The sequence below is a fragment of the Helianthus annuus genome, chromosome 12 (genome assembly GCF_002127325.2).
Source record: "Helianthus annuus cultivar XRQ/B chromosome 12, HanXRQr2.0-SUNRISE, whole genome shotgun sequence".
Classification (NCBI taxonomy): domain Eukaryota; kingdom Viridiplantae; phylum Streptophyta; class Magnoliopsida; order Asterales; family Asteraceae; genus Helianthus; species Helianthus annuus.
This window is the reverse complement of record NC_035444.2, coordinates 148951786-149023874: the sequence shown is the minus strand read 5'-3', so window position 1 is coordinate 149023874 and position 72089 is coordinate 148951786. Positions and strand designations below refer to the sequence as shown.

Genomic DNA, 72089 nt, shown 5'->3' with positions numbered 1-72089 from the left:
TTAACAATATTACTTGCATTGTTAGTGAACTGTTTTACATACATCCGGTAACAAACGTTTTCTAAAACTTTGAACTCGCCAGCTTTGTCTGATACACTTGTTACATGCTTGTAGGTCGTTAGGTATCTTGGATTAGGGGAACTTGCTGTCTGGAGTAGCTGGAGTGGTCATGGGTCGACTGGAAGGATTATGTGATTGATTTCGTGAGACCATACTTTGGTTATGAAACAATTTAACTTGGTTTACTATTTGCTTCCGCTGAACTTATTGATTTTCATTTTAACTTGTTGAGTATATTTTTATTAATAATGGGGATTTTATTTATAACTTGTATGGGTTCAATGTAATTGGTGGCTCGTTATTGGTACGTCACATACCTATCGGGGACACTCCCTAGGTGGTATTTGAGGGTGTGACAGTTTGGTATCAGAGCCACTGGTTATAGTGAACATGGTTTTAAAACGTTTTTATGAAACCACACTATAACCAAACAGATCTGAAATCGACCATGACACTCAGCTCCAGATTGCAAGGTTCGTTTCTCGTTTACTATTGCATAGTATATCTAGTGTCTGCTTATGAATAACATCATACGTGAATACACACTTAACACTACAGTATGAACTCCTATGTTACCAACCCATGTTACGTGTTTTAAGAGTGCGACTCTTCTTGAACTTTCATGATATGTGTTATGGCGTCATCTGCCTTATTGCTCGAATTCGGGGAAACTTTTAGCGCGAGTTAAGAGGCACTGAGATAAGCATGCAAATTGCCTTATTATTATGGGTGCACACATAATAATAATGTGGGATGCATGTGAGTCCCAGTGAGGCTTAACGAGTGTGAGAGGGGTTTCGCTCTGCTAATTGATGTTATGTTAGAACTCAGCAGTCTATAGGAGTCATAGCAGTGATTGTCTCCTACTCGCACATGACCTTTTCACCCCTTTCTGAATCCTTACAAATCTCGATGCTATTGAGTATCACCTGATCACACATCTGAACGCCTAGCGAACTGTGTAGAATGTTAGGTGCTAGCACGAACGTCCCTGAGTTGGATGGCTCAGTGTCAAATGATTGGACTATACTTTCCTCACTAATCTTTGTTTGCTAGAAGTTAGCGTGTTGACGCCTTAGATCCCGAAGAGCGATCACTTCTGCAACACTCCCGCGACATACCGTGTAATACTCGGTCAACTTGCAAGAACGATGGACAAGAGGGTAAACGTAGTACCTTACCGACCTCAACATTTGAACGACCCTAGTTACCGGCAACGAACAACATCGATTTGACCCCAATCGAATCCTTAACCCCAGCCAGCGACTCATGGGAGTCAACTCTTACGAACCAATCGGGACAAAATCAATGACGACTGACTTTAGCCGGTACAAGAGTTGGTGGACGATAAACATCTTCTAAATCTTTATTATGATCTGCATGCTTTTTCTTCCCAGCGTCACCATTAGCCATTGACGGTCTAAGGGAAGCAGGCAGGCAGTCCAAAAGGCGATCGGGTTCCACTGGTTTACTAAAACATAAGCAAACACACAACTTATTAACCAAAACAGTACGAATGTTTAACCGAAAGATATTGGAATCAGACCTGCAAGCGTGTAATAGCTGCCTGAACTCTTCCTTGAGCATTAACGAAGCCTTTTGAAGCAAAGTTGTAGAATGAGTAATCACTCCAATGCTGCTCTTAAGGTTTTTATTAGTGCTGAAAAACCGAACAATTTTTTTCAGTTGATTCACTGCTTCTAAATAACTCTCCAAATCTTCATGAGGACCTCTCATAATTTCAGCATTAGCCTACACATTTTCATATGAGCAATGTAACATAAGTATCATCCCGTATATGGGACAACATGATCAACGAAAATTGGTAGGACTTTTCAACAATTTTTTTAACACATGCTACATAGGCAAAAAAAAAAAAATCTTAGAAGCACATGTTGTGAACCAATTTTAGATCCGAGCAACAATTATCAAAAATCCGGCAAGCGCAATCACTGGAACATACTGGCGCCCATCGCAAATCTCAGATAAAACGCAGAAGCACAACAATCAGTCTGGTTCCCAATTAAATCTCTGTTAAAACCCAGAAGCACACAGATCTCATGTGTAACACAAAATCCAAAGAGAGCATGCTAGAGTCACCCATATACATACATAATACGGTAACGACTCACTTATAGGACATCAAGATTATGTGGAGCCTGAAGGGTCAGCAGGACTTACTGTTAGCCACACTGAGCCATTATATCCAGTTTGTGGGAAGGATTTCCAGCCAACCATCTAAACGCATCCCCTAATAAAACAACACTTGCATCACTTATAATTATAAATCAAATATTGGCGTCTAGAAACCAAAGTAAACTATTTAAATAAAGTCAAAAACCGCATCTCAAACATAATCTACCTTATCTGGTGCAAACTTCAACTTGCTTTAAGTCCTGTCAAAGAAGTCATCTTCACTTTTACCCTCAAAATATGGAGGTCGAGTAAACATGGATTTGATTCTTCCAAAAAAAAACATAAATAAATCAACTAAAATTCGTAATATATTAACAATAATCATCAAATAATCAAAATATAAATCAACTAAAATGCAAAGTACTTAGGGTGAGGGTCAATCGAGATCTGAAATTACCAAGGCTTGTGTCAACGTCTTCCACCCACAACCACTATCTTTGAGGAACCTAACACATATCTGAAAGTATTACACACAAACAAAAAAGGTAGATCGACTCAAATAACAAACAAAATAGGTAGACATGATTGTTACCTTTTTTGAGAGAGATGGCAGTCCAGCATGCCGGAACCCTAATCGTCTTATCGGAAGCCATTTAAAGAGGATCTTTGTGTTTCTACAAAACAAAATTAAAGTAAAAAACATTAAAAAATAACCAAAAACTGAAGAAACAAAATACATACAATCTCAACAATGGCGTCAAGTTTATGGAAAAGATTACCGCTGGTACACGCAGCATAGTTCATCAAACCTTCATAAACCCTAGAGCATCCATTATCTTGGCTAGGATTCCGACTGGAATCTCTGAAGAAACGTGACACATTCCTTAAACCATGACCTACAAAAAAAAGACGTTCCATGTCACAACACAAACAAATGTAAGTGAAATCCATTGAATGAATGAGAAATAGTGTTCAAAATCAAAACACGGCGTCACTTACCCTTGACGAAGGTAGCAATAACACCAAAAATACCCTAAATCAGAACTGAGAGGTCAGAATCTTCATAGATCAGGTGAAATTTTCATGGAGGAAAACCCTAGATCCAGATCCAGATCTGGAATCGCCAGAGAGAGAGAGAGGAGCAGGGAAGCGGCTATTTTGAAATGTTTTGAAATGGTGAAACCCTAATGTATATCCAGTGTTTTTTTGTAGAAGGGTATAAGTGGAAAGTGAATTTTTCTTGTGCTTAAAAGACTTGTACATCATGCTTTAGGGGTGTTTTAAGGAAATTTCAATGACCTTAAGAAGTCCTTTGGATATGTATATTATAGATAGTATTGATATATATATATATATATATATATATATATATATATATATATATATAGGGCTAGGTTAACGTACAAATGCCCTTATCGTACATTAGTACGCTACAATCTCAGCCGTCCGATCATCTTCCCGCATTGAATTCGCATGTTGTTTTTTTGTAACAATTTCGCATGTTGGTTTTTTAACATGCGATTTCATCAAAATTACCACATGCGAAATTGTTACAAAAAAACAACATGCTATTTCATCAAAATTATCACATGCGAAATTGGTACAAAAAACAACATGCGAATTTATCAAAAATTATCACATGCGAAATTGTTATAAAAAAAACAACATGCTATTTCATCAAAATTATCACATGCGAAATTGGTACAAAAAAACAACATGCGAATTCATAAAAAATTATCACATGCGAAATTGTTATAAAAAAAACAACATGCGATTTTAAAATGCGGGAAAATGATCTGACGGCTGAGATTGAAGCGTACGTAATGTATGATAAGCAATATTGTACAGTACTCATCACCTATATATATATATATATATATATCACCATTCCTCTTGATTTTCTTCACTGTATACCTCTTAAATGTCAACATATACACATGTGACTTAGTTTACGAAGATTTTTCAATGCCGAGAACATCGATCAGAGAGCAAAAAAGGCGTGAGGTTCACAATGGTGTAAAAATAAAATGGGATATACCGCGCTAGGGTTCGAGTTACAGGAACAAGGGCTGGACCAACCATCCAAGAATGGAATCGTCGAGCGAAAACAGTTGACAACATCCAGGAAGCAGCTTTTCTTGCCACGAGACCTTTCTCCATCAATTAGGAATCTGATTCCATCACTAAACACATCCCTTAAATTGAAGCCATTTTTTTAGTGTTTATTTTTTTGTGTCTAATCCGCATATATATCACAATTGCTCTTGATTTTCTTGACTGTATATCTCTTAAACATCAACATATACAAGTGTGATTTAGTTTACGAAGATTTTTCAGTGCCAAGAAACTCGATCAGAGAGTTAAAAAGGCGTAAGGTTCACAATAACGTAAAACTAAAATCGAATATACCGGGCTAGAATTCGAGTTACAGGAACAAGGGCTTTACCAACCACCCAGGAATGGAATCATCGAGCGAAAACACTTGATAACCTCCAGGAAGCAGCTTTTATTGCCACGAGACCTTTCACCATCAATTAGGAATCAGATGCCATCACTAAACACATTCCTTAAATTGTAGCCATTTTTTTAGTGTTTATTTTTGGTGTCTAATCCGCACAGATATCACCATTGCTCTTGATTTTCTTGACTATATATCTCTTAAATGTCAACATATACACGTGTGATTTAGTTTACGAAGATTTTTCAATACCGAGAACCTCGATCAAAGAGTAAAAAAGGCGTATAGTTCACAATGGTGTAAAACTAAAATGGGATATACTAGGCAAATTCGAGTTACAGGAAGGAATCGTCGAGCGAAAACACTTGATGACCTCATGGAAGCAGCTTTTCTTGCCACAAGACCTTTCACCATCAATTAGGAATCTGATGCCGTCACTAAACAGATTCCTTAAATTGTAGCCATTTTTTAGTGTTTATTTTTTGGTGTCTAATCCGCATATATATCACTATTTCTCTTGATTTTCTTCACTGTATATCTCTTAAATGTCAACATATACACGTGTGATTTAGTTTACGAAGATTTTTCAATGCCGAGAACCTCGATCAGAGAGTAAAAAAGGTGTGAGGTTCATAATGGTGTAAAACTAAAATGGGATATACCGAGCTAGGATTCGAGTTACAGGAACAAGGGCCAAACCAACCACCCAAGAATGGAATAGTCGAGCGAAAACACTTGACAATATTCTGGAAGCAGCTTTTCTTGCTACCAGACATTTCTCCATCAATTAGGAATCTGATTCCATCACTAAACACATCCCATAAATCGTTGCCATTTTTTGAGTGTTTTTTTTTATGTCTAATCCGCATATATATCACCACTGCTCTTGATTTTCTTAACTGTATATCTCTTAAATGTCAACAAATATACGTGTGATTTAGTTTACGAAGATTTTTCAACGCCGAGAACCTTGATCAGAGAGTAAAAAAGGCGAAAGGTTCACAATGGTGTAAAACTAAAATCGGATATACCGGGTTAGGATTCGAGTTACAGGAAAAAGGGCCAAACCAACCACCAAGAATGGAATCGTCGAGGGAAAACACTTGACAACCTCCTGGAAGCAGCTTTTCTTGCCACCAGAGCTTTCTCCATGAATTAGGAATCTGATGCCGTCACTAAACACATTCCTTAAATTGTAGCCATTTTCTGAGTGCTTATTTTTTGTTGTCTAATCCGCATATATATCATCATTGCTCCTCATTTCCTGACAGTATATCTCTTAAATGTCAACATATACACGTGTGATTTAGTTTACGAAGATTTTTCAATGCCTAGAACCTCGATCAGAGAGTAAAAAAGGTGTATGGTTCACAATGGTGTAAAACTAAAATGGGATTTACCAGGTTAGGATTCGAGTTACAGGAACAAGGGCCAAACCAACCACCCAAGAATGGAATCGCCAAGCGAAAACACTTGACGACCTCATGGAAGCAGCTTTTCTTGCCACAAGACCTTTCACCATCAATTAGGAATCTGATGCCGTCACTAAACACATTCCTTAAATTGTAGCCATTTTTTTAGTGTTTATTTTTTGGTGTCTAATCCGCATATATATCACCATTGCTCTTGATTTTCTTCTCTGTATATCTCTTAAATGTCAACATATACACGTGTAATTTAGTTTACGAAATATTTCAATGTCCAGAACCTCGATCAGAGAGTAAAAAAGGCGTGAGGTTCACAATGGTGTAAAACTAAAATGGGATATACCAGGCTAGGATTCGAGTTACAGAAACAAGGGCCAAACCAACCACCCAATAATGGAATCGTCGAGCGAAAACACTTGACAACCTCCTGGAAGCAGCTTTTCTTGTCACCAGACTTTTCTCCATCAATTAGGAATCTGATGCCGTCACAAAAAACACATTCCTTAAATTGTAGCCATTTTTTGAGTGTATATTTTTGGTGTCTAATCCGCATATATATCACCATTGCTCTTGATTTTCTTGACTGTATATCTCTTAATTGTCAACATATACACGTGTGATTTAGTTTACGAAAATTTTTCAATGCCGAGAACCTCGATCAGGGAGTAAAAAAAGGCGTAAGGTTCACAATGGTGTAAAACTAAAATGGGATATACCGGGCTAGGCTCCGAGTTACAGGAACAAGGGCCAAACCAATCACCCAAGAATGGAATCGTGGAGCGAAAACACTTGACATCCTTCTGGAAGCAGCTTTTCTTGCCACTAGACCTTTCTCCATCAATTAGGAATCTGATGCCGTCACTAAACACATTCCTTAAATTGTAGTCATTTTTTTTTGTCTTTATTTTTTGGTGTCTTATCCGCATATATATATCACCATTTCTCTTGATTTTCTTGACTGTATATCTCTGTTGGTGCATAATGTCTAAAGCCTGCATCTTAGTTGTAGTTGATAAATGTATAAGGTCTGTTTTAGTTCATTATGTATTGTACAGGGGTTAAAGTTGTAATTGTGTGTTTTTCATGTTAAGGTTTCGCTTGAATGGACACATGCCATACAAGCGAAACCACTTGATAAGGTTTCGCTTGTATGGTCATGACCGTTCAAGCGGAACTACCTCTACTATAAATACCCCTAATGTTTTCTCATTTTGTACGTCGATGTCACAAGTGTAGCCGACCTGCTGACCTTGTATTTTCAGAAAGTTGAATGAGAAAACGTTGTTAAAGTGTATTGTTTCTGTTTCTACTCATTTCTTCTACGGTTTTGCTTTGATTCATGCCAAATATGTATTTCTGCTACATATTCGATAGGTTCTAGCTTCGATTGTCTCATAGGAAGGACAAACTCGATCCTACAATTGGTATCAGAGCCAGTTGTGAGGTAGTTGACCAGAATCAAGGCATTTTTCAAGCACTTTGTGAGTTTCTGACTGTTTTACCGGACGAAATGGACTGAGAATTGGACATACTGTGTAAAAGTACCTAATAATAAACCCTTGAAAAGCTCAGATCTTAAATCAGCCTAAAAGTAACCTAAAATGGCTCGAGAGTAGGTTCCGCTTGTGTGTCACCCTAGAGGTTCCGCTTATTTGGACCTGGTATTCAGAGGTTTCGCTTATAGTGTTCCACTTCAAGTGTCATTTTCAGAAGGTTTTGCTTGTGAGGTTCCGCTTATTGTGACATTTCAGAAGGTTTCGCTCAAAGGTCCCGCTTCAAATGTCTTTGCTGAGGTTTCGCTTGAAGGGTTTTGCTTGTTAGTCTTGCAGATTTCGCTTATAGGTTCCGCTTCAAACGTCTGTGCTGTGGTTTCGCTTGAAGGGTATCATTCTACGGTTTCGCTTGAAGGGTATCATTCTGTGGTTTCGCTTGAAGGGTATCATTGTGGCATTCTTCTTGATTGTACGTCATCTGGGTTTCGCTTATTTGTTCATCTGAGTGGTTTCGCTTGTACACACACTTGGTGTTTGGTTTCGCTTATTTGTCCTGTGTTAGTGAAAAATCTGTGTTTTTGAGCAGTTAGTCCGTTTTGTACGCGAGCAAGTATTGAAAACTTATTCATTGTTCGAGATTTGTTACTAAAAATGGATAGTCAAGATTTCTATAACATTTTTGCGGGAAGTGGTGCGGCTATTCAAAGTCCAACTAGTATCATGCAGAATGTCAACTTAGAAAATGAATTGGGAACAATGCAAAAGCCACCCAAACTGATGAGTTTAGATGAATATTGTGGATGGTCCGGAAGGTTTAAAAACTGGGTTCAGGCCAACCATTTCGAGTGTTGGATGAAGATCGAAAAGAAATACGTACCTCCAGTTGATGGGCTCAGGATGGTTAAACATATTGGAAGTTTACAGATACTGAACAGACAGATTTTAAAGCTGAAAAGAAAATGGTGAGCATCTTGCAACAATCCATTAAAGAAGACATCCTCGTATTGCTACAACATGACGAAAGTTCTCAGTCAATCTGGCAACCGCTAGAACTGAAGTTTAAAGGAAGTGCTTCTATGATCAAGAGCAAAAAGGCGCTTATCAAGAAAGAGTTTGATATTTTTACTGGGATCAAAGGAGAGTCATCGAAACAGTTAATCGAAAGATATTGTCACCTTGTAGTTGAAATGAAAAGATTAGAATTTGAAAAAACAAATGAAGAATGGATTGATAAACTTTGTGATGCACTTCCATATGACGAGTGGGGAACTTATCTTATGATGCTGAAAAACAGTTCTGATTTTGTGAACTACAATCTGAGTGCATTTATTGAAAAGATTGAAGCTCACGAGCTTGAGTTGTTGAAAATAAAGAAGATGAATTCTGCTAGCATGCAACAAGACGTATCTTTATACTATAAATGCAGTCCTTCAGTTGCAAATCTTCAAAGTCCAAAGATACATACAGGATTCAGTGCTGATAACACTTCAAATGCTGCATCAAGTTCTCATCAATCAGGCAGTTCTACACCTTTCGCGAGTTTTGAACCGAATGTCAAAGTTCAGGAACAGTCTTCGCCTCAAAGCTCTACCGGATCTAATCATCAGGCATATGTTTCTGGAGTACAGTGTAATATCGCAGTAAATATCAAAAATGGAAACGAGATAACGGAAACTGCTGCGAAGCAACATATTGCACTACTCGTTTCCGTTCTCGAGGCATATGAAGGTCTAGTTGCGGGGAAAATTGGAAATCCGGACATGACAAAGGAGGACTATGACCAAATAGACCCCGAGGAGCTTGAACTGATTGACATTAAATGGGGTATGGCAAGCCTAGTACGTCGATGTCACAAGTGTAGCCGACCTGCTGACCTTGTATTTTCAGAAAGTTGAATGAGAAAACGTTGTTAAAGTGTATTCTTTCTGTTTCTACTCATTTCTTCTACGGTTTTGCTTTGATTTATGCGAAATATGTATTTCCGCTACATATTCGGTAGGTGCTAGCTCCGATTGTCTCATAGTACGTCGTGCTCAAAGGTTCATGGAAATCACGAGAAGACACAGTTTATCAGGTCCGGATCAAAAGTTGGGATTTGATAAGTCGAAAGTAACGTGTTTCAAGTGTAAAGAACGCGATCACTTTAAATGTGAATGCCCAAACCGTGAAGTCAACAATCACCAAAACCCGTTCACCAATGATTACTATCGACAGGCAATCTACCATCGACCGAAGCAACAACAAACTGTTCAAAGGCCACAGATAGAAAACAAACCTGTAGGATCGTGTTCGGCCCTGTTTGAGTCGATCAGAGAAATTCCTATCCAAATCAAGAGGCGGAAACTAATGATTTGGTGCTATTCTAGCTGGATTCACTTTAAACTTGCTGTATTATTGATCAATTGCACAATTACACGGTCAGACAGCACTTCGGCAGCATACCGGAACAAATACACTGTCACTATGTGTTCTATGGTTCGCTCAACACACCCCTTATATATAGATGAGTATGGTTCGCTTATATGGTCAACCAAATAAGCGAACCTACACTTCAAACCATATAAGCGAACCTCAACAAGAGGTCACATAAGCGAACCTGACCTAAACATGACCTATGAGCGAACCAAGGTTGTAACACATAAAAGAACCTCAAACAAACTCATTTTTCTAGGACTTTGTGTCACATCTAACATATACAAACAATAAGACTCAATAAAGACGTAGTTAACAGATGTAAGTGCACCAACAGACCCCCCCTCGGATGTTGACGGAGTCTTCATGGAGTCTTCGAGTCTTCACAAATGTCAATCTACAATCTTTATTAGTCTTCAATCTTCCTCTGAAGTATCTGTCATTGCAAGAATCCTCATTCTCTTTCTTCATCATCAACAAACTCCTCTCTCTCGAATGTTGACACGGTGTCTTCAGACTCCCCCTCTCAAACAGCTGGGAGTGTAGTCTGGAATTCACAACTTCATTCTTAGATCATAACCCGGCACTTCAGCATAGAATTGTCACCTGGCTAAAGACCTTCACAATCTCTACCTAACCATAAGTTTCTATTAAAAGATTAAACCTTCAAACTTTTTAGAAACTTGTATCAGAAACTAAATTAATGATTTTACATTCAGGATCTTTTACTGGCTCTTATCAAATAAATTTACCAGCTTCACATATACTGTGACACCTGTGTCACCGCGACCATCAAACAAATACCAAGCCGATGAAATATTGTATTTCATACTTGGGATCTTGTATAAATATGTGTATGTTTTGCACATATCAATTATTGTTCAATTTCAAACTCTACATTGCTTTCTAGAGCATTATACGCAAACTGGTGCGTAAACGTACTCAGTTTAATGCGACAAATACTCCGGAACATCAACATATACTCAACATACCTTAAATAACCTTTACATAACTTAGAAATAAGTTTTGAAGGCTTGGGTATAGCAAAAACAAGTTAATTCGCTTACAGGGACTAAACTTGACAAACTGCGAAAGTATGCCAATTTGAACTGTAACAAACATTCCGGAACATGTTCATAAGTTAAACATACCCTAAATATCCTCTACATAGCTTTGAAATAGGCTTTGAGGTGTTTGGTATGCTAAAACAAACTTTTGGATCATTCAGGGACTAAAGTGTCAAAAAGTGCACAAGTTTGCACTTTCGCGCATAACTTACGTTCTGAATACATCCGGACATCCAAAAATTTATGTAAGCATCCTTATATTATGCCTTAGTGTTGGGCATGAGAAAAATCCGTTCGTCGCGTCATTTGGATCGTCTTTCGCGCTTATGCGCATTCCGTCGTAATTAAGCGAACATCGCAATCGTACGGCCAAACGAACCGACATCCGGAATATTTTTGAGCATATTTCATGTCCCCTACACTTTAACTTCATCTTAGAGCCTTGAAATGAGGTTAACGGGGCTTAAACGTGCCAAAAATGGGCCAAAATACGTGTTTCTGAAGTGCAGGGACCAAAATTGTAAATTCTGATCTGGGAACCTTAGGCGGGGCGCGTAAGGATTTACCAAATCCTTACGCGGGGCGCGTGAGACTGTCAGACAGAAAAATCTTTGCATTTAATGCAGTTTGGCCTTTCGTTCGATCAAGGGGCAATGCCCTTTCACCCAATCAGGAGCCAAGGGCCAAGTTCTGACTTACCACAAGAATTTGACAAGTGTACGCTCGAGATCGCGGCACGATATTCGATAAACGATCCTAACGGTTCCACTTTTCCTATAAATACCCCCCCCCCTTTGTTCCAAAAACCCACAAAATCTGATCTTAAGGCTCTAAGTTGGAACCATTGTTCCATACCTGAGCTATTTGATCTAGATTTGCACTCGGGGACCTTCCGTAAGTCTTCTTTCGCTCTTTTATCGCTTTTCGAGTCCGAAAGTCAACGTTTTGTTGACTTTCTGCATTGACCAGCTTATGGTCGATGCGAAGTTCATGGAACTTCATAACGTGAGCGTGATCACGATGGTTATAGTCCGTAGTGACTATACCTACTGATCACCACGTTAACTAGGCTCAGTGACGAGTCGTAGTTTCGGCCAAAATGTGCATTCTTGCATATTTTGTAACCAAACTACTCGTGAGCATCAAAGCCGTTTGCTTTGATGCCAAACCTGTTTTCTAAACTTAGTTAAGCATGTTCTAACATGCTTAGCTCGTCACTTTTAGTTTAGTGCTTACATAGGGTCGTAAGGTAAGCGATCTAAACCATCGCTTATACTTTCGAACCCGACCCATTTGGTCGATCATTAGGATCCGACCAAACACATTAGGTGACCATAGCTATAACCTTCCGAGGTTATACCTTGTGGTCACGATGTTAGGCGTTCCGAACGCGTTCTACGCGAACGACGCGTTAGAGTAGCATAAGCTACCTAAACGGGTCGTGCTGGGCCGTAGGCACTTAGGTTAAGTTTCATTTTAGTATGTAGGCTTTATTAAGCCATATTACACGAGTCTCCATACTCGTTTGGTTTACGAACCCGCATACTATCCGATCCTTCCGATTTTGGTCCGGTATATTAACATAGCTACCTATTAGGTGCCGTTTGATATTCCGTGATCTAGCATTGTTTGTTTATTACACAAGAACTCCAAAGCAATCTCAGGTGAGTACATTGAACCCCTCTTTTACTGTTTTCTAAACTGTTTTGGGGTGAAACACATGTGCCTATCTGTTACTTTCATGCTTTCCTGTTTTCACATCATATACTTGCTATGTTCAATAGTACATATATAGTACATGATTTCATTGTGTTTATGCTATGTATGTCCATCGTGTGCATACTTAGCACAACACTTTACATTACATTTTCATGCTATGTATGCCCATTGTGTGCGTGCTTAGTACATCGTTTTACATCACATGCTATGTATGCCCATTGTGTGCGTACTTAGTACATCGTTTTACATCACATGCTATGTATGCCCATTGTGTGCGTACTTAGTACATTGTTTTACATTACATGCTATGTATGCCCATTGTGTGCATACTTAGTACATTGTTGCACATTGCATTACTGTTGCATATGCTCATCCAGCATATGAACACATTACACTACATTTTGAACCGTTGTACTCTACAATACATTTCATGCTACGTACGCCCATTGTGTGCATACGTAGTACATTGTTTCACATTGCATTACTGTTGCATATGCTCATCCAGCATATGAACACATTACACTACATTTTGAACCGTTGTAACCATTTGACTATGTGAACCGTCTTAACCCTTCAATTTCATGAACCGTCTGTAACCATTGAACCGTGTAAACCAGTTGTATCCGTTGACATGGATTACATTTGACAATAGACATTTGACTATACATGAACATTTCTACCGTTGTTAAACATTTCATCTTGATGGTTTGGTTTGAGTAAGTGATTTAAGTAACGAGGCATGTGTAATATGATACAAGCATGGTGGATACGCCGCTGGTACTTCCTATATATAAGTGTTTGTATGGTATTACCTATCGTAGCGTTATTTGAATCATTTCAATTTGAAACATAGAACATTTTATACAAATAACACGCTTTTCACAAGACATTGATTTACAAACAACAAATCTTATACAAACTCTTTTTACATGGTTATTCAGTTAACCATGCATTGTTCTCTTATTTATACATATCATTTGATCTTACCGTTTTTCAAATGATTTACAAGACAAAGCAAAATACGAGGTTCATGACTAAACATTTTCTCAAACTCAAGTCATGAATTCCGTTTTCACAAAACCAATGTATCTCACAGGCATTTTTATGCTGACGTACCTATTTTCACATGTGTTTTTAGGAGATGATGCATAGGACTTATCAAGACATACTTAGGCGGACCTGTGCCTTAGTGACTTAAAACGAGACAAGAACTAGTTAATTTATGTTATGTACACTTTGATTCTTGTTTAGACAATGTAAACCTTCATGTTTGATTTATAAAACGAAACTTCATTTGCCATGGATTTGAAACAATTGATTCTGTTACAACACTCCCCGACGTTTCCGCCACGTTTTGTATGTTCTACGTGGTCGGGGTATGACAGAAAAGATGGTATCAGAGCCAATGGTTATAGGGAATTAGGTTATTAGTAATGCTTTGACCTAGTCTATAACCTTCCTAGGAACCTAACGCGAGTTTACTTGCGTTTAGTCACAAAACAATATCGTCACCTACCCTTAGGCGACGACCACAACAAGAACATAAATTTCAAAACCGCCTTGAAAGCTAATCATCTGTTCTAGGATGATTGATTACTAGGTTTTGAACCCTCTATTGTAAGGTTTTGAACCCTTTGTTATAAGGTTTTGAACCCCTTTGAATTTTCAAAACTCCCGTCAAAGTTTTGGGTCCTAAATAGTGTGAACACGTGCGAACTGGAAGGGTGAATGCCTGTACCCTGGGTTTTCTGTCTAAGGTTAGAGTGTTCGTACAAATCCGCATAATCGGACCAGTCACTCTTACCTGGGAACTCTTGGGGTGAGTGTCCACTTATAGGCGAGCATGTCTTCGCGATACACTATGAGGATCTATTTGCTTTGATTCAGCCCTGGTGTTGTTTGTTTGCTTCATGATTCAAACAAGTGACCATCAACCGTGATTATGGTCAGTGATTGTAACATCCTATTCTTACCCAATACCATTTTATTTGTTTCCTTTCATGTTTTCCTCTTTTAGAATGCCTCCTCGACGCGAATACCAGATAGCAACTGCCGAGCTGGCAGAAATTATTGTGCAGCAGATGGCTGCCCAATTCCCAAATCTCTTTGCTCAATGGAACCAAGCCAACAACAACAACAATGGTACATGCAATTTCAAGAACTTTAACTCGGCTAAACCACTCAAGTTTAGTGGTTCTGAGGGAGCAACTGGGCTTCTCCAATGGTTCGAGAGCATCGAGAATACCTTTCGCCACGTGCAGTGTCCGGAAAATCGCAAGGTCGAGTTTTCTTCGAGTGTGTTTCAGAAGAGGGCTCTTACATGGTGGAACGGGGTAATGAGAGACCGTGGTGCAGATGTTGCTCTAGCACAAACATGGGCTGAACTGAGAGCACTTATGATGAGAGAGTTTTGTCCTCGTCATGAACAACGAGCGTTGGAGAAGGAGTTTGATGATTTGAAACAAGATAGTGGCGAACACAGGGCATATACTGATAGGTTTGAGGAGTTGAGTCTACTTTGCCCGACTATGGTCGCCCCACTCGACAAGGCTATCGAAAGGTACATCGACGGCCTGCCTGACTCGGTACAAGACATTGTCACTGGTAGCAACCCTACCACACTCCGTCAGGCCATTGAGCTATCTGCAACCTTGACTGAATCGCAGATCAGAAAGCATAAACTTTTTCGAAAAGGTGACAAGAAATCGGCCGGGGAATCGAACTCAATCGAGGAATCAAAGACCATGGATGAACAGACTGAATCTCCTAAGAAGTCAAGGAAGCGAAAGGCTTCTCAGAACTTCGCCGTGGTCGCTCACAATGGTCAAGTCGTCCCCAACCAACCAGCTCAACCCCCTGCTAGAAAACCATACAATGGAACTGCACCCTTGTGCAACCAATGTAGCCTCCATCATCACGCTAATGTACAGTGCCGCAAATGCCAAACTTGTGGACTCATAGGCCATACAACAAGAATCTGCCCAGCTGCAGCTGCACCAAACCAAGCTGGCAACAATCCCGCTCAAGGTCGTTTCCTACCAGGTTCTTGTTTCAACTGTGGCGAGATGGGTCATTTCCGAAGAAATTGCCCAAAGCTTGCTAATGCAAATCCAGCACAAGGATGATCACCCGACTGACTAGAAGACAACATCGTTTAGAAATAATCATGTCTTATGTATTAAGTTTCTTTTGTTGTCAAGATCCAAGGAACAGTTGATATCGTTATTTATAAATAAATCTTTCATTTACATTGCAATGTGTTTCTATGGTTGCATGTATAAACGACATATCCCTTGCAATACCGACAATCAAGGAACCGTATTCCTTGAAGAACAAACTACCCCCAAAATTCTCCCATTCTATAATCGCTTGCGTCTTCCACGGAATTCCTAAGTACCCGTTTATTCTAAGGAAACGAAGTACAAGGCGCAGGTTACAACACAAGACGAATACCCAAGGTACCACTATCAATCCTTAATAGGGTACCTAGGAATCTCCCGTAAGTCTTTAATTGTTGTATACCTTCATTCGAATGTGGTGATTCCTTGTAATCAAAAATCGAATTTTGGGAGATCTTTCTATCTTCTCAGATAAATTCCAGTGAACATTGAGATCCGTCGACAGGTTTCCATATCCGTATTCAATCGATAACAAGTTAATAACAAATTATGATCAAATTAAACAATTATGTGACTATGTGCTTATGTGTTTCCTTATGTATTGTTGTGTGATCCAAATTATGTTATCCAAATCTTCGTAGAATCTTACATATCCGTGTACAAGAGATTCATAGTAGGATGCCCAAAGATATTACTTAAAATCCTCAATGGACTTCTATGTTATAGTTAAGTCCCTCGGATTATAAAGTACTACTTCATAATTAGACCCCTTGAGTGGTCTAGCTAAACAGATTCATCCAAAAATCTGGTTAGGGATATCATGTGATGATATAGCTGAAAGGACTCCTTGGTGGCCTAACCAAGAGGATCCCCTGTCGATCTAATTAAAAGGAACCGATGGAAGTCTAGTCACCCTCGTCACAAGTTTGATATCCTTCCCCAAAACATTACAAAACAAACTGTGCGGACTGTGCAAGGGATTACGTAATTATGGATGCATACATAATTATGGAATTTAGTGCACAGAAATCACAGCAAGTTCTGTCATGTGTCTAGAGTTAACCCTATTCATTTCCAATTCTGATGAAGCATCCGTTGAGGAAAAATGAACTAGCTATTCATTTTTCACTTCTGAAGAATATCCGTTGAGGAAATGAATATCCGTTTATCCTTCATTTCCAAATCTGAAGAATACCCGTCGAGGAAAATGACTCCGTTTGTTCATTTTCGTTCTGAAGATTTATCCGTTGAGGAAATGAATATCCGTTTATCCTTCATTTCCAAATCTGAAGAATACCCGTTGAAGATGACCCCGTTTGTTCATTTTCGTTTCTGAAGATTATCCGTTGAGGGAATGAATATCCGTTGTGTAATCCTTCATTTCCAACTCTGAGGAAGCAACCGTTGAAGATGACTCCGTTAGCTCATTTTCGTTTCTGAAGATTTATCCGTTGAGGAAATGAATATCCGTTGTGTAATCCTTCATTTCCAACTCTGAGGAAGCAACCGTTGAAGATGACTCCGTTAGTTCATTTTCGTTTCTGAAGATTATCCGTTGAGGAAATGAATATCCGTTGTGTAATACTTCATTTCCAACTCTGAGGAAGCAACCGTTGAAGATGACCCCGTTTGTTCATTTTCGTTTCTGAAGATTATCCGTTGAGGAAATGAATATCCGTTGTGTAATACTTCATTTCCAACTCTGAGGAAGCAACCGTTGAAGATGACCCCGTTTGTTCATTTTCGTTTCTGAAGATTTTCCGTTGAGGAAATGAATATCCGTTGTGTAATCCTTCATTTCCAATTCTGATGAAGCAACCATTGAAAATGACCCGTCTGTTCATTTTCGTTTCGGAAGAATGACCGTTAAGGAAATGACAAGATATTGCCTTACATATCATTGGTGGTTATTTGGCAAATTCACAAATAGACTCCTACGAATAAATTTCGGGACGAAATTTCCTAAAGTAGGGGAGACTGTGACACCTGTGTCACCGCGACCATCAAACAAATACCAAGCCGATGAAATATTGTATTTCATACTTGGGATCTTGTATAAATATGTGTATGTTTTGCACATATCAACTATTGTTCAATTTCAAACTCTACATTGCTTTCTAGAGCATTATACGCAAACTGGTGCGTAAACGTACTCAGTTTAATGCGACAAATACTCCGGAACATCAACATATACTCAACATACCTTAAATAACCTTTACATAACTTAGAAATAAGTTTTGAAGGCTTGGGTATAGCAAAAACAAGTTAATTCGCTTACAGGGACTAAACTTGACAAACTGCGAAAGTATGCCAATTTGAACTGTAACGAACATTCCGGAACATGTTCATAAGTTAAACATACCCTAAATATCCTCTACATAGCTTTGAAATAGGCTTTGAGGTGTTTGGTATGCTAAAACAAACTTTTGGATCATTCAGGGACTAAATGTGTCAAAAAGTGCACAAGTTTGCACTTTCGCGCATAACTTACGTTCTGAATACATCCGGACATCCAAAAATTTATGTAAGCATCCTTATATTATGCCTTAGTGTTGGGCATGAGAAAAATCCGTTCGTCGCGTCATTTGGATCGTCATTCGCGCTTATGCGCATTCCGTCGTAATTAAGCGAACATCGCAATCGTACGGCCAAACGAACCGACATCCGGAATATTTTTGAGCGTATTTCATGTCCCCTACACTTTAACTTCATCTTAGAGCCTTGAAATGAGGTTAACGGGGCTTAAACGTGCCAAAAATGGGCCAAAATACGTGTTTCTGAAGTGCAGGGACCAAAATTGTAAATTCTGATCTGGGAACCTTAGGCGGGGCGCGTAAGGATTTACCAAATCCTTACGCGGGGCGCGTGAGACTGTCAGACAGAAAAATCTTTGCATTTAATGCAGTTTGGCCTTTCGTTCGATCAAGGGGCAATGCTCTTTCACCCAATCAGGAGCCAAGGGCCAAGTTCTGACTTACCACAAGAATTTGACAAGTGTACGCTCGAGATCGCGGCACGATATTCGATAAACGATCCTAACGGTTCCACTTTTCCTATAAATACCCCCCCTTTGTTCCAAAAACCCACAAAATCTGATCTTAAGGCTCTAAGTTGGAACCATTGTTCCATACCTGAGCTATTTGATCTAGATTAGCACTCGGGGACCTTCCGTAAGTCTTCTTTCGCTCTTTTATCGCTTTTCGAGTCCGAAAGTCAACGTTTTGTTGACTTTCTGCATTGACCAGCTTATGGTCGATGCGAAGTTCATGGAACTTCATAACGTGAGCGTGATCACGATGGTTATAGTCCGTAGTGACTATACCTACTGATCGCCACGTTAACTAGGCTCAGTGACGAGTCGTAGTTTCGGCCAAAATGTGCATTCTTGCATATTTTGTAACCAAACTACTCGTGAGCATCAAAGCCGTTTGTTTTGATGCCAAACCTGTTTTCTAAACTTAGTTAAGCATGTTCTAACATGCTTAGCTCGTCACTTTTAGTTTAGTGCTTACATAGGGTCGTAAGGTAAGCGATCTAAACCATCGCTTATACTTTCGAACCCGACCCATTTGGTCGATCATTAGGATCCGACCAAACACATTAGGTGACCATAGCTATAACCTTCCGAGGTTATACCTTGTGGTCACGATGTTAGGCGTTCCGAACGCGTTCTACGCGAACGACGCGTTAGAGTAGCATAAGCTACCTAAACGGGTCGTGATCGGCCGTAGGCACTTAGGTTAAGTTTCATTTTAGTATGTAGGCTTTGTTAAGCCATATTACACGAGTCTCCATACTCGTTTGGTTTACGAACCCGCATACTATCTGATCCTTCCGATTTTGGTCCGGTATATTAACATAGCTACCTATTAGGTGCCGTTTCATATTCCGTGATCTAGCATTGTTTGTTTATTACACAAGAACTCCAAAGCAATCTCAGGTGAGTACATTGAACCCCTCTTTTACTGTTTTCTAAACTGTTTTGGGGTGAAACACATGTGCCTATCTGTTACTTTCATGCTTTCCTGTTTTCACATCATATACTTGCTATGTTCAATAGTACATATATAGTACATGATTTCATTGTGTTTATGCTATGTATGTCCATCGTGTGCATACTTAGCACAACACTTTACATTACATTTTCATGCTATGTATGCCCATTGTGTGCGTGCTTAGTACATCGTTTTACATCACATGCTATGTATGCCCATTGTGTGCGTACTTAGTACATCGTTTTACATCACATGCTATGTATGCCCATTGTGTGCGTACTTAGTACATTGTTTTACATTACATGCTATGTATGCCCATTGTGTGCATACTTAGTACATTGTTGCACATTGCATTACTGTTGCATATGCTCATCCAGCATATGAACACATTACACTACATTTTGAACCGTTGTACTCTACAATACATTTCATGCTACGTACGCCCATTGTGTGCATACGTAGTACATTGTTTCACATTGCATTACTGTTGCATATGCTCATCCAGCATATGAACACATTACACTACATTTTGAACCGTTGTAACCATTTGACTATGTGAACCGTCTTAACCCTTCAATTTCATGAACCGTCTGTAACCATTGAACCGTGTAAACCAGTTGTATCCGTTGACATGGATTACATTTGACAATAGACATTTGACTATACATGAACATTTCTACCGTTGTTAAACATTTCATCTTGATGGTTTGGTTTGAGTAAGTGATTTAAGTAACGAGGCATGTGTAATATGATACAAGCATGGTGGATACGCCGCTGGTACTTCCTATATATAAGTGTTTGTATGGTATTACCTATCGTAGCGTTATTTGAATCATTTCAATTTGAAACATAGAACATTTTATACAAATAACACGCTTTTCACAAGACATTGATTTACAAACAACAAATCTTATACAAACTCTTTTTACATGGTTATTCAGTTAACCATGCATTGTTCTCTTATTTATACATATCATTTGATCTTACCGTTTTTCAAATGATTTACAAGACAAAGCAAAATACGAGGTTCATGACTAAACATTTTCTCAAACTCAAGTCATGAATTCCGTTTTCACAAAACCAATGTATCTCACAGGCATTTTTATGCTGACGTACCTATTTTCACATGTGTTTTCAGGAGATGATGCATAGGACTTATCAAGACATACTTAGGCGGACCTGTGCCTTAGTGACTTAAAACGAGACAAGAACTAGTTAATTTATGTTATGTACACTTTGATTCTTGTTTAGACAATGTAAACCTTCATGTTTGATTTATAAAACGAAACTTCATTTGCCATGGATTTGAAACAATTGATTCTGTTACAACACTCCCCGACGTTTCCGCCACGTTTTGTATGTTCTACGTGGTCGGAGTGTGACATATACTCTCCCAAACCAGTTCTTCAAGTTTAGCACTTTTGAATTTCGAAAATCAGTATCTCAACACCAGTTGTCGAAACTCTTTTTGACTTTTTCAAAATTTATGCTAAAACACACCAAAAATCTTTTTGGATTTTCAGAAGTAAATGCAGAAAAACAACTATTTACAAAAAATATGTTTGTGAGTTTGTGCAAGAGGATCATATCAGTTTTTGTGACATATCACTAACACCGTTAAGCTTGATTACATATTAAGTTCTAAATAATTTACCTAGATTGTCAGTATGTTTGTCCACTGAAATTTTCACACAGACTTCAATTGATTCGAGATACGATATTAATGTTTTAGAAACTAAAACTTAATTGTGTATCACTCCACTCGAATATACTCCTGTATCCAGATCCTAATATTCAGTCTTACAGGTGAATATACCACAGCTGATATCTGTAAAGGGGTAATGTGCGAGGGCCGTGAGAGCTCAGGTCGATACTTCTGTATACGCAGAGAGATGACGGCTTCGACTTTAGGTGGGTCCCCTTTAGAGGATCTTTTATTACAACAGCAAAGATTATCAATTTTATTGTTTAATCAGATTGCTGAGGGCGAGCTTATATTTCAAAGCATTTTGCAGAAAGTATTATTCGGGGACTAGGTCAGTATTTCCACACAGCAGAAGTCCCGGAATAATACCCCAGATATCACTGAGCATAAAGACCTAGTATCTCAGAATACGGGACCTTTCAAACAAGATTTCGGGGGTTACCCATATATTCAAGAATAGTTACCCACGAATTAAGCAAGTTCGAATTTAGGTTTATATCCCGTTTCAACTTACTAATTGTGCAAAAACCTACTGACACATCCGCAGTAAGATTTTTTATCACATTTTGACTATACATTTCTTTAGCGTGCTGTGATAGTCCACTGATGTACTATCATTTCCTCTTTTATGCAACAAAAACCATTTTTCAGTTTTATCATGTTTTTGGCTTTTCAAATTTTCTGATGTTTTTGGATTTTCTAATATTTCTTACTCCCCCTAAAATTCAAATACATCTAATGAAAATAGAAAACACACTGTACAGAACATGACAACTGATATCGAAACGCTTCAATTCTCCATCCGTTTGGCTTAAACAATCAGAACTCCCCCTCCCAACAAACTATTTTCCCATAATGATTTCAAAACACTTAAGTTTGTTTTAATCAGAATGGTTTTTCCGGAAAATAAGTTTAGTTGTTTTTACCACTTGTAAAATTGGGGATCAAATCATCACATTGTTTGCCAATTTAGTGAGTAACAGTTAACTCAAGTTCAATTTAATTACCTTGATTTAACCACTTGTAACAATCACAAACAAACAACTCAAACCTGTTTTTCAACCAATTACCATCTATTGGTTGAATTCTCAAGGTGCCGATTCCTACTCCTCGCTTACAAACCTGGGAGTTCCGGCAAGTCCTGCAAAACCTTAAACACGGATTAAGAAGGATGCCGATTCATGATCCACAATACCAACTTGGGATCTCCGGCAAGTCAGGTTTTTATTCTTTGAAAAATATATCCACCCAAGCCTGACCTTCCTTGGGTGTAACAACATCTTCTTCATCTTTTCTGTCAACAGACTTGTAAACACGTCCTTTGGAAGCATAAAAATATTTGATGCTTTTGGCCTTATCGTTGACCATTTGTCCAAAAATACGTTTTACATTTCCATTGAAAGTTTTTTCAACATCAAATTTCTTCTTGTCAGAATAAAATTGATTTGAAATTTCAACTTTTCCGATTTTGGATTTGTAATTATTAGCATTCAGTGGCGGAAAATTCACATCGTCCACTATCGGAACTTTCTTTTCAAACTTTTTCTCAACACGTGGCTCCTCTGATTTTATGGAATCAGATTCATCACCAGAACTATTTCCTGAACCTTTCACAACCCATTTTTGATTTGGCACATTATCTTTCCTTTTTGAAGCACTCTTTGAACATTCTCCTTTCTCAAAAATTGAATTTTCAAAGCCAGTAAACTTCCGAGTTGATAGTTCAGTCTTCTCGACAATCTTCTCTTTCATTTTACCAGAGATTTCCTGTTTTGGCTTGAATGTCTTCGGACAATCCTTTGCCACATGACCAGCAATCTTGCACTGAAAACATGTTCTCTTTTCAATCTTCTTCGGACCTTCATTTTTCTTCAGTCTTTCTTGCTTCTTGGCAAGGAATTCCTGATTCGTCTGCTTTCTGAATGATTGTTCTTTTTCAGCCTCTGACGTTTTCCCTGAAACAAACATAGTTTTTGGTTTATACATTTTTTCATTTTTATAATTTTTTGGTGGAACAAAACCAAGACCTTTCTTTTTGAAATTACGATTATGGTTTGATTTCTGTTGGAAGCTATAACCACAATTGCAACCTATTTTCTTGTTGATTCTTTGTTGATCTCTTGAAGTGTACTGTTTAGATTTTCCATTAAGATTTAAATCTTTTATTTCAGAAATATTAATTTCTGTTATTTTGAAAACCTTTTGAATCATTTCAAGTCTGACACTTCTTATTGGAAAACTCTCATCAGAATATAATTTGTCAGAACCTTTCAGAGTATATGCCACTTTGACCAATTCATCATTCAAATTAGATTTCGAAAGTAAAAACTCTTTATCATAAACCCGTTTGTCCTTTTTATTTGTCGGCTTTGACATATTTGACCCAGACTTTGACTCGGGTTTGGACTCCGGTTTTGACTCCTCACTGTCATCTTTATCTAACACCTGATCGACCACACTTTTTATCAACTTTGACTCATGATCAGTGTCTGATGATGTATACGTGACATCAATACTTTCTGGCAAGTTATCCGACGGCCCAGACTCCCATTGTAAATTGATTGCCTTATCGACTCTTTCGAAATTTGGATTTCGAGGTGAATATCCATTTTCGACCGGGGGCGGACATCTGTTATAGACCACACTTGATTTCTTACTAGAAGTTTTCATTTTTTCTTCATCTTTTGTCACCGATTTCTCTTCTTCAGACGTCTTCACTTCCTCAAACGTCTTCAAATTCTCCACGACTGGATAAATCCTGTCAACAACAAAAGAAGAACATGAGTAGCTATCTAATAACTTTTTAACTTTCTCAGTTTCTATCTTTTGCATTGCTAACTCCAACTCAAGATCAGCACATTTCTTGATATGAAAATTCGCATCATCAAGCTGTCTCAGGTACGCAATCTTCAATGTATTCATTGCCTCAGCTTGTTCACCACTCGAATCTGTATACTTGTTGATCTCTCGGTTCATCGTATCATACGATTCTTTCAATTTATGAATATTGTGCAATAACTCGTTGTTTTGTTTGATTAACGAATCACAGTTCATGCACTTTTCAGGAACTTCAACTTGTTCTGCATCAATTTTCACTTCAAATTCAGGAACCTCGTTGACGGTCCTGTATGGTTGTAAGAATTCAGCTCTTTTCCTTTTCTCAGCTTTAGCTTCAGCTTTTAATCGCTCTTCCTCTTCTTTCTCTTCTTCGAGCTTTTTCCGTCTTGCTTCAGCAGCTTCCATGACCTTTCTGCACCTCTCTGCACATTTCAAATCATAAGCATTAGCAAAGAAAGCATGAGTATTGAAAAGATTGTTGGACATTTCTTTGGACATAAATTCTTGATCCGGGCAAAAATCATCCCAATTGAAACCTTCGGCCAACTTTTCATCATCTTGCTCTACCAAACACACTTTACTGTCTTTTGGAATGTATTTATCCCATGAAAATTTTTCATATTTACTTAGACATGCTCTTTTCGAACTATCGATCACATCTCTTCCATGAGCAGTTTGTGCCTGATGCTGTGCTGGTGACGTGACTTGATGATAAATCGCCTTTTTGTGATAATCGTTGTTTCCAAAAGGATTTTGGGCTCCAGTAGCTTCACGATTTTTGCACTCCCTCTTGAAATGCCCCTTCTCCCTGCAACGAAAACACGTTACTTTAGATTTATCAAAACCTAAATTTGAAACACTAGCATCACGAAAATCATCTCGGCCTGTAATTTGTTTAAACTTTTCAGCACGTCTCATCACGCTAGCCATGCACCATTTAATATCCATTAATCCCATTTCTTCAGCATCGATTTGATCGTAATCCTCTTTTGTAAGCATTGGATTACCGATCTTTCCGGCAACAAAACTACTATAAGATTCCAATACCATTCCTAACAAAGACATCTGGTTTTTTGCAATCTCTTCAGTGTAGTCTTCATCATTTTCAATACTAAGCACAATATTACACTGAAGCTTTTTCCCATTCTTTGTTACAGAAACGTTTGGATCGAATGATGAAAATCTTGTGCTGCTTGATCCCTGACATGACTTCTTTTCAGGAGAATCTTTAACGCTAAAAGCAGTTTCAATTTTCGGAGAATGATTTGTTGATCCAGAAACACCACCTTTGTAATACAAGCTGATATCCTGTTCACCATCATAATTCTTCATTCTCGCAATTTTTCTTTGCTCCATCTCTTGAGCTTCTAGATGCTTTATGAAATCTCCCAATGTCATCTTCTTATAATCTGCTCTGTTGGACCGTAGCATCATCAGAAACGTTCCCCATGTTTCATATGGTAGCGCATCTGCAAGTTTTTCAATCAATTCATCAGTATCTTTCTTAACTCCAAGCTTTGTCATGTTTCTCATCAAATTACAATATCTATCAATTATCTGCTTGGTGTTTTCATTTTTTAAACCACCGAATAAGTCAAATTCCTTTTTCATGAGAGACATCTTATTCTTGAGCATATCATCACTTCCAATAAACTTTGCTTCCAATTCTGTCCAAATTGAATACGCAGTTCCATCGTGTTGAAGCAGTATCAAGATATCCTCTTTTATAGCTTGCTGAAGCAGACTCACCATGAGTTTCTCATCCCGATATTTCTTTTTGTCTGCCGAAGTCATTTCTCTAAGTGTTAACGGAGTACCATTCAAAACATCGTTTTTTGTGGGCTTAACATATGGCTCTTCAGTGTGTTCCCATGCATCTAGACGATAAGCCTCGACCCAATTTCCAAACCGTTCAGACCACACGTTATAATCATCAATATCCATGAGTTTAGGCGGTCTTTGAGACGTTCCGGTTTCATTGTCAATCAAAGCATTCTGAGTAATCGAGGTCGGGGTTGCAAAAGCGTTATAGAATTCAGTGTCCATTATTCAATTTGTTCAAAATTCACAATAATTTTCAAACTTAGTCAAACTGTTCAAATAAGCGAAGCTGTCAATAAGCAAACCAGATGTATGGACCAATAAGCGAACCAGAAGAACTGATCAATGAACGGACCAAGTAAACTATCCAGATAAGCGAGCCAAATAATTGGACAAATAGGCGGACCAGATAATTTGATCAAATGAGCGAACCGTTCGAGCAAACCTTAAATGGATCAAATCAGCGAACCGTATACACTATCCTTATGAGCGGACCAAATGGTTAGACTAATGAGCGAACCAGTCTTTGACCAGATAAACGAATCAGTTTATTTGACCAGATAAGCGGACCAATAAGGTAACTTGGAGCGGACCTATAAGGTATCTTCGAGCGAATCTGTCTTTGGAGCGAAACTGGTCCTTTCGAGCGAACCTGAAATGTAATTTGGAGCGAACCTGGTCCTTTCGAGCGGACCTGATATGTAGTTTGGAGCGAACCGAGTTGCTGATGTCCCTTTTAGTACGAGCACGTATGAGCGAACCTCCTAAAAATCTACTTTCTATGTCGATTTTAGATCTGAAAACTTCAATGGTTTATTAGTCCATGATTCCGAGTGCAGTGTGTGATTTTGAGCTGATTTTTTCGTGAAAAATTTTGAAAAAGTGAAGAAAGTGTAGAAAACTAAATGAAATCGAGCTAAAATGGCAAGAACTCCTCCTCCTGAGCTCTGATACCACTTGTAGGATCGTGTTCGGCCCTGTTTGAGTCGATCAGAGAAATTCCTATCCAAATCAAGAGGCGGAAACTAATGATTTGGTGCTATTCTAGCTGGATTCACTTTAAACTTGCTGTATTATTGATCAATTGCACAATTACACGGTCAGACAGCACTTCGGCAGCATACTGGAACAAATACACTGTCACTATGTGTTCTATGGTTCGCTCAACACACCCCCTATATATAGATGAGTATGGCTCGCTTATATGGTCAACCAAATAAGCGAACCTACACTTCAAACCATATAAGCGAACCTCAACAAGAGGTCACATAAGCGAACCAGACCTAAACATGACCTATGAGCGAACCAAGGTTGTAACACATAAAAGAACCTCAAACAAACTCATCTTTCTAGGACTTTGTGTCACATCTAACATATACAAACAATAAGACTCAATAAAGACGTAGTCAACAGACGTAAGTGCACCAACAAAACCTGAAAAGGCATTGATTGTGAACCAAGATGATGAACAAGTAGCTGCAGGTTTTAGCTGGGATAAATATATTCCTGGTAAAGATGATCAGGCCATGATGGCAGAGGTTGTTGAGATTTCTGAGGTAGTGACTGAACCGGAGGTTGTTGATGAAGTTGTTGATGAAGTTGTTTCTGAAGTTGTTGAGGAGATTCCTACGGAAAGTGTTAAATATGTTGAGGAGATAGCAGCTGAAGCTTACTACTATCAATCACAGCAGGAGGAGTTAGTTTATACTATGAAATCAGTTATGCCTCCTAATGTGTTTGATTCTTTTGCAGGTTATTTCGAGGAACCAAGAACCGGATCTTGTCCTAGATTTGAGGAGAAGAATGAAGCCGTCGAAGAAGTGATTGACGTGTCTAAAGAGCTGACCGGAGAAGTTCTGAAAGACATTGCAGACAAAGCTCTAATGGGAAAGCTTAAAGAGGTAGATTTAGAACCCAAGGAGTCACAGGCTGTCGATAAGGTGTCGGTTAACAGAGAGGAAAACTGGAATTCAGGAGGTCGAATCTGTCAAACAGTCTGTGTCTGAGTCAAAGCATGTCGGTAAAACTGATTGTGATGAAATGATTGATGAAAAAGTTGTTCCAATCTCCGAAACACCATGCCAACGTTGTTTACAACCGTGCGTGGAGTGTCTTGAAAAGGACACTAAGTATCGGGAATTGAAACATCATACAGATATGATTAAGTTTGATCTTGAACAATTAAAAGAAGCTTATGATACATTAGCCAGATCAATTAAGATGATTCAAAAAGAAAGCTTCGAAAATGATAAAGCTACTAAATTGGCACAAGCTACATTGTTTGATAAACAAAGAGAAGTCAATTATCATCTTGATACAATTGCGTCACTAAGAAAAGAATTTGAATTAGCCAAGATAGAGAATGACAGGATTGATAAAAAGTTAATGAGCTATGTGGCTTCGTCTTATGTTTTGGAACAAATCGTCCCTCAACAGCCACATGCCACACCTGTGTTCAAGAGCGTTCCACCCCCAATGTGGAATCACTACACTCAAAAATATCCAGATGGGGTGGAAGCTGCTTTAAATCTTAAGCTGAAAACGATTGAGAGTGATTTACCTGACAGCATTGATATCACTTTCACTGCATCTGACACCGATAACGAATCTCAGGTTATCAAAAATGTTATCGATCAGGTGTTGGATGATGAAAGTGAGAAATTTGAGAAGGATCATTTTGAGAAGGTTGTCAGTGATTCTAAAGATGAAGGAAATTTCTTAGATCGATATGTACCGAACTCGGAAAAAAGTACGAATGATGATCCGATCATGGTGGTATACACTATGGTTAGAACTGACAAACTTTATTCCGACGTCGAGTACCCGCTTCAGAATGTCAAGATCCAAAATGTTGAGAAAGTTTTTAAACTGGTTGAAATGAACGTTAACGAAATCAATAACAAAGAATTCTTTTCGAAACTGAAAAAATCTTTTGGTACTTCACGTCCCACTAGTTCGGAAAAGAAAGATGGGGTTGGTAAAGGTCAAAACAAGAAAAATCAGCTTAAAAACAAAGGTATTGGGTTTGAAAAGAAAATGGCTAAACAAGTGTTTAAACCAAAAGAAAAGATAAATGATGTTTTTGTTGTTGGTCCTTGTACTGATGTTGAAAAAGAGTATATTTTTAGTCAAAAAGCTGTGGACGATTTCAATGAAGCACAGAAGCTTAAAAAAGAAACGGTCAATACTACTTTTGTCGAGTATGATAAAAGAGTGTGCTATCGCTGCAATGAAATTGGACATATGGCAAAACAGTGTCAAAAAGTGTTTAAGAAACATGTTGTTGAGAAACCAGTTCAAAAACAAATGGTTGAGAAATCAAAGGTTGAAAAACAAATGGTTCAAAAATCTCGACCTAAATCACTAGTTGTTTCAAAAGGTAAAAAGGAAATGGTTTCTCCGACCCGTATTCTGAAAAGAGGTGAATCGTTGAAGTCGGAGGATAAGCCGAAATCGATTTTCGGGATTGGCGAATCCTCTAAGACTAGCAAGACTTCAAAGTTTTACCCCAAGACGAAAATTTTTGAAAATCAGTCGTGGATCGTTAAATCGAAACCGCCGGTTGAGATCAAGAAAATGGAGAACGTTTTGAAAAATGATTTAAATCTTTTTAAAGATGATGTGGTTGATTTTGAAAATGAAGTAGATAAGTTTCTTGATGAATTTCCTCCAATTACTAACAAAGTTAAAACAAATGTGAAAGAAAAGGTTCAAAATGTCACTTTTGATTTTCCAAAAATAATGAAAAGTGTGATGTTGTGTTCGGGACTGTATCGGAAGTAAAGAAATCATGGGCGTCATTGTTTGAGTAATTTGTTTTTTTGTTGGTTGCAGGGGCTGCCCAAGTCAATTCTATCAAGATGGATTATGGACAGTGGAGCATCACGACATATGACTGGGTCTTTAGCTCTTCTTTATGATGTTAAGTCAATCAATGGAAGCTATGTTGGGTTCGCAGGGAATCAAGAAGGAAGAATTGTTGGCCAAGGAACGCTAACAAACGGAGTGATCTCATTTGACAAAGTGAACTACGTCGTAGAGTTAACTAACAACTTACTGAGTATATCACAGATTTGTGATAAAGATTTTAGTGTGCATTTCACTAAATCTGAATGTTTAGTGTTGAAACCAGGGTTTAAAATCCCTGATGAGTTGGTGTTGTTGCGCGCTCCGCGGGTAAATGATCTTTATATTTTGGACATGAGTGCCGCAACGCCAACAACTCATCAAAAACAGTGTTTTGTCACCAAGTCTAAAGCTACTGAAAAGGAGTCAGTAATGTGGCACCGGAAAATGGGTCACATTCACGTGCGAAAAATGAATTTTTTGGTGCATAACGATTTAGTTGATGGTGTTAATGTAAAAAACTTTCATTTGACTTATGATTGTATTGCATGTAAAAAGGGAAAGCAGACTCGGAAGTCACATCCACCAAAGATGCTCAACTCTATCAGGTTACCTCTTGAGAGATTGCACATGGATCTCTTCGGGCCTGTCAACGTCAAGAGCATTAGCGGGGATTTATATTGTTTGGTGGTGACAGACGACTATACGAGGATTTCGTGGGTTGTGTGCTTAGAATGAAAAGATCAAACATTCGAGTCATTGATGATGCTTTTTAAGAAGATGGAAACCGTGTACAAACTGCCAATCTGGAGGATTCGGAGCGACAACGGAACGGAATTCAAGAACAACAAGATGTATGAGTTCTGCAACGAGAAGGGAATTCTTCATGAATTCAGTGCGCCATACACACCACAGCAAAACGGCGTAGCTGAACGAAAGAACCGGACCCTGATCGAGACAGCCCGTACGATGTTAGCCGATTCCAAGCTACCAATCTACTTCTGTAGTGAAGCAGTTTCAGCAGCCTGTTACACTTTGAATAGGGTTCTCACTGTCAAGAAATATAAGAAGACTTGCTTTGAGCTGCTGCACCGTTACAAGCCAAATCTTGAGTTTTTAGAACCTTTTGGCTCACCTTGCACGTTTATAGATGAAAATGGTAAATTTGGAGCAAAAGCTAATGAGGGTTTCTTTGTAGGTTATGCAAGCCCGCTGAAGAGGGTGTTCGTACCATGTCTGGGGAAGGTGATTCAAGTCCAACATGTGGATTGTCAGAAGCACACTCCATCGCCACAACTTCCCGGACAAAGATTCCTATTCGATTACGACAAACTCTGGGAGTCGTTTCAACTGCCTGTCGAGCCAAGTGATGAGGAACTAGCTTTTCTGTACCAGTATCAGCAATATACTTCGCAAGAGCCTGTGTCTAGTCCGCTAGAAGTTTCTCAACCCACCGTGGGTACTCACGACAATGAAGCAGGACCAAGTGGAACTACTCATGAACCACCAGAGGAACCAGCTCCGTCATTTGACGTTTCTGACGACTCAGAGGAGGAACCCGCTCCTACCTTTGACGAGGAGCCAAATGATACTTTGGAGGATGCTGTGGATCAAATCGTTGATCTCGACATTTCGAATTTGGAATCGGAAGTAGATGTGCCTGACACGGTTATGCCACGGACGTTGTCTTACCACCCTTCAGAACAGATCGTTGGTGACCTACAAAGTGGTGTCAAGACCCGACGTCAAATAGACCAAGCTTTTACTTGTTTTTACTCTTCTATTGCTGATATGCAGAAAGAAGTCTCACTTAAATGTTTCATTTCGCAGATAGAGCCCAGAACCTACAAAGAGGCATTGACCGAAGATAGTTGGGTGAATGCAATGCAGGAGGAGCTGCAACAGTTCGAAAAGCTGGGTGTCTTGAGACTTGTTGATCTGCCAAAGAATTAGAAGTTAATCAGGACGAAATGGGTCTTTAAGTGTAAGCGTGATGACAGAGGTGTCGTGGTGAGAAACAAGGCACAACTTGTGGTTCAAGGCTTCAGCCAACAGGAAGGAATAGATTACAATGAAGTTTAGTCACCGGTTGCAAGGCTTGAAGCAATTCGTATTTTTCTAGCCTTTGCATCTTGGAAAGATTTTAAAGTCTATCAACTTGACGTCAAATCTGCTTTCCTGTACGGCACAATCAGGGAAGAAGTGTACGTGGGGCAATGATGTGTGTCGGTGTGTATATAATTTAGATATATTTTTAAGCCCTTTTTACACTTTTAGCCAAGTTTTAAATTTATAAAACACGATATTTACTAACACTAAACACACATATGGGCAAGTGCACCCATCGTGGACGTAGTATAGTGTTGGTAAGATACCGAGGTCGTCCAAGGACACAAGAGCTTTTAATACCGGTTTATCCTCAACGTCTAATCAAATCAAAAAGTTAGAAAAATGTTTTAAACTAAGAAAAATAAAAACTAACTAAATGCTGAAAAATAAAATAAAATAAAAACAGATAGACAAGATGAATCACTTGGATCCGACACGTGTATTAGTATAACCTTTGATTATTTTCGCACTTTTGCACTTGTTTAAGAGATTATCTTAGTTATTGTAGTAGGCCCCTTTTTCGGAGGTGACGTTACCCTCAACCCAGTAGTTTGAGTCAGCAAGGATACAATCCTAAAGGGTTGGATTATTGAAAGATAATGAATTAAGTTATTAATGCAAATTATGGTAGGCCCCGCTTTTGGCGGTGACGTTACCCTCGGCTAAGTAGTCTGAGTCAGCAGGGATACAGTCCTAAATAGCCGGGTTATAGTATTAATAGTAGTTAGCTTATGAGGGGGTCAAAGAGTTTGGATCCCCGCCATCCAATACCTATGGGCATTGAAGGAGATCCTACTAAATTTGACCCAGGTCCCAAGCAGGACCTCTAAACGCTGAACAAGGGCAAGACCTTTACCAAACCGTTCCCTTAACCCCCGACCAGGTAGCCAACATACCTCCATATAGACCGTGGAGATATGAATGGTGAAAATCTTTTATTTTATATAGACAATAAAATAATGCCAAGACACCACGGACAAACGATAAGGAAAGATCACCTTCAACATAAGTAACTAGTTATTAAAGTCATTAATACAAAACCAAATAAAAAGTGCAAAAGATTAAAAATAAAAAGTATTATACTAAACACTTGTCTTCACCAAGTGATGTAAGAGACTTAGGCAAACATGGCCTTGATTGTCAAGAACTCTTACGATCAATCTTGGATCCCGAGACGACTCACACACTCTATGATGGACAATGGATGATGGTGGTGGATGATGGTGTTATGGTGGTGGTGGGTGGTGGATGAAGTGTGAGAGAGGTGGTGTGCCAAGGGATGAGAGAGAATGAAGCCAAGCTCCTCTATTTATAGGCTGAACAGAACGCTGGACACGGCCCCGTGTTCGCTGAACACGGCCCCGTGCCCGTCTGACATTCTCTCTCTTCATTAATTGTAATTGCGAATTACAATTAATGCGCCTGCTGTACTTTCAACACGCCCCCGTGTCCGCTGGGCACGGCCCCGTGGTGAGCAATGGAAGCTTCTACTGGTTTGTCTTTTCTGCTGCTTCCTGGGCACGCCCCCGTGTTCACTGGACACGGGGCGTGTTCAGGCTCTGTTTCTCTTCTCTTTGTCTTGGGAGGTGCTGTTGAGGGTCCGGGCAGTTCACTTTTGTTCCTTTTCTTGTATTTATGGTAGATTTAGTAGTCTTTTTGCTTCTTTTGTGATTTTGAGCTCATTTCATCCTGAAAATACAAAAGGAAGACAAAAACACTCTTTTTCCAACATTAGTACTTAAAAAGGGTTAGTTTTATGCCTTAATTGATGTGTTTTATATGTTGCATTTTACACACATCAAATACCCCCACACTTGAACTTTTGCTTGTCCTCAAGCAAAACTCTTTTTAATGTGGCTTACACTCCCAAATGGAATAGGTAGAAGAGAAGTTTTTTAACTTGTCCTAGAGTGTCGGGAATCCAAGGTTTGTATAGGTTCTATTTTTATTTATTTACAATCTTATTCGTCATGGTTTATTTTGAACTTTACATAAGATAAACTACTTAATTTGGCATAGCATGCCTTATTAAAATTCCATTTATATACAAGTTCACATACCTCACGGGAGATCACTCAATCACTCGGCCGAAGGTGTATATTTAAGTGAATCGCTCGAGAGCGGCACGGATTTACATTTTCCATATGCTTGCCAAGCGATCAATCCTCCTCCTTTTTAACTTTTTACCTTTGTAAATATCAAGAGGTCTTTTGGGGTGAAGGCTTGGGTTTAAAGGTGGGTGGTTGGTTAGTGGTTAGTAAAAAGGGCGAAAATCGTAACAAGTGTCGGTTTTCGTAAAATACCTTATTTTTGGTGACATTTATTTTTGAAGTATTTCTCCAAACAAGCTTTTTGTAGCTTATGTTTGTTTTTGACTTCATCATTTTTTTTTTTTTTTTTTTTTTCGTCACGTAAAGGGTATGTTTATGAAAAACCGAGTTTGTCACTAAAATAAAGGTGAAAAAATGAAAAAGGTTTTTGGTGGGTAGAAAATTGTTTTGGGGGTAATGAAATGAAAGGTTTAGGCTCAAAGGGGTTTTCTAGGGGGATTTTGGGTAGGTAAAAAAAATGAAAAATAATGGTTTTGAAAGAAAAATAGTTAGTCCTAATGCCTCCATCATTTACTTACTTGGGTTTAAGTTGGTAAGGACCGGGAATGTATCGTCGTGGCAAGTTCTAGATTTGTAAAGACCGAGCGGCTATTCACACAAGAAACGAAAAATGAGCATTTAATCTAAGTATGTGTATTTTTATGCTCAATAAAGGCTCAAAACTCACTTTTTGTGGGAATGGGTTTTTAATGTGACCAAGCATATATAATCGAATTTTAGCTAGACTTGTTATACCGTTTCATAATTTTCTTATGTTAGTTCTTTTTATCACGACGCTATCGGTTGTAAGTTTGTAAAAATATAACCCTTTTATAACTTGTTATTCCCAACTTAAACTAAGACAAGTAAATAAAAAAAATGAAAAAGTTTTTGAAAAAATTTGGGGTGTTTAGCGGTTCCAATAGAGTTTTGTGTAAGGCTTGTTTTAGGATTTTGCAAAATTCCAAGGTTTTAGCATCCCCCCCACACTTAAATTACACATTGTCCTCAATGTGTCCAAAAATAGAGTTTTTGGTTGATTAGAATATGTAAAAGTGTGTTTAAAAACAAAGATTTGTGTTACTGGCACTCTGGACACGGCCCCGTGTTGACCGGGCACGGCCCCGTGGTCAAGTGCCAGTAACAAAAATTATAGAATTGAAACAGAAGCATGGACACGGGGGCGTGTTCGCTGAACACGGCCCGTGTCCAGTTACCTGAACTGGGTGATTTCCTGCAGGGGGCTCAGCACGGGGCCGTGTTGGTTGGGCACGGCCCGTGTGGAGCCTTCTGTTATGGAGATTTTTGTCGGTTTGTTCTGTTCTTCTGCATGGTTCCATTTTTTTCTCGTTCCCTTTTTCATCCATTACCACCATGAGTCCATAAATCATAAAAACCATCATAACATTGCTAATAGAGAGATTACATAAATATAGTTAATTAACTAAGGGGTACATAAGGTTATCATAAAAGTTCTACTTATTTAGGAAAATTTCGGGAATAGCTTCCTGATGTAGAAACATTCTTCAGCCCATGGCTCCTAGGTTCTCACTCAAAGCCATTCTTCTATCTCCCTTGGGAGGTAGAAGGTAGCTTCATTCTCGTCGGTATCTTGAGGAGGAGCGCTTACCGGGACTCCTTGCACTACCCTTGGTTGCGATACTTGGTGCAAGGCGTGCCATTCTGCTGGAATGATAACCTCGGGCACCACATTCCACGCCCTGTGTGTAATCACCGGAACCAAAGGCGGGGAAGCAAGAAGGTTTATCCTTTGGTGCAGAAGGTTTACTTCTTGCAGGCAGCCCTCCAAACTTATCGTCAGATGATTAACGCGATCCACCAAAGCTTCTTCTACACTTGTCAATTCGTCCACGGCTTCCCTTAAAGCGTAAACGTAGTTTACTAGGGAATCCTCTGCGGTGGACGATCTTCTTCCATTTCGGTTATTCCTTGAAGATGCTCCGCTGTTCCGGCTGGCCATTTTCTGCGAAATAAGCCGAGGAACTAAATTTTTGCAAAACAGTACCTCGAACACGGCCCCGTGCTCAGTGAGCACGGCCCCGTGTTCACTGTCTGCAGGAATTTTTGTCTAATGGTTCTAGGTTTTTAAATTATTTCTATATACTTTCGTCGTGTTATGAGCTTAGATAATTTAAAAACACAGTTATGGAACTAACTTTAGACAAGAATCCATAGCGAAAATTCCTACAAACCTTGCATAGAAGGTTGGAATCATGGGTTTCCAAGCTTCCATGGAGGTAGGGTTTGAAAAATTTTTGGAAGAAGAGGAAATGAACAAAAGTGGAAAAGATAAGATGGTCCTTAGGAACCTTCTTTTGGTACTTACCTAGGATGGTATATGTGAAGATTCCAGGGATCTCTGCTTGGTGGAGTGGTCAAAAATGAGCAGGATTCAGGCTGCATTTAAAGAAAACGACAGCACACTGAACACGGCCCCGTGTCCGCCGGACACGGCCCCGTGTGCAGAGAAAATCCTGACACATTTTGTCCGTATTCTGACAGAATCAGCAGAAAATCTTCTGAGCGAACACGGGGTCGTGGTGACCGGACACGGCCCCGTGTCGGAGGGCTGTCTCGTGGAGTTTTGTCTTTTCTAAGGCGCTTACTTATATCGGGTGGCTCTTGACTTGTTGGAACAACCCCAAAGTGCCTAAGATACCTTAATTGTCCTATACTAAGGCGAGAACGCAAGAGGTTGTCGGTGAGGGTAATTCCTATTTTCATTCTAGGTGGACAAGTCCAACCCTTTCCCGGGCTCTCGTTAAAGAAGGTGTATGCCGAATCGCTCAGGTCTATGTATGCACCGAACGAGGTCGATGGGGAGTCCTTCACGGCACAATCGGCACAGGGACGACTATCGTCCACGTCTTGTCTAGGAAGAAAGGTATTTTCGGGAGCAACGAGGTTGTCAGAATGCGGTTCCAACATTTCCTCATGGTCATCGTCTCGGGATGGATCTAAGAAATCCTTCCTAAGTTCTTTTGACCAATTTAGAAGTAGTTCTTCTAGTTGAAATAGCTCGTCAAGGAGCATATCTCCTAGAATATCCGGTTGGGCGCATTCGAGGGAGAAATAATGTTTATTTTTACTTTCGCCCCTCTTAAGGCTACAAGGAATTGGTGGGTCTATATAGTGTGGCCTATAAGTGAGGAAGAAACATTTTAATTCCTCGTGTTCGCCTCCACATATTTGACACCACAAACCATAAGAGTGCCGAAAGTAAAAAGAATCACTATTACTCATGTTTGTATCAGAAGTTACCAACCGCCGGGATCAAACGGTTCTGTTTTCAGCAACTGAATCTTGGGCACGGGGGCGTGTTGAGTGGACACGGCCCCGTGTTCAGCCTACTGTCTGATATAAAACAGGATTGCCAGTTCCAATGATTGGGCACGGGGGCGTGTTCAGCGGGCACGGCCCCGTGCTGAGCTCTGCAGAAGCTGAAAAATCTAAAAAAAAATCCTAAAAAATTAAAGAAGAATAAAAAGATGATTAGGCCGTTGATTCCTAACTTTCTTAAAATCCTTGTGTCCCCGGCAACGGCGCCAAAAACTTGATGTGTGTCGGTGTGTATATAATTTAGATATATTTTTAAGCCCTTTTTACACTTTTAGCCAAGTTTTAAATTTATAAAACACGATATTTACTAACACTAAACACACATATGGGCAAGTGCACCCATCGTGGACGTAGTATAGTCTTGGTAAGATACCGAGGTCGTCCAAGGACACAAGAGCTTTTAATACCGGTTTATCCTCAACGTCTAATCAAATCAAAAAGTTAGAAAAATGTTTTAAACTAAGAAAAATAAAAACTAACTAAATGCTGAAAAATAAAATAAAATAAAAACAGATAGACAAGATGAATCACTTGGATCCGACACGTGTATTAGTATAACCTTTGATTATTTTCGCACTTTTGCACTTGTTTAAGAGATTATCTTAGTTATTGTAGTAGGCCCCTTTTTCGGAGGTGACGTTACCCTCAACCCAGTAGTTTGAGTCAGCAAGGATACAATCCTAAAGGGTTGGATTATTGAAAGATAATGAATTAAGTTATTAATGCAAATTATGGTAGGCCCCGCTTTTGGCGGTGACGTTACCCTCGGCTAAGTAGTCTGAGTCAGCAGGGATACAGTCCTAAATAGCCGGGTTATAGTATTAATAGTAGTTAGCTTATGAGGGGGTCAAAGAGTTTGGATCCCCGCCATCCAATACCTATGGGCATTGAAGGAGATCCTACTAAATTTGACCCAGGTCCCAAGCAGGACCTCTAAACGCTGAACAAGGGCAAGACCTTTACCAAACCGTTCCCTTAACCCCCGACCAGGTAGCCAACATACCTCCATATAGACCGTGGAGATATGAATGGTGAAAATCTTTTATTTTATATAGACAGTAAAATAATGCCAAGACACCACGGACAAACGATAAGGAAAGATCACCTTCAACATAAGTAACTAGTTATTAAAGTCATTAATACAAAACCAAATAAAAAGTGCAAAAGATTAAAAATAAAAAGTATTATACTAAACACTTGTCTTCACCAAGTGATGTAAGAGACTTAGGCAAACATGGCCTTGATTGTCAAGAACTCTTACGATCAATCTTGGATCCCGAGACGACTCACACACTCTATGATGGACAATGGATGATGGTGGTGGATGATGGTGTTATGGTGGTGGTGGGTGGTGGATGAAGTGTGAGAGAGGTGGTGTGCCAAGGGATGAGAGAGAATGAAGCCAAGCTCCTCTATTTATAGGCTGAACAGAACGCTGGACACGGCCCCGTGTTCGCTGAACACGGCCCCGTGCCCGTCTGACATTCTCTCTCTTCATTAATTGTAATTGCGAATTACAATTAATGCGCCTGCTGTACTTTCAACACGCCCCCGTGTCCGCTGGGCACGGCCCCGTGGTGAGCAATGGAAGCTTCTACTGGTTTGTCTTTTCTGCTGCTTCCTGGGCACGCCCCCGTGTTCACTGGACACGGGGCGTGTTCAGGCTCTGTTTCTCTTCTCTTTGTCTTGGGAGGTGCTGTTGAGGGTCCGGGCAGTTCACTTTTGTTCCTTTTCTTGTATTTATGGTAGATTTAGTAGTCTTTTTGCTTCTTTTGTGATTTTGAGCTCATTTCATCCTGAAAATACAAAAGGAAGACAAAAACACTCTTTTTCCAACATTAGTACTTAAAAAGGGTTAGTTTTATGCCTTAATTGATGTGTTTTATATGTTGCATTTTACACACATCAGGCAACCACCGGGGTTCACAGACCCACTACACAGAAACAAGGTGTATCAACTGGACAAAGCGCTATATGGATTGCACCAGGCCCCGAGAGCCTGGTACGAGACGCTTTCGACATACTTGCTGGACAACGGGTTCACAAGAGGCACAGTAGACAACACGTTGTTCACCAAAGAAGAAGCAGGCCACTTGTTGATTGTGCAGATTTATGTGGACGATATCATTTTTGGATCCACCAACGACGACCTTTACAAAGAGTTTGAGAAGGTAATGAAGAAGAAGTTCGAAATGAGCTCAATAGGGGAGATGAAGTTCTTCCTCGGGCTGCAGGTAGAACAAATGCCCGACGGAATCTTCATTCACCAGTCAAAGTATGTAAAGGACGTACTCGATAAGTTCGACATGACAGATTGCAGTCCTGCATCCACCCCCCTCGCGCAGAATCATGGAATTTGTCCCGACGAGCAAGGTGTGAAGATGGACGAGACATTATACCGATCAATCATCGGATCATTGATGTATCTCACGGCTTCCCGTCCAGACATCATGTACCCGACGTGTCTCTGCGCCAGATATCAGTCGAATCCGAAGCAGTCTCACCTGACTATAGTGAAGCGTATTTTACGGTATTTGAAGGGTTGCCCAAGCATCGGCTTGTGGTACCCTCGCTCGGGTGACTTTACTTTGTCCGGTTTCGCTGATTCTGATTTTGGTAGCTGTAAACAGAATGCTAAGTCCACCACTGCTGGGTGCCAGTTCTTTGGAACTCGGCTTGTCACCTGGCAGTGCAAGAAACAAACTGCAGTTGCGCTCTCCACATGTGAGGCTGAGTATGTCTCAGCTTCTAGCTGTTGCTCGCAGATCCTTTGGATCCAACAGCAGATGCGCGACTTCGGTTTGCAATTCTTGGATACACCGATTTTCGTGGACAATGAAGCAGCCATTAATGTTACTAAAAATCCGGTTCACCATTCGAAAACTAAACACATTGAGACCCGTCATCACTTTATCTGTGATTGTCACGAGAAAAAGTTAATTCGGATTGAACACGTTAACACCAATGATCAGAAAGCGGATTTTTACACTAAACCTTTCGACAAAAAGAGATTTTATTATCTTTTGAGATTGAACGGGATGAAGAATCTGCAATCTGGGAGGGTAATCGAATGTGAAGCCGAGTTGGGCGGCGATCTGACATGAACCTGTATCGTGTTGTCAAGTTTTTTTGTACAGTTGTATTTTCTGCTTTTCGATAAAAACAAAAACACAAAAATATGTTTTAGTTTTAGGGGGAAATATTTGCAGAAAAATACAAAAAACATGATAAAATCTAAAAATACAAAAACAATAGAAAACCATAAAATCCAAAAACATTTGAAAATTTCAAAAAGAGTTGTGTAGAATAGGGGAAATGATAGTAAATCAGCTAGACGGACACAGTACGCTAAAGATTTGTAATGTTTAAAATGCATTTAAGCAGTCTCGCTAAAGATATGCTGATAGGTTTTTGCAAAATTAGTAGATCAGTTTGGGATATAAACATAAAATTCACTTGCGTTTACGTGGGGAACACCTCCAGGATATATAGGTAACCCCTGAAATCCTGTTTGAAAGGTCTCGTATTCTGAGATACTAGGTCTTTATGCTCATTGATATCTGGGGTATTATCCCGGGACTTCTGCTGTATGGAAATACTGACCTAGTCCCCGGATAATACTTTCTGTAAAAGCTTTGAAATATAAGCTCGCCCTCAGCATGCTGATGAAACAATAAAATCGATAGTCGCTGCTGTTGAAAACAAAAGATCCTCTAAAAGGGACACACCTAAAAGTCGAAGTCGTCATCTCTCTGCGTATACGGAAGTATCGACCTGAACTCTCACGGCCCTCGCACATTACCCCTTAATAGATATCAACTGTGGTATACTCACCTGTAAGACTGAATAATGGGATCCGGATACGGGAGTATATACTGAGGTGGGACACATGTAGATTGTTAAGTCTTAAAACACTAATCACGTATCCTGAACAGATTGAAAATTTTGTGAGAATTTAAGTGGATCAATATATCAGCAATCTACGCGAATTGTTTAAAAGCTGAGTATGAAATAAACAGCTTAACGGTGCCCGTGTCTGGTCGGCAGCTGATATGATCCCCTAACACACTCGCAAAAATATTGTGTGTACATAGTTTCAGTTTATCCAGTTAAAATCCAGAAAGATTTTCTTTTCTCATCTTATTTTTCGACAACTGATGTTGGGAATTGGAAGATCAAAGCCTAAGTGCAGAACGTGTCAGTGTCTGATTAGGGATGGGTAAGCTGGAGATTGCTATACAGTGATTGGTATATTGTTTGAAAGTTAAAATGTGTTTGGAAGTTCAAAATTGGTCAAAAGTTCATTCAGTTGAACTAATTTCAGAAAGAAACGTCAGCAAACTTCATAATTCTGATCCATCCAAGGCCATTAACTTGGACTTGGTGAGTCGAATAGTTAACCAAGGTCATTAAATTAAACTTGGTCAACTGGATGTGATGGTGGTCAATCTGAAAAAGTTCAAAAAGTTAAATTTTTTGAAAATAAAAACAAGGTTTCGCTTAAATGTCACCCAAACAAAGGTTTCGTTTAAATGGCTGGTTCAAGTATTCCGCTTATAGCTTCACAGAGGTTTCGCTTATAAAGTCAGAGGTTCCGCTTATGTGTCAATGGTCACACAAGCGAAATCTCATCTCATATATAAGGCCAAAGGTTCCGCTTGTCGGTCACTTTCACCCTTTCGCTTATACGATCATTTCTCACCGGCGATTTGAAGCGGAACCTATTTCAGCCATTTCCAAACGTTGTGCTGCCCGTTTTTCATCTGTTTTTGTTGTATTATCAGTGTATTGATCATGGGCAAGGTAAGTCTTCGTTCAATCTGTTCTATTTCATGCTTTATTTGACATGTCGGCATCTGTTTTGAAACTTAACATAGATTTAGGCTTGTATATATGAAATTGAAGATTGATAATGATTATATGCAGTCGTTTTGATGTCTAGATCATGATATTATGCTTTGATTGTTTCAAATTTGATGTCTGATGATGTTTGTTGATGTCTGATTGTTACGGCTGTAGATCTAGGGTTTTAGAAATGTGAAAATTGAAATTAAAATATATCCCGAGTCTCGGTTTTGTCAAAATAACAGGTGGGTGATTTCAATTTTAGGATTTGATCAGTTTTGATGGGTTTGATTGAGTGTTTCGCTTGAACGATCTTATTCCAGATGTTCCGCTTGTATGTACAGAGGCATGTTCCGCTTATGTGTTCATATGTGTTCCGCTTCAATGATTATCATAGTCATATCATGTTCCGCTTGTATGTACAGGGTCATGTTCCGCTTATGTGTTCAATACATATTCCGCTTGTAAGAACCTTACATGTTCTGCTTGTTTGTTCAACACATGGTTCCGCTTGTGTGTTCATGTTATGTTTCGCTTGTTTGTTCAACACATGGTTTCGCTTGTTTGTTCATTATATGTTTCGCTTATATGTTCATCAGTATATTTCGCTTAAAGTACACTTGAAGAACTTTAATGTTTGAAAAATTTCTAAGTGTCTGATTCAGAGTGTTTGTGATTTGAAGGTGTCTAATGTGGTATTTGATCCTCTTCACAACAGCTGTTGTGACTTGGATATTCAAAAGTATCCGGAACTGGTCAATTTCAGTGGTATTTTGGAGTTCATGAGATGTATTCCTATTCAAAAGGCGTTGACGGATCAAAGACCATTGTATAGATCTCATATTGAACGATTCTGGAAGAATGCCGTCTACGATGAGCAGAATAAAGTTATTTCTTCAAATGTAGAAGTTCATAGCAAGTTGGAGAAGATCATTGTTACTGAAGCTCTCATACGTGAAGTGATCAACTTTCCTGATGACGCAAATTCTCCAATGAGATTCCCAGAAAGAATGGTGAAGGGATGTATGTTAAGGATGGGATATCAGGGAGCATTAAATGCCGCAAATTATTTGAAGTCAAAGTTTACTAAGCCTTACAAGTTTTTAATTCATAGTATTCTGATGTCGTTAAGTCACACCAAAGGAGGTTATGATGCAATGAGAGATACCAAATGAATATGGTCACTGCATTGGTGTTAAACAAGAAATATAACTTTTCACATATCATTTTTCATTACATGGCAGAAAACATTACCTCAAAGGTCAAGTCTTGGACGTATCCGAGATTTGTACAGATGTTGATAGATCACGCGTATCCTGAGATTGACAGAAATATCAAGGATGATTTATTGGTGCAATCACACATGAATGAAGTTTCCATCAAACAGCTTGTGAGATATCATCCAAACCATCCAGAACCGAAAGTTGATGTTGTATTCTTTGGTGCCATTAAAGATGCAAATTATGTCGATCCAGATCCAGTTAATCACTAGAACAGGAGGAATGAAGCTGAGATGAAAGAAGCAGCGTATGCTGATGAGTTGAAAGTTCTTACAGAGTTCAAAAACACAAAGAATGAGTGTTATGTGAAGGAATCTGGGAGAAGACGCAGGAAAGCCACTCCTGTTGTTAAAGAAGGTGAAGGTTCGTCATCAAAACCTAGAAAGAAGCAAAAGAAAGCAGCAACAATGTCTTTGGTTGATGAACCGAAAGAAGATACTCCAGTGGTAACTACAGAGAAAGAACAAGTGGCAGCTACTGAAGATGATCCATTTAATACTGAAGTATTGTTTGATACTGATGTTTTGGAAACAGTGCCAAAAATTGTTGCTAACATTGAACAAGTTGTAAATGTTGAAGCATAGAAAGAGAAAGAAAAGATTGTTGATGATGTTGAGGGTGACGATGTAGATAAAAGTACAACAAGTTCATCAAGTTCTTCAGATGATGGTATTGATGAGATTGAACGTCGAAAAAGAATTCAAGAAGAGATTGAAAAAGAGAAGCTGTTACGAAAGAGAAAGAGACAGGAAAAGGACGACGATGATGTTTATGTGCCTTCTCCAGAGCATGTCTCAGGATCACAATCTTCTCCAAGAGTAAGAAAGAAAGTTGGAGGTCGAAAGAAAGTGGTGTCTCCAAAAATTGTCAAAGCTACTCCAAAGATTAAAATAACAAAGACTGTGCTCAAAAAGAAGAAACAAACCAAGAAACCACCTACACCACCACATGAACCAACACCACCACAATCACCTATCCAATCACCACCTCGACAACCTACTCCATCACAACAATCCTCACCACCTAAACAACAAACACCTCCAAGACAACCATCACCTATTCATCAAACACCACCACAACAACCTCTTGTTACCTCACAAGATATATTTCAAACACCTCCACTCACCCAAACGCAACCTGGTTTGTCTAGCAGAGGTCTTTATACTCCACAGGATAATCTGTTAGATGTTGGAGATTATGATTTTGCCAACACTTCACAAGTTAGAAATGTTGAAAAGAAAGTTGAAGAAGTTGTTGCTGAAAACAAGAGGCTGGCAGCTGAAAATAAGAAAGTGTCTGATAGAGAAAGACTTCTTGAGATGCGTGTGAAGAAGTTAGAAAATGAAAATCAAGAGTTGGTGAAAAAGATTGATGCTGATCAATCAGAAATTGATATCTTGAAGGTTAAAGTTGCTGAACTTGAAGAAGAAAAGGCTAGACGTGATGAACAGAATGAATACTTTAAGTTGAAGAACAAAGAATTTGAAGCAGCCAAGGCATTAAGAGATCACGAGTTCTATATGCTGAACAAAGTTGTTGAAAGCATGCTTGGAACATCGTTAGAACAAAAGTTTGAAGAGCTGTAGGTTGAAGAGCTCAGAGCTGAACGTCAGGCCAAAATAGACGAGCAAATGAAAGAAAAAGGTAAGGGAGTTGAAGGTAGTTCAGCTGTGACTGAAAGATCGATAGTACCTTCTATGGTGGTTGATAATCCTGAACCTATCACTGCAATATCTGGTTTGTTTGAGGAAGAAACTCATCTGGAAGAGTTGATGGGTAACAGTGATGATGAAGATGATGAAGAGGAGGATGAAGAGGAAGATGAAGAGGATGAAAAAGTATTCTCTGCAAGTAGTCATGGATCTGGTAAAGATGATGATGATGACGACGCTGCAGGTGGTACAGGTTTAAAGGTTACAGAAGCTTCCACTGATAAAAAGGTTGATGATCTGTTGAATGATTCTGTAAATGAAGAATCAGGGGAAGCAAGTGGAAAGGGGGAGTCGAGTAAAACTCAGATCGCTGAACATTCTGAAAAGTTAATCTTGGGATTAGATGTTTACAGAGAAATGATGCATACTGTAGATCTGGAGTTCAAGTTTGATTTTGAAGAAGATTTGGAGTCTTTTGATATCAATCAACAGCCTGAATACACGTATAAGTATGTTGAAGAGGCTGATAAGTATGATCGAGTTGAGATTGAAGATTGGACGGATGATGAAGATGTAGTTGAAGATACTTCGAAGTTTCCTACACTTATGGAGTTCTTTGCTGAAGAAAATAGAGAAGAATTGAGACAAAAGGTGACTGAGGCAGTGAAAGAAAAGAACTTTGATAGTGCTCAAAAGGAAATGGAAAAGGAAGATAGATCGAAGTGGTTCAGAAAGAGTCACGAGAGAAAGTTTAAAAGACCGTTGAAGTATTATGAGCGTGATCGAAGTGTATCTCTTGGTGACATTATCAGTTGGGGTTACTTACCGCAAGTAAATGCTTATGCGATCAGAAGAGAGTGTGGAGTTCAATACTTTGAACGTTTATATGACATTATGTCATTACCTTGGTGGGATGTAGATGAGTTACCGAAGGTTAGATGTTTGGATTACCCAGTGCGAAAGAATGATATGGCTATGTGGGGCTACATCAAGTATGAATCTTTGAAAGAATTTCGTAAATGGAAGCCACATAATCCAAAGCGCGTGCAGAGGGTAGATCCAGATACCGGTGTTACAGAGACTATTCTTAATGTGAAGCCTCCGAGAACAATGAAGACAATTCCAGATGTTCCGCTTGTATGTACAGAGGCATGTTCCGCTTATGTGTTCATATGTGTTCCGCTTCAATGATTATCATAGTCATATCATGTTCCGCTTGTATGTACAGGGTCATGTTCCGCTTATGTGTTCAATACATATTCCGCTTGTAAGAACCTTACATGTTCTGCTTGTTTGTTCAACACATGGTTCCGCTTGTGTGTTCATGTTATGTTTCGCTTGTTTGTTCAACACATGGTTTCGCTTGTTTGTTCATTATATGTTTCGCTTATATGTTCATCAGTATATTTCGCTTAAAGTACACTTGAAGAACTTTAATGTTTGAAAAATTTCTAAGTGTCTGATTCAGAGTGTTTGTGATTTGAAGGTGTCTAATGTGGTATTTGATCCTCTTCACAACAGCTGTTGTGACTTGGATATTCAAAAGTATCCGGAACTGGTCAATTTCAGTGGTATTTTGGAGTTCATGAGATGTATTCCTATTCAAAAGGCGTTGACGGATCAAAGACCATTGTATAGATCTCATATTGAACGATTCTGGAAGAATGCCGTCTACGATGAGCAGAATAAAGTTATTTCTTCAAATGTAGAAGTTCATAGCAAGTTGGAGAAGATCATTGTTACTGAAGCTCTCATACGTGAAGTGATCAACTTTCCTGATGACGCAAATTCTCCAATGAGATTCCCAGAAAGAATGGTGAAGGGATGTATGTTAAGGATGGGATATCAGGGAGCATTAAATGCCGCAAATTATTTGAAGTCAAAGTTTACTAAGCCTTACAAGTTTTTAATTCATAGTATTCTGATGTCGTTAAGTCACACCAAAGGAGGTTATGATGCAATGAGAGATACCAAATGAATATGGTCACTGCATTGGTGTTAAACAAGAAATATAACTTTTCACATATCATTTTTCATTACATGGCAGAAAACATTACCTCAAAGGTCAAGTCTTGGACGTATCCGAGATTTGTACAGATGTTGATAGATCACGCGTATCCTGAGATTGACAGAAATATCAAGGATGATTTATTGGTGCAATCACACATGAATGAAGTTTCCATCAAACAGCTTGTGAGATATCATCCAAACCATCCAGAACCGAAAGTTGATGTTGTATTCTTTGGTGCCATTAAAGATGCAAATTATGTCGATCCAGATCCAGTTAATCACTAGAACAGGAGGAATGAAGCTGAGATGAAAGAAGCAGCGTATGCTGATGAGTTGAAAGTTCTTACAGAGTTCAAAAACACAAAGAATGAGTGTTATGTGAAGGAATCTGGGAGAAGACGCAGGAAAGCCACTCCTGTTGTTAAAGAAGGTGAAGGTTCGTCATCAAAACCTAGAAAGAAGCAAAAGAAAGCAGCAACAATGTCTTTGGTTGATGAACCGAAAGAAGATACTCCAGTGGTAACTACAGAGAAAGAACAAGTGGCAGCTACTGAAGATGATCCATTTAATACTGAAGTATTGTTTGATACTGATGTTTTGGAAACAGTGCCAAAAATTGTTGCTAACATTGAACAAGTTGTAAATGTTGAAGCATAGAAAGAGAAATAAAAGATTGTTGATGATGTTGAGGGTGACGATGTAGATAAAAGTACAACAAGTTCATCAAGTTCTTCAGATGATGGTATTGATGAGATTGAACGTCGAAAAAGAATTCAAGAAGAGATTGAAAAAGAGAAGCTGTTACGAAAGAGAAAGAGACAGGAAAAGGACGACGATGATGTTTATGTGCCTTCTCCAGAGCATGTCTCAGGATCACAATCTTCTCCAAGAGTAAGAAAGAAAGTTGGAGGTCGAAAGAAAGTGGTGTCTCCAAAAATTGTCAAAGCTACTCCAAAGATTAAAATAACAAAGACTGTGCTCAAAAAGAAGAAACAAACCAAGAAACCACCTACACCACCACATGAACCAACACCACCACAATCACCTATCCAATCACCACCTCGACAACCTACTCCATCACAACAATCCTCACCACCTAAACAACAAACACCTCCAAGACAACCATCACCTATTCATCAAACACCACCACAACAACCTCTTGTTACCTCACAAGATATATTTCAAACACCTCCACTCACCCAAACGCAACCTGGTTTGTCTAGCAGAGGTCTTTATACTCCACAGGATAATCTGTTAGATGTTGGAGATTATGATTTTGCCAACACTTCACAAGTTAGAAATGTTGAAAAGAAAGTTGAAGAAGTTGTTGCTGAAAACAAGAGGCTGGCAGCTGAAAATAAGAAAGTGTCTGATAGAGAAAGACTTCTTGAGATGCGTGTGAAGAAGTTAGAAAATGAAAATCAAGAGTTGGTGAAAAAGATTGATGCTGATCAATCAGAAATTGATATCTTGAAGGTTAAAGTTGCTGAACTTGAAGAAGAAAAGGCTAGACGTGATGAACAGAATGAATACTTTAAGTTGAAGAACAAAGAATTTGAAGCAGCCAAGGCATTAAGAGATCACGAGTTCTATATGCTGAACAAAGTTGTTGAAAGCATGCTTGGAACATCGTTAGAACAAAAGTTTGAAGAGCTGTAGGTTGAAGAGCTCAGAGCTGAACGTCAGGCCAAAATAGACGAGCAAATGAAAGAAAAAGGTAAGGGAGTTGAAGGTAGTTCAGCTGTGACTGAAAGATCGATAGTACCTTCTATGGTGGTTGATAATCCTGAACCTATCACTGCAATATCTGGTTTGTTTGAGGAAGAAACTCATCTGGAAGAGTTGATGGGTAACAGTGATGATGAAGATGATGAAGAGGAGGATGAAGAGGAAGATGAAGAGGATGAAAAAGTATTCTCTGCAAGTAGTCATGGATCTGGTAAAGATGATGATGATGACGACGCTGCAGGTGGTACAGGTTTAAAGGTTACAGAAGCTTCCACTGATAAAAAGGTTGATGATCTGTTGAATGATTCTGTAAATGAAGAATCAGGGGAAGCAAGTGGAAAGGGGGAGTCGAGTAAAACTCAGATCGCTGAACATTCTGAAAAGTTAATCTTGGGATTAGATGTTTACAGAGAAATGATGCATACTGTAGATCTTGAGTTCAAGTTTGATTTTGAAGAAGATTTGGAGTCTTTTGATATCAATCAACAGCCTGAATACACGTATAAGTATGTTGAAGAGGCTGATAAGTATGATCGAGTTGAGATTGAAGATTGGACGGATGATGAAGATGTAGTTGAAGATACTTCGAAGTTTCCTACACTTATGGAGTTCTTTGCTGAAGAAAATAGAGAAGAATTGAGACAAAAGGTGACTGAGGCAGTGAAAGAAAAGAACTTTGATAGTGCTCAAAAGGAAATGGAAAAGGAAGATAGATCGAAGTGGTTCAGAAAGAGTCACGAGAGAAAGTTTAAAAGACCGTTGAAGTATTATGAGCGTGATCGAAGTGTATCTCTTGGTGACATTATCAGTTGGGGTTACTTACCGCAAGTAAATGCTTATGCGATCAGAAGAGAGTGTGGAGTTCAATACTTTGAACGTTTATATGACATTATGTCATTACCTTGGTGGGATGTAGATGAGTTACCGAAGGTTAGATGTTTGGATTACCCAGTGCGAAAGAATGATATGGCTATGTGGGGCTACATCAAGTATGAATCTTTGAAAGAATTTCGTAAATGGAAGCCACATAATCCAAAGCGCGTGCAGAGGGTAGATCCAGATACCGGTGTTACAGAGACTATTCTTAATGTGAAGCCTCCGAGAACAATGAAGACAATTCCAATGCCTCAGATGGAACAAGACTTTTATAAAGGCTTCATTGGTTGGGTGTATAGTTGTATTTCTATCGAAGCGGTAATTACTTACAGAGCAGGAGGGGAGATTCGAGAGATTCATGTTTATGATCCAATGTGGCTGGTTAATTGCTCAGCAAAGGATATAGAGTGTCTTTTCATCAACAAGATTCACTATCAACCAGCAGATTGAGAACAAGCGCAACAGTTTCAACGTGTAGTTTCCCTTTGCTTTCAAAAAGGCATCAATTTTGAAAGTAAATGGAAATCATCTTGGTGGTCGCTTGACGAGAAGGTGAAAAGAAAAGCTAAGCGTGAACGTCAAAAGCTTGAAGAAAAGAAAGGTACGTTTTTGAAGATGCAAGCTGAAGAAGAGAAAGCGAGGAAGAAAGAGAATGAAAGAATAAGGGTTGCGCTGAGCAGGAAGCCAAAGCCAAGGGAAGAGACATATAGAGCTGTTTGAAGACCCGAAGACTAGACAAAGACTGCGGCTTTATCCAAGGGGGAGTTTGTTGGTGCATAATGTCTAAAGCCTGCGTCTTAGTTGTAGTTGATAAATGTATAGGGTCTGTTTTGGTTAATTATGTATTGTACAGGGGTTAAAGTTGTAATTGTGTGTTTTTAATGTTAAGGTTTCGCTTGAATGGACACATGCCATACAAGCGAAACCACTTGATAAGGTTTCGCTTGTATGGTCATGACCATTCAAGCGGAACTACCTCTACTATAAATACCCCTAATGTTTTCTCATTTTGTACGTCGATGTCACAAGTGTAGCCGACCTGCTGACCTTGTATTTTCAGAAAGTTGAATGAGGAAAACGTTGTTAAAGTGTATTCTTTCTGTTTCTACTCATTTCTTCTACGGTTTTGCTTTGATTCATGCCAAATATGTATTTCCGCTACATATTCGGTAGGTGCTAGCTCCGATTGTCTCATAGGAAGGACAAACTCGATCCTACAATCTCTTAAATGCCAACATATACACGGGTGATTTAGTTTACGAAGATTTTTCAATGCCGAGAACCTCGATCAGAGAGTAAAAAAGGCGTAAGGTTCACAATGGTGTAAAACTAAAATGGGATATACCAGGCTAGGATTCGAGTTACAGGAACAAGGGCCAAACCAACCACCCAAGAATGGAATCGTCCAGCGAAAACACTTGACGACCAGATGGAAGAAGCTTTTTGTTGGTGCATACATCTGTCGACTTCGTCTTGTATCGAGTCCTAGCTTGCATTGTATAGATTAGGGCACGTTTTACAAGAAAACAGAAAATGTATATGTGATAAATGCTGATTTCGCTCCTAGGGTGGTTTCAGGTGATTTTGCCCCAAAGTGTCAGTGTGTGATTTCGGGCGAAATCACAAGATCTAGATTTCGCTCCTGTTGACACATGTATGTTTCAGGCAAAATCAAAACCCTATATATAGGGTCATGTTGAGCGAAATCAGTATCGAGTTGCCTTGTATTCCTCGCCGAACTGTTGCCGGTGTGAAAACTGCTTGTATTCTTGATTTTATCAATACAATCAGTAGTTAAAGTGAAGAATCAGCTGTTTCTAGCTTTGTTTCTTGTTTTCCGCACCTGAAACAGAGTAAAACTCCTCTGAACGACTCATTCAGGTCATCATCGCGATCCTACAATTGGTATCAGAGCTCAGCAGGAGGAGTTCTGCAGAGATTAGCTGGATTTCATCAACATTTCTTACTTCTACAGCTTCTTTCTTCACCAGAACGAGATTTACCGGCCAAAACCTGCTCAAAATTTCACAGACTATAGATATTTGGACATAGACCAACCCTGGAAAGTTTCACACCTAAAATCGGACTAAAAATGGACTAAAATTGACCCCGAGTTGATTTCGCTCGAACAGGACATTCCTGATTTCGCTTCTAGCTGCCAAAATTTGACCTAATTTCGCTCCAGAAGTTCAAAACTTGTCTGATTTCGCTCAGAAAGTGTTATTTCGCTCGTGCAAACTCTGAGGTTTCGCTCCAGTTATATCTTAATTTCGCTCCAAACTGACCATCTAGTGATTTCGCTCAAAGTTGCAACTTCTGATTTTGCTCTTGTGCAATTATATCAGATTTCGGTCTAGTGATCAGGGTTATTTCGCTCCAAACATCAGTTTATGTGATTTTGCTCTAAAAGATACTTTGTGATTTCGTCCATACCTGATATTTGTTAATTCCGCTCGAAAGCTACAGTTTTTGAGATACGTACATTGAAAAAATGGATAACGAGTTTTACAACGTGTTTGCTACACCGTCTGCTCCAACTGTCATTGCTCAAACCTTGAACTTGGAGAATGAGACAGGAACTACCCAAAAGCCCCCGAAACTGATGAGTATTGAAGAATACTACGGGTGGAAAGACAGATTCAGAAATTGGGTTCATGCAAATCATCTTAGGTCATGGGAATGTATTCTTAAGAAATATGTGTTGCCTCGAACAGAATTGCAGGTTACTAAAGATCTGTCAGAATTTACAAATGAAGAACGAAATATGTATAAAGCAGAGAAGATGATGATGAGTCAGCTTCAAGAAGCCATCAAAGAAGACATCTTCATACTACTTCAGCATGACAAGACTTCAAAGTCGATCTGGGATGCACTTAAAGTCAAGTTTGAGGGTAGTGAAAACATGATAAAGAGCAAGAAGGCATTGCTCAAGAAAGAGTTTGATCTGTTTAGCAGTCTACCGGGAGAGGATACGAAGAAGCTGATAGAACGATACTGCCACTTGGTGCGATCCATGTCAATGCTGAGTATTACAAAAGATCGTGAAGAGTGCGTGGACAAGTTAGCTGATGCACTACCGCGGAAAGAGTGGGGAACGTATTTGATGATTTTGAAGAATACGGGTGTTTATGATGGGCTAACGATTTGTCAGTTTATTGAAAAGATTGAGAGTCAGGATCTGGAACAGCAGAAGATCGCTAGGATTAACAGTTCGAGTGGTTAACAGGACGTAAAGATGTACTACAAAGGTAGTGTTCCAGTTCCAGAAGCTGAGAGAAGTCCGAAAATCCAGACTGCATTTAGTGCTGGCGATTCAACAGAAAAAGTTGATCAGGTTTCAAACAACAGCAGCAGTGGATTCTCATCATTTCCAAGTGTCAATCCGAAAGAGTCAAATACAAGTTTCCATTTTCAGAGCACAAAGAAAGGAAATGGCTATGTGATTCAGTGCAACATCGCTTTAAATCTTCTAGAAGGTCAAAGTTTTTCGGAAGAAACTGCTAAAGACCACATGGCTTTACTTGGTTCTGTGCTTCTCTCATATGAAGGTCTAGTTGCCGGATGGATCGGGAATCCTATGCTCATAAAGGAGGATTACGATCAAATAGACGCCGAAGAGATGGAACTGATGGATATCAAATGGTGTCTCGCGAGTGTTCTCAGACGAGCTGAAAAGTTCAACCTTATTACTGGGAGAAATGACTTTCTTGATGCTCATGTATCTACTTTAGGTTTTGATAAATCTGAAGTTACTTGTTTTCGATGCAGGGAGAAAGGCCATTTCAAGCGAGATGGCATGAATAGGGAAGCTAGTGGAGCTCAGAATCCGTTTGGAAAAGATGATTACTACCGGAAAGCCATTTATCAACAAGTTGGTCAACAACAAGAACCGTAGGTGACTCACGGTAGAAAGATTGAGGATTCAAAGGGAGCGTGTTTGGTGGATTTTAACTGGAACAATTACATATCACCTGAAAGCAAAGCATTTTTAGTCGATCAAGATGATGAAAGACTACCTGAAGGCTTCAGCTGGGATATGTTTATTGATGAAAAGGGAGAATTCAAAGCTTTCATCGCTAAAATTGTTAGAGAACCAGACATGTTTGCAACATGGATGAAGTCTATTGGTGAGACTGTGAAGAGTATGGAGGAAGAGTCTGTTGCATCTGATGAAAGCTCAGAAAGTGCTGATGAAAACTCACATAGTTCAGATGAGAGTGTACAAAATGATGTTATTTCAGAAAAAGAAGTTGTTTTTGATCAAACACCATCAGATTCTGGTTTATCAGATGCTAGTTTTGAAAAATCTGTACAGTTTGATCAGTCACCAGTTGATGATAGTAGTGATGATGAGGAAGAGAAACACATTAAGATTGCAAAATCTCATCTTTCTCCTGAAAGTTTTCATTTCTATTTTACAGATCGCTTGGAGAAACTGAAGGAGAAACGAGCTGCTAAAGAACAACTACAAATGAAAGCTGAAGATGTTGTTCAGAATGAGAAAGTTGAAAGTGTTGCTGAGGAGATTGCTGAAGATGAGAAAGTGATTGAGACAGAGAAAGTGGTAGAAGTGGTGAAAACAATAGAAGTTGAAAAGATTGTTGAAGTCATCAAGCCTTGCACGAAGTGTTTGGAAGTATGCAGGGAATGTGCAGCAAAAGATGACATAATAGCTGAGTATGAGAAGAAGAAAGAGCAGTTACTGTTCAACCTCAACTATGTGAAAGAATCTTATGATGTCTTGAAAAAAATAGTAACTGGTCTTCAAAAGACAAATTCTGAGAGAGAACAAGCACCAACGATGATGAATGCTGTAATGATGTCTAAGAAGAAAGCTATCAATTTCTACATTGAAGAAAGTGCAAAGTGGAAGCAAGAGTTGGAAACCGAAAAGATCGAGAATGAGAGAATCAGAAGATTATTGCAGAGTTATTCTAGTTCTGATTATCTTATTGATCGAATTTACCCAACTGTTGCAGGTACGGAAGCTTTTCAAGACGACAAGCCGAAGAAAAAGGATACTGGTAAGAAACCGACTGTTAGCTATAACAAGTGTCCGCCTCCAATTTGGGAAGGGTATTCTCCTAGAAAACCGAACGAGGAGCAACTTGAAAAGGTTGTCAATATAAAGCTAAAAACCGACACAACTGATGAATTACCAGAAAACATTGATGTCACGTTCACCTCGTCTGACACTGATCATGAGTCTGAGTTAATCAAAAAGGTGGTCGATCAGGTGTTGGATACTGATGAGGAGTCCGAGTAAAATTCTGAGTCTGGAGGGTCAAATTCGTCAGTCAACAGTCCAAAATCGTTGGTCAAAAAGGCTTACAGCAAAGAATTTTTATTATCAAAAGCAAATTTGGATGATGAAACATTTGAAGTTGCATATACTTTAAATGATTCTGACAAATTATACTCTGACAAAGAGTTTCCAATAAGAAGTGTTTATTTTGACATGATCAAAAAGGTTTTCAAAATGACAGAAATTAATATTTCTGAAATAAAAGATTTAAATCTTACTGGAAAACCTAAAAAATACACTTCAAGAGTTCAACAATGTTTAAACAAGAAAAAGGGTTACAATTCTGGTTCTGGTTTCCAAAAGAAATCAAACCAAAATCGTAGCTACAAAAAGAAAGGCCTAGGTTTTGTTCCACCAGAAAATTGTAAAAATGAGAAAAATCCTAAAACTAAAACAGAATTTGTTTCAGGTGGAAGTTGAGAAGATGAACAGAAGAAACCGTTCTGGAGACAATCAAACCAGGAGTTTCTTGCTGAAAAGAAGAGAAATGGAACTGAAGTGTTTCATTCAAAGGAAACTCGAATCTGTTTCAAATGCAATGAAGCTGGTCACATTGCATGGAACTGTCCGAAAAATGTCAAGACAAAACAGGGAGTTTCTAAAAAATTGAAAGAAAAAGTTGTTGATGTTGAACCACCAATCGAAAAATTTAAAATTTTTGAAAACTCAATTTATGAGGTTGGTGAGTGTTCTAAAAAGAATTTTTACAAAAAGAATGAAAAGAACAACCAAGTGTGGGTTGTTAAAAAGGTTGATGAGAAAGTCGGCGATGAATCTGGTTCCACAAAGCCAGAAGAGCCACAAGTTGAAGGAAAAATTTCGGTGAATGATGATGAATTTCCATCGCTGAAATTTGAAGAAGTTAAACAGAAAGTTGGTAAAGTTGAAATCTCGAATCAGTTTTATACCGAGAAAACTAAGTTTGATGTCGAGAAAACATTCAATGGGAATGTAAAGAAAATTTTTGGGAAAATGCTTAATGGGAAAGCAAAGGGGGTTAAAGATTTTTATGCAACTAAAAAGGAAACTTACAACCCTACTGCGCAAGAATTGAAAACCATCAAGTCTGAGAAGACTTGGATGGAAGTTTGTTTTCCTTGAAGTCTAAGGACTATGCCGGAGATCCCAAGTTGGTAATCGTGGATCAGGAATCGGCATCATTCATGTTGTTAATGAGTTTGTATGAAAGTTTTTGAAGGTGTTTGAATGTTACAGGTTGAAGGACTATGCCGGAGCTTCCAGATTGGTAAGTGCGAAGCAGGAATCGGCATCTTCAAGTTGGTAATATGGTATATGTAGACGTGACATTCTTACATGTGGTATTGTTTCGGATATACTTACAATTGGTACAGAGGTTGCTTCATTGCAAAGCGGTAAATCAGGGACATTAAGTTGTACTTGATTTACTACATATGGGTAAAGGACAGAGATGATGAACCATATCCCCAAATCTATTCTTGTTGATCCTAGAATTGGTAAAAACAAACTAATTTTCCGGAAAAATCATTTTGATTAAAACAAACTTAAGTGTTTTGAAAATCTAAATGAGAAAATGGTTTGTTGAAAGGGGGAGCTCGGATTGTTAATGCCTTAGTGGATGGCGAATTGATGCAATTCGATGTCAGTTGTCAAGTTTCTGTATAGTTTTAGAATTGGGTCAAGAGCTTAGTTTGTTTTCAATTTTTCTTTAATGTGTTTGCATTTTAAGGGGAGTAGAAAATTTTCAGAAAATCCAAAAACATTAGAAAATTTGAAAAATACAAAAACATGATAAAATGTAAAATGAGTTTTGTTGTCAAAAGAGGAAATGATAGTACATCAGTGGACTGTAGCAACATGCTAAAGAATTGTAATGTAAAAATGTGATAAACAATCTCACTGAGGATATGCCAGTAGGTTTTTGCACATTTAGTAAATTGTGACGAGATATAAACCTAAAATTTCAAACTTGCTTGTTCTGTGGGTTAACAACTTCTTGGATATATAGGTAACCCCTGAAATCTTGTTTGAAAGGTCCCTTATTCTGAGATACTAGGTCTTTATGCTCAGTGATATCTGGGGTATTATCCCGGGACTTGTGCTGTATGGAAATACTGACCTAGTCCCCAGATAATGCTTTCTGCAAATGCTTTGAAATATAAGCTCGCCCTCAGCAAGCTGATGAAACAATAAAATTGATAATCACTGCTGTTGTAATCAAAAGATCCTCTAAAGGGGACACACCAAAAGTCGAGCCGTCATCTCTCTACTGAACGGAAGTTCTGACCTGAGCTCTCACGGTTTCGCACCTAACTGTTGGGATTGAACCCTACCAGAGGAACAGATAATGTAAAGCCAAAACCGGATCACATCAGTGGACTATCAATAAGCAGCAGTTTACACTTTGCTCTCCCCTTGACAGTGGTATTCTAACAGCTGATGGATCTTAACTACTGCTCAACTACAACAACTGATAAACCAAACACTGATGATACTCCAAGACTGCTGAAGACAAACTCTGTTGCTCTATCTACTGCTGTGTTCTAAGTACTGCTGAAGACTCAAGCACTGCTCATTCAAAGACTGATCACCTTTTGAAGAAAGCACTGATGTTCAAGTAATCAGTGCTTAGGCTACATCAGTGGAACGTGAAGCAGTAGTTATTTTCTAGTTTGTATTATGCTGATTATCAGATGTTGTATATCAATAGTTTGTATAGAACAGTGTTTATAGTTTGTTAGGTCGTTAGATGTCACTATCATGGTGACGTCAGCTGAGGTACATCAGTAGTTTGGTTTGCCTATAAATGGAGCGGTACTCTGTACTGTTACATTTGATTCATTTTGAGTGAGTTCTCCTCCTCAATTCAATCCTTTCATCTTGTGCAACCAACTCTGGAGTATCAGGCTGAGGGGGAGTTTAGTATGTAAACATGTTGTAATCATTTGCTTTGTACTTTAATCATTCGACTCAATGAGAAGCATTTGTTTACAAAACTATTTTCTCTATATTGATTATGTTTACAAAGTTTGTTTTCATTTCCGCTGCACTAAATCTGGTTGTATCATCATTGTTTTGTCAAAACTAAACAAACAAGCACAATCATGTCAGCCTCGGATCCTAACAATTGGTATCAGAGCTTGGACAGTCAAATTCGATCTAACAATTAATTTGACATAACAGTTCAGCTCAAAATTCATTGATACTAAGGTTGGTTGTATTCAGTTGAAAAACAGAGTAACGAGTGAATCATGATCAAAATGGTTATTCAGAAAACTCTGTAAAACAACCAAGATGTCATATGACACACAAACTTCACGCAACAAGTGATTTCATGCACAAGTCTCTCACAGTTTTCAGATCTATAAAGTATCTGATAAGTTATGGGATCGTTCAATATTTTCAAATTGATTTCAGTTGTTGCTTGGTTATTTGTGATGTTTTTCATATTGTTCAATATTCTGGACTAAGCATGTTCAAAATAAAATCTCCTAGTGAGCATTTTTGAACATATGAACAAAAAAGGGTAGAAAGGGAAAAGAAAATGAACAAATCTCAAAGTGTGGCTATCTCAAAACTTTTGTATCCAAAAGGAAAAGAGTATAAGCATAAAACACTCTTGAGGTTACAGTCGGGTAAAACAATAGAGTCATGCAACTGTGTGCATTCATCAATGCAGAAATTGTTTAGGTAACAAAGGCATCACCAGTGATAGCTCTTAAAAGTAGGATTTACAATCAATTGTCAAGAAAATGACCCCAAACTATGGTCAAAATAACTTGAGAATGATATGATCATGAACCTAATTGAAAAGTTGTCAGATCCTTTTATTTTTCAAAATTTCCTTTAATTTTTCTTAAGCTGTTTTTCTCTAAATAAAACCAGATATGTTTTATTTTTTTTAAAATATATTTTGTACTTTTACTCATTTTTGATAGTAAAAGTTCTTCCCTGGTCAGGATGTAATTTCCTTTTTTGTGTGAAATTACTATCCTTAAAACTGATCAAAAGGAAATGACACACATATCAAGGTCATGTTAAGCTCAAGTTTGGTTATCACTGATCAAAAATTTGATTGCAAATTGATTTTGAACTACTAGACACTCATGTTCTAGTTCAAGTAATTAGACACAAAATGAGGAGGTCTAGTAGAAAAGTTTCCATCATCTGAGATGCTAAACCACTGTCTGAAAAACTAGACAGTTGGCAAAACCTTGAACAAAATTTCTGAAGTTTACTGATGACAATTTAATCTTAATATTTTACATCTAAAATGTATTTTGTTAAGAATAGCATTTCTGATACTCAACAGATGATAGATTCCTACATCTGAACAAACAGATGCTAAAATTGTCTGTCAGTAGTCAAAACACTGCTGCACAACCAGTTGCTATACAAATTGTCCTTATCCTCTGTTGTTCTTAAAATGCTGTTGTGCCTCAACATCTGTTTTCTAAAGCCTGTCCACTGCTGAGAGTCAACCTCTGCTTCTACAAAACACTAATGTTTAAAATCTTTGTTTCATCCACTGATACATCCACTGTTTCATTTCATTACCGTTGTAACTACTGATGATTGTTCCATCAGTAGTTGTCAAAACAACTATCCTCCATTATTTACCATTTCATCAGGGGTTGGCACGTGGTCAGCTTTTAGCCGTCAGATCATTATAACCGCTCTCACATCAGCATTCCCCTTTTTTTTTCTTCCTAAATAAAACTCTGCCCTAACACCAAAACAGGGTTTTACTGTCGAATTGAATTCCAAAAGTTCTCTTCTCATAGCAGTTTCCCTCTCATAACTCCAAAAATCCTCATCGATCTTCTTCATCAAAAATGACGAAACCAAAATCGAAAACAAAATCAAAACCATCATCTTCCTCCACAACAGCAGATGCCACTCAAATGCCCGCTGGAACACCGGAGATTCGCTACAAAGCTCCACACAACTATGTAGGTATACTCACAAAACCTACCGATAACCACACCTTCGACTCCATCCTTGACACCCTTTCTGCATCAAAGTACAAAACTTTGATAACAGCAGACGCTCCCATTTACCTCGATACCCAGAGAGAGTTCTGGAAAAATGCCACCCTTGAAAAACAAGGAGACATCATCGCCGCCATCAACTCCTCGATACAGGGGTAAGAAGGTACAAATCTCTCCAAAATCCATCTCTGAAATCTTTAAGCTCGATGATTTGAAAGGAAAAACCTCATTTACTAAAGACGAGTTGATAAAAGATTTCATGAACAGGGGCTATGCAGAACAACCAAATAGGGATACCCTACAAAAGGGTTACTTCCCTTCTGCACCCAGATTTTCATTCCACACACTACTCATGTGTGTTTTTAATAAGACAACGTCTTTTAATGAGATACCAACAAAAATCCAATGCCTGGGGTATGCAATTTTAAACGATAAAAACTATAATTACTCCCAGGAAATATTTGATGATTTGGTAAAAAACGTTGATAATAAGGCATTTCTACTCTTTCCAAGATTTCTAAGCTACTACTTTGAACAAAAATTCATAGAGAAAGATGCAGATTTGCCCAAACAAGGTGTCTCTTTCAAAATAAATTGTTTAACAATTGAAACATTTTCAAGAATGATGGCACCAATAAAATTAAAAACAAAAATGCCTGAGCAAGTTTTAGAAACTGCCACTGATCCTCAGGCAACCTCTGCTGAGCCCACTGCTCCAGGTGATCAAAGCAGCACACCCACTGCTTTGAAACCCACACCTGCCACCACTAAAAAGACCAAAAAGAAAATATCCAGAAAACCCACCAAACCCACACCAAAGGCAACTCTGGAAGATGAGATCCCAGAGTCAATGCCAGTGACAACACAAAAGTCACAAGTAACCACTGCTGCTACTTCCTCACAGCAGTTGGAAGAAAGATCTCAACCCCAGCCTAAAACTCCTCCTGCATCCTCACAAAAGGATCAGGTTGTAACCACAGGGTCTCCACAATATGAAGCTCTAGATCCACTCGGATCTATCTTCCACAGTCCTGATCCCAAGGACATGTCTCTTTCAACACCCATACCCTCACCAATCATATTGCCACAATCAATAATACCCCTGTTGCATGCAGTTGTTATTGCACAGACACAAACCAGTTCCTCTCAATCACCCATTACTGAGAGTATACCACCACAAGTGACTGGGTCTGTTGCTAATACCTCTGTTATCCCAGCAACAGTTGAGGATGTTACACCCCCTGAGTTACAAGTAACTCTCGGTGGTAGTTCAAGTGGAGCAGCAACTACAACTGATGGATCAACAAATCTTCAGTTGGACAGTTGTTACATCAATAAGACTCCCTTGAAGGCAATTTCTTCCATGGCAACTTTGGTAACCACCAGTGAGTTAACTTTAAACACTGGTACCATCAAAGGTTTATCAAGTGCTGAAGAAAGAAGTCCCTAGTACCAAGAAAAAGGGGCATCAATGGATGATTTTTGGGACTCTGTTCCTAAGTCACACATTGATACAACCACCACTGGTGGGGATTCAGATGATCCTGTTAATTCAGGTGATGATTCAAAATATAATGAATTGAGGCCAGAGTTGAAAACTTGGAATCTTCTGTTGCCGAGATAAAAGATATGGTGCAGCAGCTGTTAGAAGCTCAAAAAGCCCAATCAACTGTTCCTCCTGCTCAAGCATCTGCTCCACAAGCATTTGCTGCAAATGAGCTATGGAATATCTTCCAACCAATGCTTGAAAAACAGCAACAAATGGCTGATAAAAAGCATGCTCTTCAAGTACAAATGCTGACCAACATGGTGGAATCAAGGTTCAAAGACACTCAAGCAGATATCAAAGCTATAAAGGCTAGCATCCAAAAGACTGCTCAAAGTGAAAAAGGTCCATCTACCATCTTCTTCATGGATACACCCCTGGCAGATAATGCCAAAAAGTGGGAGAAAATCAACTTGAGAAAGAAAGGTATAGAAGATGGGCTGTACATTGAACAAGAGGAACCCAAAACCTCAAAAACTTCAACTCAAACAGCTGATACACCAGTAGTTACAAAAACTACTGTCAGTAGCCAAACAGCTGTCATATCATCAACACACACACCTTCAACACACACCACCTCATCACATACCACCACAACTACTGTTCCACCACCACCATCTGTGTCTAAAACACAAAAATCACCATCAAAGCCAAAAACTACCAAACCATCATCACCCCCTGCCAAAAAGCAGAAGACAACAGATGTTACAACATCTGTTGTAATGGCAACAGTGGTTGAAGCACCAGTTGTTTCAACTACTGTTAGTCAACCACTGATCACCACCCAAACAACTGCCACAATAACCCCTGCTCAAAAGCAGAAGACATCTGCTGATACATCAGTAATTGTAATGACAATAGCAGTTGAGACACCAGTTGTTTCAACAGTTGTTAGTCAACCATCCACCACTGCTCTATCCTTTCCTATATCACAACCAAAGCTCCTCAGCAGAAAAAGGAAGCCAATACCTGCCAATGAGGGAACACATGATCCTAATGCTGCAAAATATCCACTGGAAATTGAAGCTCTAAAAAATGAGATGAGGCAATTCTATACAGAAGAAGATCCTTCAAAAAGAAGATTCTCCTCACTCATAGGCTACATGCCACCAGAGGATATGGATGATTATCTCAAAATAAAGGCAAGGCAAGCTAAAGTAAAAGCTAAGGTTGACAGTGAAAAGGAAAGTCTAAGCGAAGTAGGCATTGCTAAAAGACTGGAGTTCTACCTTACAAAGGTAAAGCAGATAGAAGAATTTGCACAAGAGCTAGAAAAGGAAAAGGCTGATCAAAAGAAGAAGTTAAGAGAACAACTTCTAGCCTTCATCATGAAAGAAAAGTTCTATCCTGCTGAAGAACAACAGTTTAAAGAATGGCCATTAGTAGCTTTAAAGCATGAGGCTGAAAGGATCCAAAAAATCAAGAATGATCCTTCAGAGAAGAAAAATGTTCCAAACTGGAGTAAATACAAAAAGCTCATTGCTGACCTCACTGTTGAATATAAAGGAAAGAAAAAAGAGCTAGTGGATGCTAAGATGGACACTGCTGAAGCCATATCAAAATGGTCTAGGCAGCAAACTGATGAAGCCTATGAGAGGCTAAAGAAAAAGAAGAAAACTACTTCAGATGCTTCAAAGAAAAGAGAACACATGATGAAGCTTGAACAGAAAATTGAAAACCTCAAGACAATGTTAAAATCAGCAGACAGTCCTACTCTTGGGTCAAACCAAGATAAAGGCAAACAGCTGACTGAAGAAGAGGTCATAGAGAAAGAAGCAGAGTATCTCAAGGACACCATCTTAAAAATGGGTCTGAATGAAGACAGCTCATCAAAGCTTCAAAACCTTTTTAAGAAGGTACTCAACAAACATGCATCTCCAAACACTGCAAAAGACAAGACAGAAGCTGAAAGACAAGAGCTTATTGAACAAGAAACTGCAGAAGATATAGCTGCAGCAGACAAAGTCATTGAAGAAGCTTTCAAAAGAATGTCTGAAAGTCTGCAGATGTTTTCAAGGCCATCATCTCTCAACTCATCTGCAAATAAGTCTCTCCCAAGAAACCCACTTGGCTTTAAAATACTAAAGTGGATGTCTGATCAAAAGACCAACGTATTGACCCTGGTCAGAGCCAATGGCGAAGTGAAGTACATATCAAGGAAAGAAGCACTAGGCCTTAGTGTTGAAGATTTGCAGGATCTCCTTGAACTTTCACTGTGCAGGGATGAGGATGACCAGAGTGCAAAGGAATTTGAAGCTGTATTCAAAGAACAAGCTAAGGCACGCTTGATGAGTAATAAAGGTCCTGAATAATGAAGGGTTTTGGCATTATCTGTTCCAGGGGGAGATTGTTGGGATTGAACCCTACAAGAGGAACATATAATGTAAAGCCAAAACCGGATCACATCAGTGGACTATCAATAAGCAGCAGTTTACACTTTGCTCTCCCCTTGACAATGGTATTCTAACAGCTGATGGATCTTAACTACTGCTCAACTACAACAACTGATAAACCAAACACTGATGATACTCCAAAGACTGCTGAAGACAAACTCTGTTGCTCTATCTACTGCTGTGTTCTAAGTACTGCTGAAGACTCAAGCACTGCTCATTCAAAGACTGATCACCTTTTGAAGAAAGCACTGATGTTCAAGTAATCAGTGCTTAGGCTACATCAGTGGAACGTGAAGCAGTAGTTATTTTCTAGTTTGTATTATGCTGATTATCAGATGTTGTATATCAATAGTTTGTATAGAACAGTGTTTATAGTTTGTTAGGTCGTTAGATGTCACTATCATGGTGACGTCAGCTGAGGTACATCAGTAGTTTGGTTTGCCTATAAATGGAGCGGTACTCTGTACTGTTACATTTGATTCGTTTTGAGTGAGTTCTCCTCCTCAATTCAATCCTTTCATCTTGTGCAACCAACTCTGGAGTATCAGGCTGAGGGGGAGTTTAGTATGTAAACATGTTGTAATCATTTGCTTTGTACTTTAATCATTCGACTCAATGAGAAGCATTTGTTTACAAAACTATTTTCTCTATATTGATTGTGTTTACAAAGTTTGTTTTCATTTCCGCTGCACTAAATCTGGTTGTATCATCATTGATTTGTCAAAACTAAACAAACAAGCACAATCATGTCAGCCTCGGATCCTAACACTAACCCCTGACCGATATCATCTATGGTATACTCACCTGTAAGACTGAATATTGGGATCTGGATACGGGAGTATATTCAAGTAGTGGGACACACGGATAAGTTCAAGTGTTTAAAACATTAACATCGTATCTCGGATCAGTTGAAGTTTGTGTGAAAATTTAAGTGGACAAATATACTGACAATCTAGGTGAATTGTTTAGAACTTAAAATGTAATGCAGCTTAACGGTGTTGGTGACATGTCTTATAAACAAATATTATCCTCTTACACGAACTCACAAAATATTGTTTGTAAATATTTCATTTTTACATACTTTAAATTCTACAAGTGGTGTCATTATTTTCTTTCAGAAAATTCAAAAAGAGTTTGTGTGTGTATTAGTATAAATTTTTGAAAAAAAAATCAAAAAGATTTTCGACAACTGATGTTGGAAAGCTAATTTTCAAAGTCTAAAAGTGCTAAACATGATGACATTGTTGTGAGGGGGAATGTGTAATTGAAATCAAATATTTTCTAATCAAACTAATAATTGGTTCATCAATGAGGAAGTTTTTATGAGAGGGCGTTGTTGTTGGTGCATACGTTTATATTCAAATTGTTAAATGTGTAAAACTTACTTTGAGGTAGAGATTGTGCAGGCTAAGTTGAATTAGGTTAATCGATCCTGAGTCCTAAGCAGAACGAGAGCCAAGTGACGATCTTGGAACAATTTCCCGAAGAGCCAGGCTGATCGATCCTGAAAAAGCTTATGTGTTAGAGAGCCAGATTACGATACCTGAAGACTGTGTGGATAGAGCTTGAGCCAGGTTTCAATTTTGTGGTCAAAGCTAAAGCCAGGCAACAATCTTGGACCTGTGAAAGCCAGACAACGATCCTGAAGCAGATGTTGCTGAAGAACAAAGAAATGCCAGCACATTGTTAGGGGAGTCTGTTGATGCTGTTAGTGAAAGTGAAGCCCAGAGACTGATCGAGGCTGAAGTTTGAAAAGACTCGACACGAACGACTCGTCAACATCTGAGGGGGAGTCTGTTGGTGCATACATCTGTCGACTTCGTCTTGTATCGAGTCCTAGATTGCATTGTATAGATTTGGGCATGTTTTACGAGAAAACAGAAAATGTATATGTGATAAATGCTGATTTCGCTCCTAGGGTGGTTTCAGGTGATTTCGCCCCAAAGTGTCAGTGTGTGATTTCGGGCGAAATCACAAGATCTAGATTTCGCTCCTGTTGACACATGTATGTTTCGGGCGAAATCAAAACCCTATATATAGGGTCATGTTGAGCGAAATCAGTATCGAGTTGCCTTGTATTCCACGCTGAACTGTTGTCGGTGTGAAGACTGCTTGTATTCTTGATTTTATCAATACAATCAGTAGTTAAAGTGAAGAATCAGCTGTTTCTAGCTTTGTTTCTTGTTTTCCGCACCTGAAACAGAGTAAACCTCCTCTGAACGACTCATTCGGGTCAGCATCGCGATCCTACACTTTTCTTGCCACAAGACCTTTCTCCATCAAATAGAAATCTGATGCCGTCACTAAACACATTCCTTAAATTGTGGTCATTTTTTAGTGTTTATTTTTTGGTGTCTAATCTGGATATATATCACCATTTCTCTTGATTTTCTTCACTGTATATCTCTTAAATTTCATCATATACACGTGCGATTTAGTTTACAAAGATCTTTCAATGCCGAGAACCTCGATCAGAGAGTAAAAAAGGCGTGAGGTTCACAATGGTGTAAAACTAAAATGGGATATACCGGGCTAGGATTCGAGTTACAGGAACAAGGGCCAAACCAACCACACTAGAATGGAATCGTCGAGCGAAAACACTTATAACATCCTCTAAGCAGCTTTTCTTGCCACCAGACCTTTCTCCATCAATTAGGAATCTGATCCCGTCACTAAACACCTCCCTTAAATTGTAGCCATTTTTTGAGTGTTTATTTTTTGATGTCTAATCCGCATATATATCACCATTGCTCTTGATTTTCTTGACTGTATATCTCTTAAATGTCAACAAATATACGTGTGATTTAGTTTACGAAGATTTTTCAATGCCGAGAAACTCGATCAGAGAGTAAAAATGTGACAACTCGAACCCTTGATCCTAATCATCGTGAGACGAGCCTGTTATTATTATTATTATTATTATTATTATTATTATTATTATTATTATTATTATTATTATTATTATTATCATCATTCTTACTTGTATTAACATGTAATTACAAAACAGCAACGCATGTGATTAGAAATATAAGTACATATCACGGATATATTTTAGAATATCCGGGCCAGTATAATTAAATGAGACGCGCAATCGGGTTCATGCACTTGGGCCAGGCCCAGCCCCACTCCCTAAACCCAAACCTTGCCTATTTATACAAACTTAATCCTTTCCCCCTTCATTTCTCAAAAACACAAAACCCTAAAGTGCACCTAAAGCAACCGACAAATACTCCCCGTCTCCTCCCTTTAAATCCGGCAGCCGGAGCTGTTCTCCGGCGACTCCATCGACGCCATTTTCCGGCCAGCTACACCTGATTTCCTCATAAAATCTTCTCCATTCCTTCTTTATCCCTATAACACACACACACACCCCTCTTAATCTGTATATCTAGAGATAAAGCGACAGAGAGAGAGAGAGACAGAGAGAGAGAGAGTCGGTGGTGAGAGAGAGAGTGTCGCGAGTGCACTGTCGGTGTGAAGAACCACCGTTAAGACGGCGGCAGTACAGGGGCCACTGGCGGCAGCCGCAACCGATGGTGGAGGAGGTGGTTTCGTGGGATTGAATAGAGGTGATGTGCGGCGCACAAACGCTACCCTCTTCATCCTCCTGATGTCTTTAGCCACCGGAATTCGAAACACAACTCCAACAGCGTTTCTATTCAGATCTTCATACTCCGGTAAGGTTTCGAATCCGATCCGGTAAGATTGTAAGTGTCTGATGTTGCTTGCTCGCTTTAATCGTCATAATTTTCTGATCTTAAACCCCGTCTCGCATTCTGTAGTGATTTTTATAGGGTTGGCAGTCGTTTGGGTTGAACCCGGGGTCGTACTCACTGGAAATATAGGAAGCAGTCGGGATGTCGGGTGGCGGGTGTCGACAGCCGACAACGGACACAACGGCGGCAGCTGATGGTTCGTTCAACCCACGCAATATTTGGTCAGTAATGTGTTATCTCTAGATGTTCTTGTTTATTAGGATCTTGGTTGAACCATCCATGTGTGTTAACTGTTTGATTTGAAAGTGAGTTTTAGAACAGTTCATGAGTATTGATGTAGAGTAAAAAATGCTTAAGAAAAGGATTATATAATTTATAAAAATTCCTATAAACTGCCATAGTTTGACTTGGGAAATTTAATTTCAAGTTGTGTTGTATAATAATAGATTTGATAATATGGAGGCTGAATGAATGATGAAAAATTAATTGATGAAACTGATTACATGAGAATGGTTGGTGAAACAGTGATTTAACATTATGGAACCAATGATTCCACATGGCATAGTTGGGTGATTTTGACTAAGATGGTATGTGATTTAATAGAATTGATGAAACTGATGGTATAGTGATTAGATAGAAGTATTATTAGTAATAATGAATGACCCAAGTATGATTGGTGAAATATGATTAGACATGATGACAAGAATCATATGATGACTGTTTAGAGAATATGATGCTGTTGATCTGTATGTTCTTTTCATGATGAATTGTTTATGAAAATATTTGAAATGTGTAGATTTGATCTGTTTTGGTAAGTGTACGGTAGAATAAACATGTTAAAGAAATGTGATTAGATCGTACAAATGGATAAGGTTCTAGAAAGATCCCACAGTGTTTGTGAGTCGAGACCAGTGGATCCATCAGTGGTTTCGACCCAACAGCTGTTTCATTTGAGATTGCGACTCGAGACTAGGGCATGCATATCAGGGACTCGAAACCAGCTAGGTTGTGACTCGAGATCTCCTGATCTCGACTCAAGACCTGACTCGAGACCCCGAGGTTCCGACTCATGTATGCACAACTCCAAACCATCTGATTTTGATTCCGGAACTCGTGGTTGCGACTCGAGACCTCTTGTTCTCGAGTCGAGACCATCCAGTTTCGACTGGACCACTCTGCTTAGTTACTGGGCCGCACAAACTGATGTGTTGGACTATGTGCTACTGTTAATGTTTAGCTGTTACTGCTTAACTGTTTATATGCTAGGATAGGCCCAATAACGTATATGTTAGTATGACTTACGTGCTATGTGTTAGATACGGATAGATGTGCGTGATGTTACTTGCATACGGATCTAATAAATATTTATAAACCATAATAGGGTATGGTTGACCATCATAACAAGTAAATTGACTACCGAGCAAAGCAAAGGTGAGTTCACTACTTTTTACTTAAAGCATGTGTTCCCGGTGGTTGGGAAACGGAACGAAACGACTTTTCCTGGTTTGGGAATTGCTTACTATCTCCTTGTATGGGATATGGTATTTCTATCTCCTTGTGTGGGATACGGGTAATAACACTATCCCCTGTGAGGGATACAAACCTACTTTTCTCCCCTTATGTGGGACCCTTAGTTAATTACTATTTATACTAGATGCAACAAGCAAAACTAAACGAAACTCTATCACTCAAGTCCTCACTACTTAATACCGATTAATCGCCGGGGCCTGGCAAACGGGTTATTAGTTGATAGCGCTATTTAGGTCTCACCAGCCTCACACCATGCCTGCATATGGGATCGGGCGTGAACTAATAGACTCTGGCAAACCGTTAATGATGATAGAACATTGACAAACGGGGCACTCCACGGAAACGTACGGTCACATAGTATTCGGTATTGTAAACAGTTTAATTGCTTACTTACAGGGTAGCTCCCCATGGCATGTATAAATAAGTAAATTAACTGTTGAAACAAGTTTTTGGAATTAAAACTGGAAAACTGTAAACACGTGAACTCGCTAACGTTATGTTGACACTTTACTGCATGCTTTGCAGGTTGCTCGATACAGCTCTGGACGGACGTTGCAATCGGATGGAGTGCGTGGTGCGTAAGTATCATGATAACAAACTTGTGGTTTTCAATTACTATATGTACTTCTCTGCTTTTCGTTGCAAACTTAAACTATGTTTTAAAAAAAATAAATTGGCCGCTAATTATACCATTATTTGTAATAATAACTAAACGATTCAAAATAATTATTGGCTGGATCCTGGTCAGTCACATGCCTCGTGGTAGTATTCCGCGTGTGGATTCGAGGGTGTGACAGATTGGTATCAGAGCCATTGGTTATAGCGAACTAGGTTTTAAATATAAAATATTTTGCTTTGGGAAATAAAATATTTTTATATGAAAACCAGACTATAACTGTTCTTTAGTGGAAACCACGACACAACACTCCGGATTGCAAGGTTCGTCAACCTCAGATGCTCACCTGGTAATGGTAGGCTAATGGCATTTACTTGTGCATAACTTATGTTTGTGAACACGCATGTGTGTATGTGTATAATTAGCATATATGTGTTAGTACGTATGCGTATATTTAGTATTTAATATGTGAATCATACGAACGTGATGCGCATTAAAATAGGAGTGAGTCCTCCTAAACCTAATTCGGAACCACGACACATTAAGGGCAAGGAACCAGCTATTCCAAGTCCTCGTCCGCGTATTTCCTGATATCATCCTTGGACTGCAAATCGACGCGAGGGACGTCCACTCGATAGACCTGCCCAGGAAAGGCCTGCTACGAAGCACATAGAAAAGTTACGAGAACGAATCGACAAAGGGGAGCCACCCCTATATCATGGGATATTAGGAACGACGACGTCATTCGCATCCTTTCTACTTGCGTATCTCTTTACCCGACTTAAGTAGTGAGACTTGTTCCCTCACACGAATGATCACTGGATTCTTGAAGCATTCTAGTAAGTCTACACTTTTCGGGCTTCTGTTTGCACGTCTCGAACACGAAGAACATGCGTGGTGTATGCTTCTCATTGCAGTGCCAGCAATCATATCACCTTTCCATCGACCGTGAAGTTATTTCCCCTAATTCCTTGTTACATGGTTAATCCTTATTCAAGTTGAACCTTATACCTTAGCACACCCCAAAACCCAACAATGTTATATCTTTTCTTACCAACCGGTGTATTTTGAAGGCGTGGCAAGACGGAGACACGAGCCAGTCAACCCACCGACGAGTACGGTGACCTGGATGCTTACCCTATCCTTCATTTGCCAGAGCCGTTATTCTTTGATGACTTTTCTGATTCCGTGAATCCTTTCGCTAGCTTTCGTAAGAATCCGCGTTTATTGCTCAGATGGTATCCCCGCTTCTATCGTTTCTTTATCACAACATCCACGTTTCTTCATATAGAAACGTTGACCAGATCTCTCTTCAATTTGGTAAATTCAACAAACTCGACCTTTAGTGAACAAACTTTTTAGCCCTTGAAATTCAACAACGTGTTACTTCAATCGTACTTTCTCAAAAACCTGTTTTCGCAGTTTCACATCGAAACCCCCCCCCCCTGACGACGCAAGCGCTACTCCGAACTCATTCGCACGAGTTAGAACCATCAACTCGAGCTTTGCCTCATGTTTTGCCTCAAGTTTGAACGCGTCGATTGCGACTATCCTTCTTGCAATTCTCGCTACTTGTGTTATGTTTCATGGATTCCATGATCCTTATCCTACTCTACCCTGCACATATCTCCGTGTGGACGAATTACTTCCTACGAATGTTACTCGTTGGAGCAATGAGCCAAGGATACCCCGGGGGTAACGGGTATCGCAAGCACTGTTCTTCGAACTCGATACGATCAACACCTAGTTACGACGCTCGAATGTATTCCATCCTGTCAAAATTCGACACTTGTTTCTTTCGACGATGCCCGAACCTATCCCGAAAACCAGTGGGAATCAGGACGACTCCTACGCACTACCCTGGTACTTCTACGATGCAAAACCGCCTTGCGCTAAGTTTTCAATGCACGACTTTTAACGTCGCAACGCCCGCATTTCTCGACCGTATACGCAACCCCTCATGATTT

At 39.1% G+C, this 72089-nt stretch overlaps 2 protein-coding genes and 1 long non-coding RNA gene across 3 annotated transcripts; 2 read left to right on the top strand and 1 right to left on the bottom strand.

Moving 5' to 3' along the window:
* Nucleotides 1-2836: 2836 nt before the first annotated feature.
* On the bottom strand, nucleotides 2837-3347 carry LOC110903509. The gene is made up of 3 exons (XR_002572009.2): nucleotides 3196-3347; nucleotides 3006-3092; nucleotides 2837-2870 (listed from the first exon to the last, which is right to left on the bottom strand). It is a non-coding gene; the product is annotated as an uncharacterized LOC110903509 (long non-coding RNA).
* A 40666-nt stretch (nucleotides 3348-44013) lies between these two features.
* On the top strand, nucleotides 44014-45366 carry LOC110897401 (pollen-specific leucine-rich repeat extensin-like protein 1). Its single transcript, XM_022144155.1, has 2 exons — nucleotides 44014-44283; nucleotides 44365-45366. The coding sequence occupies exons 1-2, from the start codon at nucleotides 44014-44016 to the stop codon at nucleotides 45364-45366; spliced, it is 1272 nt and encodes a 423-aa protein (XP_021999847.1).
* Nucleotides 45367-47748: 2382 nt separating this feature from the next.
* Nucleotides 47749-49101, top strand: LOC110897390 (muscle M-line assembly protein unc-89-like). The gene is made up of 2 exons (XM_022144144.1): nucleotides 47749-48081; nucleotides 48133-49101. Exons 1-2 carry the CDS (start codon nucleotides 47749-47751, stop codon nucleotides 49099-49101), a joined length of 1302 nt encoding a protein of 433 aa, XP_021999836.1.
* Nucleotides 49102-72089: the final 22988 nt, after the last annotated feature.

Excerpts from the sequence above, each read along its gene's own strand:
- LOC110897401 (XM_022144155.1), top strand. The coding sequence starts at position 44,014 with ATGAAAGAAGCAGCGTATGCTGATGAGTTGAAAGTTCTTACAGAGTTC. Across the intron at positions 44,284-44,364 it reads ATGATCCATTTAATACTGAA|AAAGAGAAAGAAAAGATTGT; the intron begins GTATTGTTTGAT and ends GTTGAAGCATAG.
- LOC110897390 (XM_022144144.1), top strand. The coding sequence starts at position 47,749 with ATGAAAGAAGCAGCGTATGCTGATGAGTTGAAAGTTCTTACAGAGTTC. Across the intron at positions 48,082-48,132 it reads TTGCTAACATTGAACAAGTT|GGTGACGATGTAGATAAAAG; the intron begins GTAAATGTTGAA and ends GATGATGTTGAG.